General features: G+C 42.1%; 1 protein-coding gene and 1 long non-coding RNA gene across 5 annotated transcripts; one reads left to right on the top strand and one right to left on the bottom strand.

Moving 5' to 3' along the window:
* Positions 1 to 31,913: 31,913 nt before the first annotated feature.
* LOC132415638 (uncharacterized) lies at positions 31,914 to 49,640 on the bottom strand. 3 transcript variants are annotated; one of them, XR_011246449.1, is made up of 5 exons: positions 48,169 to 49,640; positions 47,112 to 47,381; positions 45,849 to 45,994; positions 45,379 to 45,599; positions 41,865 to 41,898 (listed from the first exon to the last, which is right to left on the bottom strand). It is a non-coding gene; the product is annotated as an uncharacterized lncRNA (long non-coding RNA). The 3 variants fall into 3 exon arrangements; XR_009517363.1 differs by lacking the exon at positions 41,865 to 41,898 and adding an exon at positions 31,914 to 32,224 and having other exon boundaries at positions 45,379 to 45,994; XR_009517375.1 differs by having other exon boundaries at positions 45,379 to 45,994.
* A 343-nt stretch (positions 49,641 to 49,983) lies between these two features.
* ZNF281 (zinc finger protein 281) lies at positions 49,984 to 63,938 on the top strand. 2 transcript variants are annotated; one of them, XM_059998800.1, is made up of 2 exons: positions 49,984 to 50,021; positions 50,137 to 63,938. In XM_059998800.1, the coding sequence occupies exon 2, from the start codon at positions 50,155 to 50,157 to the stop codon at positions 52,765 to 52,767; it is 2,613 nt and encodes an 870-aa protein (XP_059854783.1). In that variant the 5' UTR covers positions 49,984 to 50,021; positions 50,137 to 50,154; the 3' UTR covers positions 52,768 to 63,938. The 2 variants fall into 2 exon arrangements, with proteins under 2 accessions (XP_059854783.1, XP_059854784.1); XM_059998801.1 differs by having other exon boundaries at positions 50,004 to 50,021; positions 50,141 to 63,938.
* Positions 63,939 to 72,089: the final 8,151 nt, after the last annotated feature.

Genomic DNA, 72,089 nt, shown 5'->3' with positions numbered 1-72,089 from the left:
GGCCACAATGAAATGTATATACGGTTGATTAAAGTGATTTTTGTACAAAAGGGTCAGAGACATTAACAAGTTAAAAGAAAGCGTGAGCTCTGTTCTTATTCTTCTAACCTTTGTTCGGTTTTTTCCCATAATTGACACCACATGTTTACTACGCCTATTTTGGTCAAATTTAAGGCTGTAAGTGTTGTATGTATTTAGAAGTGCTCTCGAGATCAGGGCTCTCACAGAGTGCTCAGAAAGGTAGATTTCAGATATTATTGTAGCACATGGTAAAGGGGAAAGATTTAAATAAACCCCTCTAGCGCGCCCTGCATTAAATTGTCTGGCTCATAATGGCAGACGAAAGTAACAGTAACTCTGAAAAGGATTCGAATGGACATCTAAATGATAATTACTGGGTAATTTTGTTTTGGTTATAATTTGTGGTGTTATTTTTATAACTGACATGAGACATAATATATTTTCAGGGTTCTGCAACAGCTAAGCAACAAATGAAAGCTGTCAGAAAGTATTTGTAGAACAGTTATTGAAGAAAGTTGTGAGGTTGTCGAAACAATGCACAGGCTGAGTTTTTTTTAGCCCATACATCAGTGGAATGCTTTCCTTAAAATGGAATGACTGTGGACATGTGTCGTACAGCAAGTTCTCTGCCTAGGCTTTAAAAATTCTCTGATTTTCATTAACGCGAAACCCACGGGGTCTCTTTCAGGATCTTTCAACGCGTCCTGTGTCGTAACGTAGACATCACTGGGCATTGGATGCTGTGGGCGCTGGTCATCTCACCTCCTGTTCTCTGGACCCGCCCCTCTCCCCCTTCCTCACTCTGGATCTCTCTCTCTGTGTCTCCAAGGACACTGCAGAGTCTTTAGATTGTGGTCCTTAACTGGCAGTACTCAAATCAACTGAATTTACTGACCTCTGCCCGAGCCATGAACTGAGACCGATGAACAGACCACCCAAACTGCCCGCAACTACCAGATGGCAGTTACACTCGGCCCTTCCCATGCGACGTAATTTCATGGAATTGACCTCTCTGCCCATATGGCTCTGATTACTTGCTGACTTGTAATTTTAGTTCTTTGCGTGCAAGTCTGATCTTCCTTGCCCCACCGTAAGCTCCTGGACCACAGGAACGATGACGGATGCATTTTGTGCGTCTGTTCTCGTTCCCTGAGCTCAGCATGGCGTTCTGCACAACGTGGAAACTCAGTAGAGACCCGGAATATCCTAAAGATAATTAGGAAGGCCCGGATTGGCCTCGTCCCTGGCTAAATCTGCAGCTATTCAAAGTACAATTCCAGTATCTTATTTCCATAGATAGGAAATCAAGGGGGTGTATATTTTAAAATTTCCACAGTGTCTTATTTCCAGAGATTTGAAATCAAGATGTTCTATCTTCCTTCATTGAGTAGGAAATAGCTCTCACGCCCTGCGGTGGCAGTACAAGGCTGAAGGAGTTATAATAATCCTTGGACTCAGATCTACTGATAACACATTTTATTAACTGGTTGGGGACCAGAACAAGACTTGTGGGGGGAACCAGCATGTCTCAAGCAATTCTAATTTGCAGGCATAGGAACTGTACTTTTGTTTGAGCAATGGCTTTACTAGGGGAAGTTCAACCAATTACTTAATTTCTTTTTTCCCTTAAATTATAGGAAAAGGGCAACTCACAGCCTCAAGCTCTCAGATACATTTAATGTTATAATAGTAGACACACTTGCATTGTGTTTTGTTTGCTTTATGGCGATTTGGGGGAAATACACAAGAAGTTAACTAACTATGTTTCTTCATGAATGTTTCTACCTTTTCCAATTTTTCTCGACTGTATCTTTCCCGGCACACAGAGATCTAAAATAACAAAATCAGCTGTTGAAATAATGAAAACAGGACAAACCAGTGTTTTTCCACTTATGTTGTTTTCCAGAAAAAAGAATTCTTTCATTCCAAATTACATTTTTTCCTCAATTTCTGTTCAGTCCTTGATATTAAATTTTAATTGAGATGAGATACTTTTCAAGTCACAAGCTCCACAGTGCAGATAAGATCTTTCTAATACGTTATAAAAGTGAAAATTCAAAAATACTGAAGTTAGAAACCCACGTTTGTGTCTTTTTTTCCGTGACTAACCCATGTCTATTCTCTATGAAATTGATGTCAAAAAAGTATTATATATTTTCAGTAGGAAATAGAAGGCCGCCCTCTACTATCCTTGTCAGGACGTTGTATCCCTTTAATCATACTTTTCATTTCAGTACATTGAAATTTCCGTTACCAAGGACAACATCATAAATAAAAGTGTTTGTGAAATTTTACCTGCAGCTTTCGAACTTTGTGCATTAAGCATGAGGCCAGCAGAGAGGTGGTCGAATGTGAAAATTTATAATCATTTATTATGTACGGCTGAAGCAAGGAGGGAATAAAAGCGTGAAGGCATACATCTATAAACGGAAACCGGAAAGCTTAAACGAAAAGTCAAGTGAATTTCTGTGTCTTGTCATAAAGTAATGAGAAGCTAGAGCTTTTATTCATGGCAACCCAAGATGCATTTACTCTCAATCTAGCTTCGGCAGTAAACGCTTCCCTGATGTATTGCTTTGGACTTACAGAGAAATATTTGTGCTCTACATAATAGTATAGTTAGGAGAATTACTGCATGCTTGAGAAGATTCTATAAAGGTTTATAGCTGGCGGTGTTACTGTAATTTAATCACAATGTAGCTAATGTAGTACTTTAATATCACAGGTTGCTTTTTTATTTACCATTTATTAATAACTGACAGAGTCAATCATCTCTACATCATAAACAAATCATGGAAGGGTTCTGAGGAACCCTAAAATCCCAGAATAGATGGACTACGGTTGTTTTCCACTACCACATTTCCTGTAATGAGCTAACCATCAGATTATTATTTAGAGCTGTGAAATGTAAGTCAGGATCCTTATTCGCAGTTCGTTGGCCAAAGAAAACTTGAGAGCATTTTATGTCATGAATACAATTAGCACTGCACGTCCTTTATGCACGGAAATAAGTCATCTATCCAATCTGAGCAATGATTAGACGTGATTTCTGAAGAACCTTAAGGTATTTAGCTAGAGATGTTATCTAACTGTTCTGCAATATATTCATGAACATTACCATAATATTAAGCTTAGTTTTTAAATTGAAGTATAGTTGATATATAATATTGTGGTAGTTTCAGGTGTACAGCATAGTGATTCAGTATTTTTGCAGATTAGATTCCATTATAGGTTATTACAAGATAACGGGTACTATTTCTTGCGCTACACGGTCAATCTTTGTTGCTTACCTGTTTTACGGATAGTAATTTGTAAGCTCGAACTGTTGCCTTCTCATTAGAATTTTCTATAAAAAGGTTTTGTTTTTACGTTTGAAAACTAAAAGGAGCTGCTATTATACTTGGTTTATACACGGTTCTCTTTTGATAGGTAGATCAGTAGATAGAAAGATAGTTAGATATAGAGAGGGATAATTAGTTGCTACATAAATCAAGCCACATTGATCAGCTGATGCAAACAGTATTAATCCAGACTAGTGAAAAAATAGTACTCGTGTTTGGGGGCTGTGGGACGTTGTGGAAACTAGACTGAGGGCAAATCTAAATCAAAGCCAAGTTTAGGGCACTTCCCTTGTGGTGCAGTGGTTAAGAATCCGCCTGCCAATGCAGGGGACATAGGTTCGAGCCCTGGTCCGGGAAGATCCCACATTGCCGCGGAGCAACTAAGCCTGTGCACCACAACTACTGAGCCTGCACTCTAGAGCCCGCGAGCCACAACTACTGAGCCTCTGTGCCACAACTACTGAAGCCCGCGCACCTAGAGCCTGCGCTCTGCAACAAGAGAAGCCACCGCAATGAGAAGCCCGCGCACCGCAATGAAGAGTAGCCCCCTCTTACAGCAACAAGAGAAAGCCCGCGTGCAGTAGCGAAGACCCAATGAAGCCAGAAATAAATAGATAAGTTAAAAAAAAAAAAAAGCCAAGTTTAGTTCTCCGACCTTGGACAAATCTCCTGACCTCAGTAAATCTCAGTAGCTCCATCTGTACAATAGGAGTAACGGCGGACTCCCCTGGCGGTCCCGTGGTTAAGACTCTGTGCTTCCACTACGGGGGTGCAGGTTCCAATCCTGGTCAGGGAACTAAGATCCCACATGCTGGGAACCAAAAAAAAAAAAAAGTGAGTAATGGCATTTGCCTTACTAATCCTTCTGGATTGCTGTAAGGATCAAATAAGATATTATTTTCATATAATATCTTATAAACCCTTGGCAAACCTAAGAGCTACATGAACTATCTATGCTTTGGACGTAAAAGACATTAAATAAACGTAGAACTGAGTGTTCGGAGCAGATACATTTTATATACTATTTGAACAGCTTTTATGACAATGTGGGCACAAAGGCCATGTAAAAATGGTCTATCATTTAGCTAATATGTATCGAGCACCTACTGTGTGTCAAGCACTGTTGGAGCACCTACTGTGTCAAGCATCTCATCTCAAGAAGAGATGATGGAAATTTCTGAAAAGGTAATGAACTTGAACGAGGTTAAATGTGAGTACATAGCCGAGTCCCAGACATCTCCTCAAGAGCCTTTGCACTGGGGCGATATCCCCCTCTATCCTCAGCGGGATGGATTAGATTTTCTAAATCTTTTAATTTCTGGGAATTTACAGCCTCTTAAACTCTCCCTAGATCTTCAGCTCATCTAGTGTTGGTCCCATGTGAAGTCGTTAGGCTCTAATTCAGTGACAGTGACCGATCTCTGGTTTCGGAGGTGATACTTCTGGAAATAAAAGTAGCCCTGTTCAAAAGTACAACCTTAGATTAACAACTCAAAGAAAAACAGTCTTCAGGAATCTGAACTGACTGTTCAGTTGAGAACTGAAATGTCAACACAGTCGTGGGCTTTACTGCTTTTCCATGGATGTTTAGTTCCTGGTGCCTGGGATATCCCCCCCTTGGTCTGTCAAAGTCTTGCTAATTCTTCAAGGTCCAGTTAAAGGGTCTACCCCTTGTATTCCATTACACTATTTCTTACTTATAATTCTAAAATTCTATGTTCCGTTACTTCGTGTCATTATTTTGTACACTTTAAAATTGTAAAGCAAGGGCAGTCATCTTCATCTCTGAGCCCCTTTTGCTCTCTCACACTAGAAGCAAATCAAATAACCATTGAACTTAACTACCACCACTAAAAAAATTGTCCGATATAGATATGCATACAACATTAGGATTTTTACATACTGGTGACCTCACAAAAAAGAACTAAAGCTATTTTAGGCGCTATAAAACAGTGGTATATTGGTTTTATTTTTCTTTTATGAAATTAATTTTAAAATATCACCAGTCTAACTGTTAAATGCCGTATTCTGTTTTTCTCCTTTGTAGTTAATTTTAAGTCTTCATTCTGTACATCTTATGACATACTCTTCAGTAAAAAGCAACACTAGTTCCTACTTTTTTAGCCCTGCAGTGGGTACAAAATGAATTCGAGAAGATAGAAGATGGAACACCTTCCAGGAGCCTTTAGCTGTCTGAGACTTATAACAAACCTGGGCGGTCAGCCCCCCATCAAAACAAGCCATTGTGAAAACCCCCGCGAGGCGTGGCGCTACCAGATTCGATGCTGATGCGATCAAAGGGGGAAAATGAAGGAGATGAGGAATGTGTCCCACTTTCCCAGGCTCGCTGTGGCACATCACCTCCATTCTAGAAAATGGAGCATTTTATCTCAGGGCAAGAGAATACAGAACTATAGCAAAATAGGATGGATAAAATATGCCCAAAGCCTTCCTGTCTGAAGTAATCTTTAACCATTTGTTAAATACATTTATCTTCCTATTAGTCTAAGATGTAGAAATAAACTTAAACATTTGTGTTAGTGATAACAGAAAATCACAAGTTAGGGACACAAACAACCCTGGGGCAGTTCTGTGTGGTACAGCAGCTCTAGCTCCAAGGCACACCCCCTTGCCTATCCGAACAGCTATTGTCACATCTGTATGTATAAAACATTAATTTTTCATCATTTGATTCATGTGAAATGTCTAGCTGTACCTTTTAGCATTAGAGACTAAGATAATTTAGTTCAGCTTAATATAATTATTGAAAGTCTACTTTGCCAGGACTTTTGCTAGGGGTGTGTGTGTATGTGTACGTACCACACATATGTATGGGTGCATGTGTGTGTCTGCGTGCATGTGCACCTATATCTTGGAGGATGTTGTTAAGGGAAGGATAAATTAGACATGAAGTCTGACCTGGTGGACCATGTAGATCCCACCAAGGTCAAACAGCTTACCACAGATGATGGAGTATTATGTTATCCATGAGGGATTTCATTAATAGTAGGTAGGATCTCTCATATAATCTTCGAGACATATTTTCCCAATTTCCTTTTATTTTTGTTGTTTTTAACGTGTTTTAAACGTCTATTCTCTTTGACAGGAATCTATTATCTTTTGTGATTTTTAAAAATATATATATTTTTTGCCAAATCTTTGGAAACTATCATTCTTTCAAAGAAGTGATAAATACACGAGTTTTTCAAGATTTGATTAATATTTAACTCTTTAATCCAAGTGTTGTTAAAAAGACTTTTATTTTTTATTATTATTATTTTTTTATAAATTTATTTATTTTGGGCTGCGTTGTATCTTCGTTGCTATGCACAGGCTTTCTCTAGTTGCGGTGAGCGGGGGCTACTCTTTGTTTCGGTGTGTGGGCTTCTAATTGCGGTGGCTTCTCTTCTTGAGGAGCACAGGCTCTAGAGCGGGCGGGCTTCTGTAGTTGTGGCTCGCGTGCTCAGTAGTTGTGGCACACGGGCTTAGTTGCTCCGCGGCATGTTGGATCTTCCCGGACCAGGGCTCGAACTCGTGTCCCCTGCATTGGCGGGTGGATTCTTAACCACTGCGCCATCAGGGAAGTCCTAAAGAGACTTTTAAACCTCACTTTTCTGGATACACACAAAATAGAGGAACTGGCAGGTTTAAAGAGCTGCTTGGACATTTTAAGGAGGCAATTTAACTCATTGCAGAAATCAAACCAAAGAAAAACTAGCTGGGTTTAGAAAGATAATCCCCACTCTGCAGAGGTATAACAAGAACTAAATAAAATAGTAGAGGGAATATTATTTGACCCTGTGCCTTGTGTGTAGAAAATACACAAATCCTTGCTGCATTGGAATCTCAGGGAAGATGCTTAAGAAAACTCGGTATCACTTGAGGTTCTAAACCTGGAGGAGATCCTGAGTGTGTGCTTTGTACTCAAGGCTGAGGGGAAGGTGGGGGAGATGAGTAGCCATCAGATCAGTAAGGATGCCCATGAGAGGTAATTGGACCTACATTTTTGCATTTCCCTAAATGTTGTTCTAAATTTTGTAGTTTCTATTTAAGTGTAGTTACTTCACATAATTACTTAAATACAGTGTTAATATTGCTTATATTTAATGATAGTATTTGATGTAGAGCACTGACAGCATTTACTGAGATTATTTAGCTGCCTAGAGAAAAGTGTAACCAAGTAGGAAAGTCAGCCAAATCTTTACCTCAGCTAATTATATTCATTCCTTCAATATTATTTATTGAGCATCTACTTTGTGCCAGGCACTGTGGATATCAACCGGCTGTGGGGCTTAATTCTGGGAGAGACAGATGCTAAGGAACCAGGTACACAATAAGTGCTTAAATACAACTGTAGGGAGTGCTTCAAAAGAGACATACAGGGGGCGCAGAGGGTACATGTCAGGGCCCCAGATGGAAAGCTGGTTGGTGGGTATTTTGGAGATGAGCTCACAACCCAGACACCATCAATCAACTCATCACCTACCAGATCCAACTTCTGCTAAAGATGTGAACACCTTCTCCCTAAAGAAGAAGGAAAGAATTTACGGTGAGGATGAGTCTACAGGACCACTGCCCTCCCCAACTGATGGGTGATCTAATTGCCAGTGGCGGTAGGGGGAGGAACAAGAGGAAATTCACTCAGTATGAAAGGCACAAAGGAGAGAATCACAACTTGGACTTTTCCATAGACTCAGGAATACACAGGGAATAGTGTAAAGGTGGTATTGGGCTTACTTCAAATGTTACCAAGTGAGGTCTCTGATAACACAGGCAAAGGTGAGGAGATTTAAAAGAGGTTAAGGGGGTGAGAAAATGTAAGAGAGGTTTAAGGAAAACTTGGAAAAGAAGTGAACGGAGAAAGGGGGAGTATATGATAACATTTCAAGTTATTTGGGACAATTTATGGTTATTCAAATTAATGTACTATTTTTCTGTGGTTAATATTCAATCAAGCGCCCTAAATGTGCTAGGTAATATGTTCTAGGAATACAAGGGTGAACAGACCTTATTCCTGTTTTCATGGAGTTTGCAGTCTATATATCACAAAATAAAATAAGTCATAGGAAGAAATGTACAATTAAGATTGGATTCAACTGGAATCATTGGACTAGTGCTATGAAGGAAACGTATGCACAGCCCTGGGGGAGAATGCTGCAGGGGAACCCCACCCGGTCCAGGCCCCAGGGCATTAGGGAAGTGGTATCTGGGTTGAAAGGTGGAGAAAAAGTATAAGGGTTCACTAGTGCGGAAGGGGCGTTCCAGGGAGAGGGAATACCATGCACAGAGGCCCTGGGGCTGAAAGAGCGTGAAGCATTGGAGAAACCAAAAGACGTTCAGTATGGCTACAGCTGACAGCAAGAAGGATGTAGTCAGTGAGATTGGAGGGTACAGAGGAGTCAGGATTGACAGAGCTTAGTAGACGCAAGACCAATGGGGCTATATTAAAGAACTATAAATAATGTGTTATAATCTGAGTTTTGTAAAGACCATTACTGTTGCTTGAGAAGAACACACTGAAGAAGGGCTTGAATGGATTCAGGAAGACCAGCTGGGATGCTACTGCAGTAGCCTAGTCAAGTGATCAAGGAAGTGTGAGCTAATGGAGTGGTGGTGGTGATGGTGGTGTTGGTGGTGCTCATGGTGGTGATGATGGTGGTGGTGATGGTGGTGGTGATGGTGGTGGTTGTGATGATGATGATGGTGATGGTGTTGGTGGTGGTTGTGATGATGATGGTGGTGATGGTGATGGTGTTGGTGGTGGTAGTGATGGTGGTGGTATGGTTGTGGTGATGGTGGTGGTGTGATGGTGATGGTGGTGATGGTGATGGTGGTGGTGGGGATGATGATGATGGTGATGGTGGTGGTGGTGGTTGTGATGATGATGATGGTGTTGGTGATGGTGTTGGTAGTGGTGGTATGGTTGTGGTGGTGGTGGTGGTGGGGATGATGATGATGGTGATGGTGAAGATGGAAAGAAGCAGACAAACTAGGCATACAGTTAGGAGGTAAAGTTGTCAGGACTGGGACAAAGTTCCTGGTTCATAGAACTGGGTGGGTGGTGGTGTCATTTCCTGACAGAGGGAAACCTGAAAAAGGACAAGCTGGATGTGCCTTTGAGACAAGCAAGTAGAGATGTCGAGCAGGCAGCTGGAGATCTGTGTCTGGAGCTCAGGTAAGTGACCAGGGCTAGAGATGCTAATGTGAGTGTCATTGGGCTGTGGTCACAAATCAGACGGCCTCAAGAGAGGTTTTAAGTGTGAGAAAAGTACAGTGCTTGGTACTAGTCTTCAGGAATTCTAGCATTTAGAGCTTGGGGAAGGGAGAATGAAGCTGAGAACGAGACAGAGTCTGGGCCCCAGCTCCTACGCCCTGAATTCTGGTACCCTAGGATATTGCAGGATTTCTTTTTATGGAAAAAAATGATCTCATAGTCTACAAACTCTGATCTGTGTCATTTATATCTTGAGAAAAATCTAGCTGGTTACGCATGGTTCTAGAATCTTTAATTGAACAAAGATGTGTTGATTTGTGATGCATTTAGACCATATCTCTCTCTTGTTCAAAATCCTTCCAAAATTAAAATATTGCTATTTTATCTCCCATTTCCTGAGTTACAGTGAGGTTGATCACCTTTTCCTTTTCTTATATAAATAGGTAGATGGGAACCACTTTAAAACTTAGGGCGGGGGTAGGGGAGAGGAGAACGGGGGAGGCAAGTTTCCGGGCCCCTTTCCCAGCAAAACCTCTCCTCCCTCTTCTCCCATTTTGGGGGGTCTGACCGTGGTTTACCTGGAATAATTCCAGGTAAATAGAAACAATCACCTCACCTGGGGAGAGACTCAAGCTGCAAGGACAGCCTGGACTCTGGGCTATTCGGATGGAAGATCATCTGGGAATGCAGGGTGGAAGGGGTGGTGACCATGTATGTGGGAAGGAAACACCCCAGGATGCCTTTGTGGGTTTGCTCTTGTACTGAAGCAAAGGAGGGGGCCTTGGTGTCACCAAAGCCAAAGAAGATATTTCAAGGAAAGGCCAAGCAAGACATGACCTCAAATGTGTCCGTGGTGTTGAGGAGATCATTTTCCATGGGAGCTGTTTGGGGGTGAAGGGGTTTTAAAGTGAGTGGAGTGGGAGGGAAGTGAAGACATATACAGGAAGTTAGATGACTCTTGTACATTTGATGTAGAGAGGAAGAAAGGGAGGGTGGGAGAAGAAGGGAGGTCTAAGGAAGGTTTTTGGTTTTTTGTTTTTATTGAGATGAGAGAAGCGAGCATATTTAAATCTCTTAGGCAAGGATCCAGTCGAGAGTGTGAGATTACTCCTATGAGAAAAAGTGGAAGGAAGAGAACTCGGAAGTAACATTCCTGAGAAAGAAGGCGAGAATGGGATCAAGGGCCCTGGGGCGCTGGCCTCGGGGGGGCAGGAGGGGAGGGAGGTGCAGGTGGGTTCAGGAGACTGCAAAGATGCCCTTGAAATAGACACTGGGTCTTCTGACCTTGCAAAGGAGGCAACTGAAGTAGTTTAAAAACTAGGTAAAGGAGATCCCTGAAGGTCCAGTGGTTAGGACTCTGCGCTTTCACTGCCGAGGGCCTGGGTTCAATTCCTGGTTGAGGAACTAAGATCCTGCAAGCTGTGTGGTGTAGCCAGAAAAAAAAAAAAAAAAGAAAAAGAAATGGGTAAAAATGTCTCCCCTTGTATTGTGATTTCATGGAGATGAAAAGCCTCTGCCCTAATTATTTTTGCTCCAAAATGGACAATAAATGCGTGCTGAACTGAATTGATAAAAGCCCCACTCTTTCTTTTCTTTTTATTTATTTATTTATTTTTGGCTGCATTGGGTCTGCGTTGCTGTGTGCAGGCTTTCTCTAGGTGCAGCGAGCAGGCGCTACTCTTCGCTGTGGTGCGCGGGCTTCTCTTATTGCAGAGCACGGGCTCTAGGCGCGTGGGCTTCAGTAGTTGTAGCACGCGGGCACAGTAGTTGCGGCGCACGGGCTTAGTTGCTCCGCGGCATGTGGGATCTTCCGGACCAGGGCTCGAACCCGTGTCCCCTGCATTGACCGGCGGATTCTTAACCACTGCGCCACCAGGGAAGCCCAATTTCTTAAATCTCTAGTAAATGAGTGTTAAAATCCAAGTTCACATCCTATGGGCTCTTGATTATGATCCAACATATTAAGGCATTCAGAACCTTCTTAGCCTGGTGAGAACACATGTTTTAAAATATACGGATGTTGATATCATGAAGGCCCATCAAACTTACAAACCACGTTATCACTGGTGAATTTGTACTTTAATCCAGTGAAACATAAGAATGTGTGTCTTGGATGTGTTTGGGGGGGGATAAATTAGGAGTTTGGGATTAACAAATACTCACTACTATATATAAAATAGATAAACAACAAGGACCTACTGTATAGCACAGGGAACTCTACTCAATATGTTCTAATAACCTATAACAGAAAAGAATCTGAAAAGGAATCTGTAAATGTTGATTTAGTCATCCATTTGCCTGATTTAATGGTCAAGTGAGTGCTCTAAGAAAGCCCCAGATTGGTCTATTTGCATTTTATAGATTCCTAAAACTAAACTTAGTTTATTTCGTAGTATTCAAGGTACAACATGGTATTCCAGGTAGATTCCTGATTAGGAAGAATTACACATTAGAACACTTGTGATGAAAAACAAAAGCCTAGCCTGTTGCACAACCAGAAAGACAACCACCAGAAGTATTTGATTAGCAGAGAGTATGAATTGTGACTTCCGGTTTCAAAGTAAATGATTATCATAAACAAATAAAGGAGCATTAAAAATTCAAGTATCGGTTTGGCAAATTTCTAATTTCTTTATAAAGCTAGATTCTTGGAGATATAGAATAGTTTCCCTTCCTATTTTTAAAGTTCACCTGCCACTGGCTTAACACGTAAAGTGACCCCTGTTAAGAATCTAACGTTAAGTGCGATGTTTGCATTAGGGATACAGTACTTGTCTGAGCCGCTATTGAATGACATCATTAGAATATTCATTCATATCTATTTATATTGATATTAACTTGTGATCCTGTATTTAATCCCATAAATGCTCTGTCTCTGCTGAACTCAAATCATTGTTGTGTTCTCCTGTTTTAATGCATTTGTATCAATGCTTGGCATGGAGCCTGCCTTATCAGAGGTGCTCAGTGGTTGTTGACTGAACAAGTGAGCCTCCCAATAAGACATTACGTGTCTACACCTGCCTTTCGATGACAGCACTATGGCGGGCGCTATGTCCAGCACATCCTTCCATCTCTGACGTTGCCAAGCATGCAGTAGATATTCCACCAGTGTTTGTTGATGGTGCATAATATTATGGCTGTAATTAGTACTGAGTTTGTCTTTAACTAGTAGTATTGCCTTTCATTCATTTTCTTTCCTTAATTTTTGTTCTTTCTTCCACCTGACTTTTCCCCTCCCCTTACTTAGGTCAATTTCTCTCCCCTTGCCTTTTCCTGTGTATTTTTGGTATTAGTCCTTTCATATTTCCCTTTTTCAAGCATATTTTGGTATTAGTCCCTTCGTATTTTGCTGTCTGACTGTTCTAGATGAGGCAAACTAGCCTCTTCTGTTGTAAACACCCACCGTGTCAATGGCTTGATTAACAAAGTATAGTCAGCACCATGGTGACCCAGCAGGACACTGAAACACTTACATGTGTTTCGGAATTTGTCAGCTGAGGTCACATCAGGGTGTGAGTGTGTACGTGTGTTCCATCCACAACCCCTGTCCCTACTGTCATAGAGATAGAAGCACGACACCCCTTCTCCTTGTGTGGTTTGCAGTCTCTCCCTTGCCACTATTAATAACATGCTTCTGGCATTGGCAGGGCCTCACAATCATGACGTCTGAGGCTCCCCACATGTCTCAGCTTCACTTGGTTGTTTAATTACCCAAAAAAGCAGTGCATTACGTTTTATACTCTGCCGCCATGAACGTTATTTCTTTTTTTTTTGTTTTCTTTTATTTGCGGTACGCGGGCCTCTCACTGTTGTGGCCTCTCCCGTTGCGGAGCACAGGCTCCGGACGCGCAGGCTCAGCGGCCATGGCTCACGGGCCCAACCGCTCCGCGGCACGTGGGATCTTCCCGGACCGGGGCACGAACCCACGTCCCCCGCATTGGCAGGCGGACTCCCAACCACTGCGCCACCAGGGAAGCCCTGAACGTTATTTCTTAAATATATTTTGATTTAGCTCAATGGGGTTCATTTATTTTGTTAAATAAAGTGACAATTATAAGGTTTTGATACGGAGAGTCCAATACTCAGAGTAATTCTTGTTTGTATATCCAGACAGTATGTTTTTTAGGTGGGCTGGAGAAAGCAACATGAAGCTGTAATTTGAGTTTGTTTTGCATCTCAACTAACTGTAGCCCTGTGAATAATAATAATAATAACTGTTGTCTTTGATAGGATTTTTCTTTTTTTTTTTTTTAACAGTCATCATTTTTTTTGTTTTAACTTTTTATTTTTTGGCTGCGTTGGGTCTTCGTTGCTGCACACGGACTTTCTCTAGTTGCGGGGAGTGGGGGCTACTCTTCGTTGCAGTGCGCAGGCTTCTCATTGCGGTGGCTTCTCTTGTGGAGCACGGACCCTAGGCGCGCGGGCTTCAGTAGTTGTGGCACACGGGCTCAGTAGTTGTGGCTCGCGGGCTCTCGAGTGCAGGCTCAGTAGTTGTGGCGCACGGACTTAGTTGCTCCGTGGCATGTGGGATCCTCCCGGGCCAGGGCTCGAACCCGTGTCCCCCGCATTGGCAGACAGATTCTTAACCACTGCACCACCAGGGAAGTCCCAGAATTTTTCTTATATTATTTCTAATCTTCACTACCTCCATATAAGAAGATGTTATTCTCCCTGTTCGGACGAGGAAATCGAGGCTTAGCAAAAGTAGATTACTTGCTTACAGCCTTTTAACTAGTGGCTCAATTACAGAAAAGGAACCCCATACACAGCTTCCAAAGAGGAACCTACTTCCTAAATGGGGTGAAGAGTGGTGGGAAGGGTAGGAATGACTGGATAAAGAGGACAGGCAGGGGAAGTGATTTCTTGACATGCGACGTCCTCTCGGGGCTGCTGTGACCCAGATTCCCATCAGGAGTTTCTAACACCACCGCTAAACGGAGGTAAGAAGCTCGTATAGGGCTTCCCTGGTGGTGCAGTGGTTGAGAGTCCGCCTGCCGATGCAGGGGACGCGGGTTCGTGCCCCGGTCCGGGAAGATCCCACATGTCGCGGAGCGGCTGGGCCCGTGAGCCATGGCCGCTGAGCCTGCGCGTCCGGAGCCTGTGCTCCGTAACGGGAGAGGCCACAGCAGTGAGAGGCCCGCGTACCGCAAAAAAAAAAAAAAAAAAGAAGCTGGTATAAAATCATACCCCACTCCAGGAAAAAATTACTATTGGCACAGTAAGTAGAGAGCAAACAGAGAGGCAGGGGTGAGGTGAGGAGATTTTAGCGTGGTGCGTGTCTGCAAGCCACTTGTCACCCACACCGGATCACCAGGCATGCCTGTAAAGAATGCGGGTTCCTGGACGTGCTCCAGACCCCCTCTGGTGAATCTGGGACCAGAGGAGGGTGGGGCCTGCGGGGTGACACGTATGCACACTAAGATGCGAAAACTCCTAATATAGGGTAAGGGCCAAGATGTTGGGGGGGGGGGTGAGTGCTAAGACAGGAAATTATAATGGAAAGCCGTGATAATTTAATCTTTCCAGTTCGATCTTCGAAATTTACTCTCAGTGCTTGCTTTGGTAGCACATATACTAAAAATAATTTGCAAACAAAAAACCAAAAAAATACAATTACTGATAGTTTAGTGGCATTATTTTTGGAAAAAAAATTAGGAAACTTAGGAAACTATAAAGAAGGTAATGAAAATCACAGAAAGTTCTACAACTAGAGAAAATCCCCACTACTGTTTTGGCTATCTCCTTTCAGTTTTTTTCACTCAATATATCTCAATATATTTATATAATCTCAATATATTTATCTCAATATATTTATTGAGATATATATATCTTTATATATATATATTATATATATAAATATTTTATATATATATTTTAAATATTTTATATATTTTATATATATTATATATTAATATATATCAATAATATATATTATATATTAATATACATTATATATTAATATATATATTATATATATAAAATATATTAAAATATATATATATTTATCTCAATATATTTATATAATTGGAGTCACATTCTCTGTACTCTTTTCTCCTGACATTGTATCTATCATAAGCAAACTTTCAAGTTGCTAAAAATTCTTTGAAAAATTAATGACTGTCTAATATTATCATTTGGATGAAACGACTTATTCAACGATATTTTCATCGTTGGACGTTAAGTTTCTATTTTTTCCCTATTATACTCAGTATATCAAATACAGCTTTTATTATTTAAAATTCAGCTTTATTAAGTTCACTGATCTTTTTCTTATGTCTCTTAGAAAATTCAAGCAGGTTTCACTACAGAGGTTCTGAAAGATATATAATCCAAGTATTTTTTAGTACTTTGCATCCTGGGGTGCATGTCTATCTAGCTGGGGCCCAAGGGAATGGATCTCCCTGGATGCACAATCAGGGGGTGGGTCATGAACTTGGCTTAAATTATATTGTCAGAAAGAAATGAATGAAATAGTTATCAATAAAATCGAAACCAGGGGATTCTGCTGAAGCTGCTTTCAAAACAAGAATGACCCATGCTGACATAAGGAAAGAATAAAGAGTGCAAGGTTTGGTTTCTATATGATTGTTTTGGAATTTTTCCAGTTAAAAAGTGTTATTCACTAGTACTGTAAAAGTATGCCAAAAATATGTCTTCAAATGCAGAAGAGATAATTAGGTTTCACTGTCCCAAGTCAAAAGGAAAATAATTACTTTCTGTACAATCTCTAAAACTCTGGCCACCTGCCTGGTATTCCTCTTCAATTTCACACTTTGGAATGACCTGCGGGCAGACACCAGGACCGGTAGCAAACAACATAGCTGCTAAAATAACCCTTTCACCCACTTTTCAAAGGAAACTAGCCATCTCCAATCTGTATTTAGAGGATTGCTAAAAGTAACTTTTGTTTATGAAAATTACCGTTCTTGTGTCACATTTTTCCAGTATAGCTATCCCTGATTATAAGCCAACAACTTCATGGAATTTATAATAAATATAAGCTAGCTCACCTGAGTCTTCAAGCCTATAGAATTTTAAGCAGATTGTGTTCATTTCCCTGCAAAACTAACCCTAGGCAAATTTTTGAAAAAGACAAAAAAGTGTCTTTGGATTTTTTTTTTTTTTTGTGGTACGCACACTTGGGTCTGAGCTTTCTCAGCTGCCAGAGGAAAGAGTCGTGCCACTCTGTGGTAAGTTTACTGTATCCATAAGATATAAAATTTCCAGGAATCACAGCCTGAGAAAAGTCTCTTCTGTGGGTCTTCATTTAGGATACTTTTGTGATGTAGTGGACACTGTTCCCAACCATGTCCCTTGCAAACATACAAAGTTGTGTTTCACAGAGCTGTCTATTTTAATGCTAAAATGCTCTTTGGTGAAAGCAGTCTTAGGATAGCCATCTGCAAAAGAATGAAGTTGGACCCTTACCTCACACCATATAAAAAAATTAACTCAAAATGGATCAAAGACCTAAAAGGAAGAGCTAACACTAGAAAACTCTTAGAAGGGATTTCCCTCGTGGTCCAGTGGTTAAGACTCTGCGCTTCCACTGCAGGGGGCACGGGTCCGATCCCTTGTCGTGGAACTAAGATCCTGCATGCCATGCGGCACGGCCAAAAAAAAAAAAAAGAAAGAAAACTCTTTGACGAAAATGTAACAGTAAATCTTGGTGACCTTGGATTTGACAATGGATTCTACATGACATCGAAAGCACAAACAATAACAACAACAGATAAATGGGACTCCGTCAACATTGAAACGTTTTGTGCTTCAAAGGACACAACAAAGGATGAAAAGACCATCCGTAGAGTGGGAGAAAATATTTGCAAATGTAAGGAACTTCTTTCTAGAATTTATTAAAAAGACTTCTGCAACTCGATATTAAAAAGACAACCCAATTTAAATAATGTGCAAAGGATCGAAATAGACATACAAATGGCCAATAGCTCATGAATAGTTGCTCAGCATCGTTAGTCATCAGGGAAATGCATATTGAAACCACACAGTGAGGCAATAATTCACTCTGAGTAGGATGGCTGCAATAAAAAAAATCAGATAATAACAAGTGTTAGGATGTGGAGAAATCAGAGCCTCGTAGACTACTGGGGAGAAGATACAGTTACTGTGGAAAACAGTCTGCAGTTTCTCAAAAATCTAAACATAATGATTATTTGCAATTCCACTCTTAGGCATATACCCAAGAGAAATGAAAACATATGTCCACATGAAAACCTGTACGTGAATGTCCGTAGCTGTACATAATATCCAAAAGGTGGAGACACCCGAATGTCCATCAACTGATAAACAGATAAATAAAATGTGGGACACCCATAGAATGGAATGTTCTTCAGCCATAAAGAGGAATGAAGTAGAGATACAAACTACAACATGGATGAAGCTTGAAAATATTATGTTAAGTGGTGAAAGAAGTGAGTCACAAAAGACCACATATTACAGAATTCCACTTACATGAACCATGCAGAACAGACATATCTGTAGAGACAGAAAGCAGATTAAGGGACTTCTCTGATGGCACAGTGGGTGAGACTCAGAGCTCCCAGTGCAGGGGTCCTGGGTTCGAGCCCTGGTGAGGGAACTAGATCCCACATGCATGCAACTAAGAGTTTGCATGCCCCAACTAAGGAGCTGGTGAGCCACAACTAAGGAGCCCACGTGCTGCAACTAAGACCTGGTGCAACTAAATAAATAAATTTTAAAAATAAAGCAGATTAATGTTTGCTTAGAACTGGGGGAGAGAGAGAGACTAGGAAGAGGTTATAATGGAAGGGTGGTTTTAAATTTGTTTTGGTTTTAGGTGATTAAAATATTCTAAAATGGATTGCATTGATGAATGCACAGCTCTGTAAGCACTCTAAAAACCAAAACGACTGAATTGTCCGCTTTAAGTGAGCGAACATTTATATCTCAATAAAGATGTTTGCAAAAAAAAAAAAAAACAACAATCCTGGGAGAGTTTGAAACACAGCAGTCAAGTGCGGCCCTCTGATGGTCTGGCCTGGTCCCAGACAAGTCGAGAATATCTAGCAAAAGACAGGTTGTATATCTTTCTGGAAATCATCTATTAATATCATTTCTCGTAAGTGGGCTCTGATAAGAAAGGGGTACCAGAGAGTTCAAGCTACGCTTTCTGGCAGAATCCTAAAATGCAATTATTTTTTGATGATTAAGGATAAATTCAGATACTTTGGCAATCCAAACTAGAATTCTTTCACAGGGCCTGAAAGTTTAGATATATTCTATTGCGAATGCTTTGAGGTCTTTTGATGACAGCACTGCTCAGTACTGAAGACAGGTTTGAGTCAACAGTCAGAATAACTGTTCACAATGCAGAATGAACCTTAACCATTAAGCTAGACGTGGTCTCAAGTACCACAATGGACTAAAATATTATAAATTTAAAGAACAGTGGTATCTGTTCTAGTTTTCTTAAAGTTTTTAGTAAAAAAAGCTACAGAAACTAGAAAAAAAATTCTTTTTGAAGACAGGCGTTCAAGGAGACTGTCTGACATTAACTCTGTGTAAGTCATCATTATCTGCGGGGGCTTCATGTTATTTTGTGTAATGTGTGGAGTCCAAACGTCATTATAGTTGCTCCGTCAAAAATAACTACAATATAAAGGGGGGCAAGGCCAAAGGTCGTCTTGTTCTAGGTACCACAACCTTAGGTAAGTCTTCTCCTTGACTCACCCTTCTGGTTGGAAGCGGCTCAGGAGAGGCGACCGGGAGATGGGCAAGACCGTCTCACCCGTTCAGAGAACCCACGTCTGCAGCTGTCAGCACTGCCCTTACGTGGAACCTGGGCTCCATTCTCGCGTGCTGGCCTGCTCTGGGTGCTGTCTCCAGGGTCACACTGGAGGAGACCACTCCGGCCCACCTCTGTCACCTCGAAGCTCCACCTCTCTGCCAGTGTATCTGGCAGACAATCCTTGTCTCGGGTTTGGGGCCCCCCCCCCCCCCGCCAAATCAATTATTTTTAAGGCTTCTAAAAGCAAGCAAATACAACCTGATTGCCTGCTGCTTGCAGAAGATGTGTAAAGCGAGTGGATAATAATAATGCATTTAAGGTTTCAAAATGAGTTGTTTTCAAAGTGGTTTTTCTGCCACGTGAAGGAGAGTCGCATTAGCACATAATGCCAGCAGAGGCTCCGAACTGCACGTCCAGGTGGGGCGACACATAGACCCCGCCACTGCTAGTCATCACAAGGGCCGCTGAATCTCCCTGGGTCTGATTTCCTCATCTGTAAGGTAAAAAGGCAGGATTATTTTATAGTCACTAGGAGATGGTATTTAAGGCATTTTCTAGCTTTAACATTTATAACTATCTTAACTGATCTTAATCAACAGATATAGGGAGAAATCAGAATTGTGATGGAATGCGGAATTTTGTCTCCAGGAAAGAGAGTGGGCTTTCCACTGCAAAGAAGGGCTGAGAAGGATTTGATGCCTACTTTGGATGTCAGAGCTTCAGCAAAAAGTTCACCTTAGGACCCTGACCCTAACCCTGGGGATACAGCTCCTAACTGGGGGAGGAACCCACCCCCAACTGAGTAGGGGTCTTTATATGGATAAGTGCTCTCTCCCAGCCCCTGCCTAAGGCTACAGCTGTCCACAGCTCCTGCAGGGTTCTGCTGATAGAACAAAGCACCTGCTGACTCTCTCATATTTCAGGCCAGATTCCACCTCATAAATGGCTCATGAATATTTATTGAGCAACTACTATATACTAGACCCTAAGACTATAGCAGGGGCCAGATTGACATGCTTAGGAGAGATGGGCAAAAAAATAATAAACAAATGGATACTTATACTAATAATCCATACGTTAAGAACTCCTACAGGAGTGAGCAGGTTGTCTGAGGGACGCAGGGGCGGAGAATCATGTGTGTGGGATGGGGACCGACCTAGAGAGTCAGCTCAGGAGGTGACACGGAACCTGAGGCCCGAGGGCTGGAGGAGGCTGGCCCTGAGAGGATGAGGCAGCAGGAATTGGACACAGAGTCCCCAGTGTGGAGAGGCTCGGGGTGTTCCGGACCCATAGAATAGGGAGCGGAGTGAGTGGGGCCCGCAGGAGGCTGAGAGAGAGCCTGGAAATACGGCCAGGAGTCTGGACTTGACTCAGCAATGACAGCCACTGAAGGGTTTCAGAGGAGAGGGGCAGGGCCAGACTGTGGGTTTTTTTAAAAATTAATTAATTAATTTGGGGCTGCGTAGCGTTTTAGTTGCGGCACGTGGGATCTTTCGTTGCGGCACTTGGGCTTCTCTCTAGTTGGAGCGCGAGAGCTCAGTTGCTCTGCTGCATGTGGGGTCTTAGTTCCCTGACCAGGGATCAAACTCGCTTCCTCTGCATTGGAAGGTGGATTCTTAACCACTGGACCACGAGGGAAGTCTCAGGACCACGGGTTTTAAGATTACTCTGGAGGTCGTGTGGGAAACAGGCAGTGGGGTGGGGGGTGGGGGGGGGAATGGAGGGAAGGAGAGTCATTCAGAGCTGGTCATAAGCAGTAAGACAGAGGTTCAATTCCACGTTTCCTCAAAGAGCTAGCCAGTGGCACCATATCGTTCATTAGCGTATCTTTCTTTGAACCACCTTAGTTAATATTCTACACCCACCCCCCATATATTGATCTATTTCTGGGTTCTATTTTGTCCATCTGTCGTGTATCCATCCCAGTGCCAAACTGTTTCAACTGCTATTCCTTTATAGCAGCGGTCCCCAACCTTTTTGGCACCAGGGACCAGTTTCGTGGGAAACAATCTTTCCAGGGATGGGGGGCGGGGGCGTGGGCATGGTTCAGGTTGTATTGTATTTACACCTATTTACGTAGCATTTACATTGTATTAGGTATTACAGGTAATCTTGAGATGATTTAAAGTATACGAAAGTGTGTGTGCCGGGACTTCCTTCATGGCGCGGTGGTTACGAATCCACCTGCCAATGCAGGGGACATGGTTTCTATCTCTGGTCCAGGAAGATCCCACATGTCACGGAGCCACTAAGCCCTTGTGCCACAATTACTGAGCCCGTGAACCACAACTACTGAAGCCCGCATGCTGCAACTACTGAAGCCCGTGTGCCTAGAGCCTGTGCTCCACAACAAGAGAAGCCAACGCAATAAGAAGTCTGCGCCTGTTAGGAACCGGGCCGCACAGAAGGAGGTGAGTGGCAGGTGAGCGAGCAAAGTTAAACCTGCCGCCCCCCGTCGCTAGCGTTACTGCCTGAACCATACCATGACGAGCAGTAGCCCCTGTTCTCTGCAACCAGAGAAAGCCCGTGCACAACAATGAAGACACAACGCAGCCAGAAAAATAAAAAGGGTGCGTGAAGTATCTGCAGACTTGTATCCAAGGTGGGTCCTGAACCAATCCCCCTCAGGTACCCAGGGATGACTCGACAACGAAAGTTCTTTGACACACTTTGCCTAAGAGTTCAAATAAGCCTAAAACTTAGGACTTAGCGTGCCGTGGGAAAGCATCCTTGATCCTGGGCTGAATCCTTCAATCATTCATTAATTCTCTCGTTCATAATGTCCTACTGTGTGCTAGGAACTGCGTGGCGTGGGAGCAGATGAGCAAACCTCAGAAGCCCTCGTCTTTGCTGTCTAGCAGACTCTACGGGAAAGCAAAGAAGTAAATAAAAAAGGAATGATACGGCTGAGTAATATTCCATTGTATATATGTGCCACATCTTCTTTATCTATTCATCCAATGATGGACACTTAGGTTGTTTCCATCTCCTGGCTATTGTAAATAGAGCTGCAATGAACATTTTGGTACATGACTCTTTTTGAATTATGGTTTTCTCAGGGTACATGCCCAGTAGTGGGATTGCTGGGTCATATGGTCGTTCTATTTGTAGTTTTTTAAGGAACCTCCATACTCTTCTCCATAGTGGCTGTACCAGTTCACATTCCCACCAGCAGTGCAAGAGGGTTCCCTTTTCTAGATTTTTTGATGATGGCCATTCTGACCGGTGTGAGATGATACCTCATTGTAGTTTTGATTTGTATTTCTCTAATGATTAGTGATGTTGAGCATCCTTTCATGTGTCTGTTGGCAATCTGTATATCTTCTTTGGAGAAATGTCTATTTAGGTCTTCTGCCCATTTTTGGATTGGGTTGTTTGTTTTTTTGTTATTGAGTTGCATGAGCTGTTTGTAAATTTTGGAGATTAATCCTTTGTCAGTTGCTTCATTTGCTAATATTTTCTCCCATTCTCAGGGTTGTCTTTTGGTCTTGTTTATGGTTTCCTTTGCTGTGCAAAAGCTTTAAAGTTTCATGAGGTCCCATTTGTGTATTTTTGTTTTGATTTCCATTTCTCCAGGAGGTGGGTCAAAAAGGATCTTGCTGTGATTTATGTCATAAAGTGTTCTGCCTATGTTTTCCTCTAAGAGTTTGATAGTTTCTGGCTTTACATTGAGGTTTTTAATCCATTTTGAGCTTATTTCTGTGTATGAGTCTGTCATACAGAGTGAAGTAAGTCAGAAATAAAAAGACAAATACCATATGCTAACACACATATATGGAATCAAAGGGGGAAAAAAATGTCATGAAGAACCTAGGGGTAAGACAGGAATAAAGACACAGACCTACTAGAGAATGGACTCGAGGATATGGGCAGGGGGAAGGGTAAGGTGTGACAAAGTGAGAGAGTGGCATGGACATATATACACTACCAAACGTGATATCGATAGCTAGTGGGAAGCAGCCGCATAGCACAGGGAGATCAGCTCGGTGCTTTGTGACCACCGAGAGGGGTGGATGAGGGAGGGTGGGAGGGAGGGAGACGCAAGAGGGAAGAGATATGGGAACATATGTATATGTATAACTGATTCACTTTGTTATAAAGCAGAAACTAACACTCCATTGTAAAGCAATTATACTCCAATAAAGATGTAAAAAAAAAAGGAATGATAGAGAATTACAGTGCTTTGCTCTGGAAATCTGAATGCAGTAAACTGTTGACAGAAAGAAAAGAGCAGTTAATCCTAGCTGGAGGAGGGGGGGGTGTTGGGAATACGAGGTAACACTTGACCTGAGCTTGACATTTGTATCAACTACTGAGATTGGGAAAGAAGGTATGCTTATCAAATTTACAGAAAATACAAAACTTGGAAAGACATGTCAGGTGACAAACTCAGGAATTAGAAAAAGAATTGTGATAGTAATACTTTTAGGAATTTATATAAAGGAGACAATTGCACAAGGACAGAAAGACTGTTTATCATGACTCTGTGTATAAGAGTGTAATTTGGAAACTTGTTCATTAAATTTGGCTTCACGAATGCAACAGACTACTACATAACCATTAAAATTAATGTTGTAGTTGTGTATTTATTCCCTGACAAGATATAGATGGTGAGAGAAAATAGCATGTTTCAAAACAGAATATAGTGTAGCCCTATATTAAAAAAATGTTCATTCATATCAATATGCATGGAGTTTCCTCTTTTTTTTGGCCGTGCTGCACGGCTTGTGGGATCTCAGTTCTCTGACCAGTGATTGAACCTGGGCCATGGCAGTGAAAGGGCCAAGTCCTAACCACTAGACCACCAGGGAACTCCCAGAGTTTCCTTTTCTTAAAAATTTTTTTATTTTTAAAATTTTTGGCTGTGCTGGGTCTTCGTTGCTGCACACGGGCTTTCTCTAATTGCGGCGAGCGGAGGCTACTCTTCGTTGCGGTGCGCAGGCTTCTCATTGCGATGGCTTCTCCTGTTGCAGAGCACAGGCTCTAGAGCGCAGGCTCAGTAGTTGTGGCCCACGGGCTTAGTTGCTCCGCGGTATGTGGGATCTTCCAGGACCAGGGATCAAACCCGTGTCCCCTGTATTGGCAGGTGGATTCTTAACCACTGTGCTACCAGAGAAGTCCCCGGAGATTCCTTTTTTAACTAACAAAAGTGAGATTATACAGTTTGGTAACATTCGTTTTTATGTATTATGCCACAGACCTCTTTCTATACTTAAAAATGACAAAACATAATTACCATGCAACTGTAAACTTACTAATAAATGATGTTTGTTTTGTTTGATACCATTATAAAAATAAATTTGTGTGCTTTTAAAAATGTAATCACTCCTAGGGAAAAGAATTTGGGGTGATTTTTTCCTTTCCTCTTTGTACTTTTACCATCTGATTTTTTTTTTACAATGAACAAATATTTTTTAAAAAACAATAAAGCACTTTTAAAATCATAAACAGCTGCTCTACCTACCAAAACAAAGAAGATGAAACTCTGATTCCATCTGCTAAAATTCTAATGCAATTTTAGGTGACATTAACAGAATTATAGCATGCCGACCTTGGATGTGAGCTTGTCCAGCCCCTCATGGATACAGTTTCATTTCTGCACTGTAGTCAGAGACCTTACAATCCAGGGGGTGTTCGGCCAGAGGACAGAGGTCAGAGACACTGTCACAGATCAGTATTGAGAAAACTCCCGACAATTAGCCTGGAAAAGAGATGATGCAAGAGGGCACGTGCCTGATGTCCTCAAGTATTTCACGAGCTGTTCATGGAAAGCAGGATGGAGTCCTTCTGTGTTGCCCCAAAGAGCAAAACTAGGGCAAAGGAGTGGGCTTCACACAGAGGCAGAGTTCAGCCCAATATCACGCTGTGAATCAGAGCTGGCTACCCACAAAGCAGTAAGTGTAGTAAGTTTCCCACTGCTCTAAGTGTTCAAAGCGGGTAAGTGATCGCTTACAAGGAAGTTACAGTGCTGGGGAATTGTCCCAGATGACAGCCTAGCTCCCTTCTAATTTTAAGATTATATATTTTTACCCCGTAAAGATGCATCCTCAGTGACCCCATATTCTGTTCACTTCTGACTACATCTCCGTTTTATCAGTTATTTTAAACTATGATTTCATAGGGGAGGGATAAATTAGGAGCTTGGGATTAATAAACACACACTACTATATGTAAGATAGATAACCAACAAGGACCTACTATATAGCACAGGGAACTCTAGTCAATATTCTGTAATAACCTATATGGGAAAAGAATCTGAAAAACAATGAATATATGTATATGTATAACCGAGTCACTATTTTGTACACCTGAAACTAACACAACATTGTAAATCAACTATACACCAATAAAATTAAAAAAAAAAAAACTACTACAATCTCATAATCCTTAGCTGGAGTAGCCTATGTCCCACATTTAGGAGCTCATGCCAAAGAAACCGAGAAATATATCTTGCTTAACAATCTCATGTCTTCCCACTTACAGTATTTGTCTCAATGAAGGAAAGTTTCGTTAATAATAGACACACAGTACTGCCTGAAATTGGCAATGACAATTCAATTCCCTTCCCCTGACGACCCATTAGAATCACTCAGCAGGTCTCCTATTGATGGTAGCACCCTCTCTTGGCCAGGATACTTTTCTGTGAACCACTCGTGTCTACAACAGTTACAATAAGGTTAATATGTTATTAATAAGATTACTGTAACACAGCTACTTAAAGATGGCCATTTTGACAAAGTATTCAGTGCAAGAGACATTCTAACCCCTTAAGGCCATCCCTGAACCTTAATTTTTTTTTTTAATTAAAAAAATTTTTTTAACATCTTTATTGGAGTATAGTTGCTTTACAATGTTGTGTTAGTTTCTGCTATATAACAAAGTGAATCAGCTATATGTATACATATATCCCCATATCCCCTCCCTCTTGCATCTCCCTCCCACCCTCCCTATCCCACCCCTCTAGGTGGTCACAAAGCACCGAGCTGATCTCCCTGTGCTATGCAGCTGCTTCCCACTAGCTAGCTATTTTACATTTGGCAGTGTATATATGTCCATGCCACTCTCTCACTTCGTCCCAACTTACCATTCCCCCTCCCCATGTCCTCAGGTCCATTCTCTACATATGTGTCTTTATTGCTGTCCTGCCCCTAGGAACCTTGTTAGCATACGGTATATGTTTTTCTCTTTCTGACTTACTTCACTCTGTACGACAGACTCCAGGTCCAACCACCTCATTACAAATAACTCAATTTTGTTTCTTTTTATGGCTGAGTAATATTCCATTGTGTATATGTGCCACATCTTCTTTATCCATTCATCTGTTGATGGGCATTTAGGTTGCTTCCATGTCCTGGCTACTGTAAATAGTGCTGCAATGAATATTGTGGTACATGACTCTTTTTGAGTTATGGTTTTCTCAGGGTATATGCCCAGTAGTGGGATTGCTGGGTCGTATGGTAGTTCCATTTTTAGTTTTTTAAGGAACCTCCATACTGTTCTCCATAGTGGCTGTATCAATTTACATTTCCCACCAACAGTGCAAGAGGGTTCCCTTTTCACCACACCCTCTCCAGCATTTATTGTTTGTAGATTTTTTGATGATGGCCATTCTGACTGGTGTGAGATGATATCTCATTGTAGTTTTGATTTGCATTTCTCTAATGATTAGTGATGTTGAGCATTCTTTCATGTGTTTGTTGGCAGTCTGTATATCTTCTTTGGAGAAATGTCTACTTAGGTCTTCTGCCCATTTTTGGATTGGGTTGTTCGTTTTTTTGTTGTTGAGCTGCATGACCTGCTTGTATATTTTGGAGATTAATCCTTTGTCAGTTTCTTCATTTGCAAATCTTTTCTCCCATTCTCAGTGTTGTCTTTTCACCTTGTTTATGGTTTCCTTTGCTGTGCAAAGCTTTTAAGTTTCATTAGGTCCCATTTGTTTTTGTTTTTATTTCCATTTCTCTAGGAGAATGAGTTTGGGAGTGTTCCTCCCTCTGCTGTATTTTGGAAGAGTTTGAGAAGGATAGGGGTTAGCTCTTCTCTAAATGTTTGATAGAATTTGCCTGTGAAGCCATCTTGTCCTGGGCTTTTGTTTGTTGGAAGATTTTTAATCACAGTTTCAATTTCAGTGCTTATGATTGCTCTGTTCCTATTTTCTATTTCTTCTTGGTCCTGAACCTTAATTCTAACGTGTACTCATCTTTTGTCCCATCCCTGAGTCTGGCCTCATCACAAAACCTTACCCAACCCCTTATTCTTATTTTGTGACAGTCCGAGCTCCTCCTAACTCTCTCCCATTGAGAAAAGGGTGTAGTTCTTCAGGAAACTAAACTCAGAAGGTAGTAGGTGGGAAAATAATCTCTCTTCTCTCTCTGGGTCCCCTTTCTTACATACAAAAATCTGAAAGGCAAGGTGTCAAATGAAGAAGGAGTAAAGGAAGATGCTAAAATAGTGCTCCCATGTGAGGGCAAGCCCTTGGCTAGGATGGGATACAGTCTACAAATTCCTGATGGGAAGATCATTTTTCAAGCGAGATTATTTATTGCTTGTTCTTAATCTCTGTTTGTTTCCTTTCTATTATATTCCATAATGAGAAAACATGTATTTGGTCTTGCTTAGAAGTTTTATTTCCAGTGGAGGATCATAACTGATTCACTTATTGATTTGTTGATTTCTTTCATCATTCACTCACTGATCCATCACACACTTACTGAACATCGGGTTCAGTAGCAGGAACATGAGACAGAACAAGATGCAGACCTGCCTCCCAGATGCCCACACTGCAAACTGGGTGGGATCTCCGTCCTTGATGCCCTTGAAACTTTAAGGTCAAACTCGGGACAGTAATGCTGTGATCTCTACTAGCAATTCTCTTCCAAAGGCCAATCTTAAAGAAGTGGGTTTTTATGAAGACGGCAGCTCTCTGGGAAACTCCTATTCATCCTTTGAAACTTATGTAAGACACTTAGGTGCCTGGGATCTTATCTAGTACATGTTCCCTGGTTTGTCCAGTTGCTATAGGATAACGAATAATCAATCCCCTGGGTGCTTTGTTGTTTATCTTTCCTTCTCCTCTTCCAGATAGTTAACCCCTCAAGGAGGGACTGGAGTTTCGCATTACTGCACCCTGGCACCTGGGAGCGAGCTGGGAACAGAGTTGGCCTGTGATGAACATCTCCAGAAGTGGTGCTGGAGCTGCCTCTCTGTTCAGATATCTCTCCGCAAACTGGCTAGATACCATGTGCTCAGACTTGCTGAGTAGCAAGAGAAGAGAAACTTAGAGGAAACTTTTCTACATTAAGGGACAGTTATTTTCATTTTCTTAAAGCAGCATTGTCTCTCTTCCATTCCCAGCTCCCACATAGGATTTCTTCTTTATGGGAACAGCTGACCGTAAATCAGTCATTTCTGCACACGTCTGTCCTTTGTCCAGAGCACTGCAGAGTGGAATCCCTGTGTTTAGGGAGCCCATCCTCTGCACCTCATTTACTGTCCTGAGCTAGAAAAAGGAGTCATTATCATGAAGTCTGTTATTCCAGGTAACCTATACTGATGCTGCTGAGGTTTTATAAACTGAAAATGAGAGCTCGTGTTCAGTTGCAGAGGGAGATACTCACGGGATGAGGCAGAAATTGGGACATAGTGTCACTGGGTCTTGCTCTCTCCTCCATGGGTACAGTTCCCTGCACGTTGAACACGTGCTCTACTCTTTAAAAAGTACCACAGTGGTTAATAGAAGCACAGTGTCCATCATTCTTCCATCTAATTCCGTGAGAAGGGAAATGCACTTCGACCTGGGTTTGAATTCCTGGCTCTGTTACCTACTTACCTATGAACTTGGGCAAGTTGGTCAACTTCTCTGAGCCTCTTTGCTTTTCTATAAAAGGGTTATTTGGGGGAATAAATGTGATTAGGTACATAACGTGTCTAGCAGACACCATAGGCACTGGATATACGCTAGGTCCTCTTCTGTTTTTCTCAGCTCCTGGGAGATACTGAAATGATCACTGTATAAAACCAAACCAGGACTTCCCCGGCGGTCCAGTGGTTAGGACTCCACGCTTTCACTGCTAAGAGCTTGGGTTTGATCCCTGGTCCAGGAACCAAATGTTGGCTTCCAAATTCCTGAATACTTCACCCCAGGAGCTGTGGTCACGTTCAGAACAACCTGATTACACCTGGATTGGGGTCCCAGTACCCGACTGTGGGCGCCAGGACCAGACACTGTGTTTCTTTGGGTCAACAGAGGCCGTTTTCCCTCTAAGTAAGCTCCTCGCTCAGCTGACTTTGCAATGTTGATTCAACTTTTGCCATGTACGTTGACAAGTGCCATTCAGATTACAAATCACAATCTTGTCAAAATCATACTCTGCATTCCTTCAAACTCAAATACTGAAATTTATGCGTTATCATTTTTGGTAGAAACTCAAGTTCTCTGTAGATCTGCTTATGTTATGTTTCTCAGCAAGTAATATTGTGAAAGTTCATGTTTGTCTAATAAAGGTTCCTTGTTTCAAAATCAGTTTATTAGCCTGTTTCCTTATAAATGTTTTTTTAAGTTCATTCTTGATGGTTTTTCCCTAAATTTTTCCAAGCTATTAAAGGGAGGCTGACTAATACATTATGTACAATGTAGACAAAACTCTGAAAGGAAAACAATTTAACTGAAATTTAATGACAATGCAAATGTGTTTTGTGGTATGTTATTATGTGATACAGCAGTTATTATATGAAAAAAGCAGAAAGTACAGAATGAGCTCCCCTTCCTTTTTAAATAGAATGTATGTACATATTTAGGTATGAAAAAAAGACTAGAAAGGTACGTACCAAACAGATACCAGTGGTTATCCCTAGGTTGTAAAATTACAAATTACTCAAGTTTTTTTTTTCTCTAATTTTTAATTTATGAATCACCTGACAGGTAGCCTAAAATGGGCATGTGTTCCTTGTTTAACAGAGGGTGAAAAAAAACCCAGTTATTTTTAAAAATATATTTAAGATATGTTCTAATTTAGTATAAAATATATTTATATTATTAATATATATTTTATCATATAAGATATAATGTAAAATATAATATTTAAAATATTTTTAAAAATCTGACTTTTAAAATAATAAGCTGGATGGACGATGATGTTAATGTTATTTATATGCAAAGAGCTCTTACAAATCAGAAGACTCAATTGCCTCAGTAGAAATATTTATAAAGGGCCTGAACAAATAGTTCACAAAAGAAGAAATTTCAATGTCCAACACAGGTATAAAAAAACTAGACCTTATTCTTTTTTAATATATTTTATATTTAACCACATATATACCTTTTCCAGTGTTCTTTTTAAAAAAATTTTTATTTATTTATTTAGGCTGTGCCGCTTCTTAGTTGTGGCATGAGGGATCTTCACTGCAGCATGAGGGATCTTTAGTGGTGGCATGCGGGATCTTTTTTTTTAGTTGTGGCATGCAGACTCTTAGTTGCAGCATGCAGACTCTTAGTAGTGGCATGTGGGTATCTTTAGTGGCGGCATGTGGGATCTAGTTTCCCGACCAGAGACGGAATCTGGGCCCCCTGCATTGGGAGCGTGGAGTCTTACTCACTGCACCACCAGGGAAGTCCCCAGACCTCATTCTGAATCAAAGAAATTGGAATTAAAGACAACAAACCTCATCAAATTTTCATTAACTGTTTAATGCTGCTGCGGAGGAGTAAGATAGTAACAAGAGTCATCACGGGTTGAGTACTTGCCTACAGGCAGGCACTGAACGAAGCCCAAAAGCTTACGGAAGCTGTACGTGATGACTTTGAAGCCAAACCGGACCCTGCCGACTAGAAACCCCAGGCCACGGATTCGTGGGGCAGAGAATTGGAACATTAAGACTCCTGAAAAATATTGTCAAGTTGCTTTCCAGGAGTTTGCATCAAAGGAAACCCTCTCGCCAACCTGTCAGATCCTACCTTCTAGGAATTTACCTCCCGTCAAAGAAAATCATCAGGATGCAAACAAAAATAAATACAGAAGCATGCAAAAGCGAAACGTGTAAGTTAGAGAAATAGTGAAATAAACACTATTATATCCTATTTTGCTGTCCTTAAACATGGCTATTTTGAGGAATTTTTGACGACCTAGCAAAATGCTCATGATTTAGTATTTTAAGCCAATAAAACACTCCAGCCAGATAACCATTTGGAGAAGCCCACAGTTGATAAGCCCCCAATCCCAGGTACAGAGCTTCCAGACAACTTTTTTTGTGTCCTACTCTTAAATATACATAAGAGAAAACTTAAAAAAAAAAGACAACTGCAAATTGTATAATTAATATCACCAGTATCCATGAAATGAGACTAAGATACTGTTAAAAGAAAACATTCAGAGAACAAAACAGAGTTTTTGAAAATTAAAATAATATGGCATGGCAAATTAAAAATTCAGTAAAAGGTAAGAAGATGAAGTTGAGAAAATACCCCAGAAAGCAGAATAAAAAGATAAAAAGATGGAATGTGAAAAGAAAAATGAAAATTAATGATTCTATCCAAGATACCCAACATTTAAATAATAGAGTGTTTAAAGTGGGGTGGGGGAGAGAGAAATTAGGGGAAAGACAGGAAATGATCAAAGAAATAATTTAAGATATTTCCCAGACGTGAAAGGTAAGTGTTTTCAGACTGGAAGGGCCTCCAGGTCCCAGCTCAGTGAGTGAGACATTACCCACACCAAGAACATCATCAATACCGGAAACTAATATAATACTGTAAGTCAACTATACCTCAATAAAAATAAATCAAATAAAGTTTAGGGACTTCCCTGGTGGTCCAGTGGTTGGGACTTCATCTTCCAATGCAGGGGGTGCGGGTTCGATCCCTGGTCGGGGAGCTAGGATCCCACATGCCTTGAAGCCAAAAAACAAAACAAAACAAAATGATACAAAACCAAAACATGAAACAGAAGCAATATTGTAACAAATTCAATAAAGGCTTAAAAAATGGTCCACATCAAAAAAATCGTAAAAAGTAAAAAAATTAAGTTTAGAAAAATTTATAAATAGAAAGAATATCAGTCAACACTGGGAATAATGAGGAACAAGCTTTCAGATAGAACAAAGTAGTTTTCACAAAAAGGCTCAAGAATAAGAATGGTATCCAGCTCTTAACAGCAGCCCTAGAAACTGGAAGATAACTGATAAAGGCCTTCAAACTTTTGAGGGAAAATCATTTCCAAACTAGAATTCAGAACTAGCCACCGAGCATGAGGGAAAAACAGACATTTTCAGACGTGCGTGGTAACAGCTTTGCTTCCCGTTCACCCTTTCTCAGGAAGCTACTGAAGGATGTGCTCCACCAAAAAAAAGGAGTAAACCCAGAGAGAGGAAAGCGAGGGTCACTGAGTAGAGTGGGGCTAAGGAGAGCCAGGTCCACATTTTCCACTGTGGAATGAAAACTGGAGACTAGGAAGTAGTAATATAAGCATATTAGTTAGACATATTAAGTATAAAAATAATCAGCTAAAAGAGTGAAAATTGGTTGCCCCTGGGGAATGGAAAACTGGAGGTGGAGGTCAATGTTTTTTATTACAGGTCTTGGAGAACCATTTGACTGTATAAACGCTGTGCATGTATAACTTTGAAAAGAGTAAACCATCAATTAAAAAATTCACGTGGGGGCTTCCCTGGTGGCGCAGTGGTTAAGAATCTGCCTGCCAATGCAGGGGACACAGGTTCGAGCCCTGGTCCGGGAAGATCCCACATGCTGCGGAGCAACTAAGCCCGTGAGCCACAACTACTGAGCCTGTGCGCCTAGAGCCCGTGCTCTGCAACAGAGGAAGCCATCGCAATGAGAAGCCCGCGCACCTCAACGAAGCATAGCCCCCGCTCGCCACAACTAGAGAAAGCCTGCGCTCAGGAACAAAGACCCAACGCAGCCAAAAATAAATAAATAAATTTATTTTTAAAAAAATTCACGTAGATAATATCATTACTCGCTGAAGGGAGCCATGCTAATACGATTTGAATATATTGCTTTCTGATGATCTAACTTCATACAGAAATAGCACTCAGAGAATCTAGGAATAGTTGACAGATATCCTAGGCCCCGTCTCACAACTATCAGTTGTCCCAGAGGCCTTCGGCAAGCGTTGGGCTGCAGTCAATGGATGCTTGAAACTCCATCAAGAGCCTGAAGGGCCAGTATTCTGTGCTGTCAGTGGAAGGGGTGCCAAGGGGCTCAGAAGCCAAAAACATAAGGCCGAGCTGTCCTCCTCTGGCCACACCGAGCTCTGCATCCTCCCGTGGGCTGTGTGCCGACACGTTTGTACACGGGTGTGAGAGGCGGAGTACATGCAGGTATGCTTCTGGATATTTTCAGAGCTCTCTAGAAGCCCAGAATCTTGCTGCAGCAGCACAGAAGCCATTATTTCAGCCTGGAGAACTCTGGCCTGAAGAAGGCAACCTACTAGAGCTCTCAAGACGTCACACAGAGGCGTCCCGGGGATCTGAGTGTCACTGACAAAATGATTTTACAGCTGCTTTCATGTTAAAGTCATTCTACTGGATGCAACACTCTCACGGTCTATATATTTGATGCCAACGTGCCGCTTCCTACTCTCCTGTCAATGGGCTCAGCTGCTTTTGAGGTCAGCGCCCACGTGAGAGCGAGCTCTCCAGGCCATTGGCTGAGCAGTCGGAGCTCCCTCAGTGCATAGAATAACTGTTAGTTAATTTAACTAGAGAGTAAAAGAATGAGGAACCTACAACGAAGCCTTATTTCATACTCTTCAGGAGTGAAGGGGCTTGGGCCTGATGTCAGCAGTAATAGTATATGAACACATTTTGAAAAAAGAATGCCTACTAGTGCAGGATTTGGGGACAATTGAGTTACTGTTTACAGAGCCAAGAACTGGAAGTCTGGTCACGCCACAGAGATACACGCTATCCTCAGCTACCCAGGGTGACACAAAACGGAATGTCAGCTGTCGTGGACTCACTGCTCTGGAAAGCTGCTTCATCTTCTGACGAGATTTTAGGTTGAGTCCAAAAATTTGTTAACTACAAACTTCAAGATATTTGGCAGAAATAGTAGATTTAGTCAGCTTCACCTTTTAAAGATGGGTTAGATGAGGTTTTGAATCCAGCTTAGGAATTTGTGATTATACGCTATCTTCTGTAAGAAATTCACCCATGGGCTTCCCTGGTGGCACAGTGGTTTAAGAATCCGCCTGCCAATGCAGGAGACATGGGTTCGAGCCCTGATCCGGGAAGATCCCACATGCCGTGGAGCAACTAAGCTCGTGCGCCACAAATACTGAGCCTGTGCTCTAGAGCCCGTGAGCCACAACTACTGAACCCGTTACACCTAGAGCCCATGCTCCCAACAAGAGAAGCCACCACAATGAGAAGCCCGTGCACCACAACGAAGAGTAGCCCCCACTCGCCACAACTAGAGAAGGCCTGCGTGCAGCAACGAAGACCCAATGCAACCAAAAATAAATAAATTTAAAAAAAAGAAATTCACCCATTAATTTTTGTTCTACTTTACAAAGTAGGCGAAGATGAAAACTGTAAGTGTGAAAGAAAGAGAAGCAAATGTGAATAAGCCATTCTATTTGTTAAGTGGAAGAATGCTACAGCAGAAAAATGCCAACTAGGAGCCACGAAATCTAGGTTCTGTCTTCACTGTGCTACTTTGTTTTGTAACATTGGGAAAATGACTTATTTTTTAATTTTTAGAATGGGAAGTAGTGAGGCCAAAATCAGATCATGCTCCATAAAAGTAATTTACAAAGTATAATGTACTATGCAAATGTCTACAAGGAATAAATTAAATATCAGGAAGTGGAAAAGGGAACTTGCACGGGCGAGCCTCGGGAGCTCTGGTTCCTATAAATACAATGACCAGGGTTAGATTTAAGGGGGAATTTCCAAACATTTTGGACTTGTGCCATCTTATTGTTGATTTTTAAAATTTCATACTTATTCCTCCTTTCAAAAAGGTTTTTGGGGGGACATACATATAAGAACACCACCGAATTTTACACCAACTGGTATACGTGTAATAGAGGAGCCCTTGAATTTGATGAGACGGTCTGGAGACTAGAAATCTGAAAGTTGAATATTTGGGCAACAGAAGCATTCAGCAACACATGCTCACAGTATGAGCTCCACAGTATTTGTTCAGGGAATGTAGGTCCTGATGAAGTTCTACCTGAAGGGTACGTCAGGCCAGTTTAGCACCTTGGCCTGAGAAACTACTGAACTATATACTCTAAGTTCACATGGTACGTGTTCCAAGAACCATAGTTGGCTTTTGGAAGAAGATGCAACTCGATTCAACGTGCCAATATTTTGAGGTTTTCTTCGTTTTTAGAGTTTTTCAACAGACCATGGTAATCGCTCAGTGAATTTGTTTGCCTGGAACAATTTACCTGAATTCCACAGAAGAGGCTACTACAGCCTTTTCTGGGTTTGTAGCAACAACTTGTCTCCATGTTCTGTTTCCAGACGGCAAAATAGCACAATGTCCCTGTTGGCCTTAGACTGTCCATGCCGTGTCATTATCTTCCAGACACGACAGGAAGTGTGGAGGTCGTCCTTAGCTCTGATCTTCTGGGATGTTCTAGGAAACTTAACAGGTCGTCAGTTTCTGCTAAAACGTTAAGCTACTTTTGCAAAACTCTCCCGCAAGTGTGTAGCGACATCTTTTTAAAATGCAAGTGGAAGTCTACATTTATGACAGCTAGAGATCACAAATAATTACTGGAGCAGCAACCCTGGATACTTCAGATTTATTAGGTTTTTATGTCCATGGGGTCTTTTTTTATATTATTTGGATTGGCGGTTCTGACTACAAAAGAAACACAAACCCACTGGAGAAATAAGAGAAAGAAAAAAATGCATGAAAAGGACATTTCCTTAAATTTTGCCACGTAGTAGCAACATTTAGGTATATTTTTGTCCACTTTTTTCTATGCATATTATTGTATCATTGTGATTATATTGTGATACAAATTTGTATGCAGATTTTTGTCATTTAACAGCCTAGCATGTTTATTGCCCCATACTATTAAAAAATCTTTTAAGGGAATTCCCTGGCGGTCCAGTGGTTAGGACTCGGCACTTTCACTGCCGAGGGCCCAGGTTCAATCCCTGGTGGAGGAATTAAGATCTGGCAAGCCTTGTGACCAGAAAAAAAAAAAAATGAAAGGAAAAGAACTCTTTTAAAATCCATTTTTAGAAAATATATTTCTGATAATAAGAGAAGTAGAAAAATTTGAAAAATATATAGTAGTATATGGAAAATAAAAATTACCCATAATCCTACAACTCAAAGTAATCATCATTAATACTTTGCCATATTTCCTTCTTTTCTCTTTAAATGCATTTTCTATTCCATAGCTGAGATAATACATTTTTTTTTCTTTTTTCTTTTTTTTGCGGTATGTGGGACTCTCACTGTTGTGGCCTCTCCCGTTGCGGAGCACAGGCTCCGGACGCGCAGGCTCAGCGGCCATGGCTCACGGGCCCAGCCGCTCCCCGGCATGTGGGATCTTCCCGGACCGGGGCACGAACCGTGTCCCCTGCATCGGCAGGCGGATTCTCAACCTCTGCGCCACCAGGGAAACCCTGAGATAATACATTTTTTATCCTGTTTTTCTTCACTCATGCATCTTAAATACTTTCCCACATTATTAAAAACTTTTCATAAAAAATATTTTTAATGTCTTAAAATGTTCTATCATATCAATATACTTGCTTGTCATATCTGTATGTCATATATTATCAATATATTTCCTTAAACATTCCTCTCTTTAGTCAAGGCTTTTTCTAACAGGTTAAATCTTTCCTTGAGTAATCCAGGAGTCGAGTTTTATGTTCATTTTCAATAAAGGATCAAATAGCTTGGGAAATTCACACCAAAGCTACGAAAGAGAAAACGGGTCATTATAAATACGAAGTCAAGAGGTAGTCATTCTTAACCACAGGGACCGCGCTGGGCTTTAAATATTTGCTGAATGTACATTTGTTTCTAATCTTTTCCAAAGAGGGTTTGAGATGGTTTATAGAGAGACTCAGAAATTAGGACAAAGGACAAAGGTGCTAACGGCAGGCCATCTTGAGCATCCAGTGGCCAGAGCAAGTTAATCATAAGAGTCACAGTTTCCTTACAATGAAAACCAAGTTCAGCTCAGCAGGGCAGCTTTACCTGGTATCGAGACCTAAGAGAATTCCTTATAAAAGAGTGCAAGCTGCGGGCGTGGTGTTAAGGGGGGCTGTATATGACTCTAGGAGCCAGGGGACCTGAATTCCAGTTTTGGATTGGCCACTTACCAGCAGTGCCAGCTGGGTAAGCCACTAAGTCACTCTTACAGCCTCTATTTCTGTCATTTAGTGGTCATTTGAAGTACGCCGCTATGTTCCACTAAGATTATAAAAGCAAATAAGAAGTTTGTGTCCGAAGGAGCACAGATCCTGATGGTTTGAAAACTCGGCAGAAAGGTTATAATAAAGTTAGAAACAAATCTGTGCATGTTCCATTTGACACCGGTGACTTTTAGCTTAATCCAGACACCAAAAGCACCTCCTGTAAAATTCCATTATGTTTGTCAAAAATCAATGTCTTGAATTAGGAAATATTAAAATTTTAATAGGATTGAAGTGACTGAAGTATCAGTGAAGCCACCATAGCTGGGGGACGGTAATTGTATTACATAGAAAATAGAACATGCACAGAATAGGAAGGTCTGTGGTATTCTCACTCACTTTCGTAATTATAATGTGGGTTGTTTTGCAAAATCTGGTCCAGCAGAGAGTTGTTTTTTAAATTGTACACTTTGTCGGAAAACCAACCCTCTCTTTCTTTTTTTCCCTACATCCACTCATGTACCTTTCTGGCAAAACAGTCTGGTTAAGCCCCTTTCAGTCTCCACCCAATGAGACCCTACTGTCCACATTATTATCACAAATCCCCCTTTGCTGTTCCACCTTCAAGTTTAAAATATTCACGTTTCTTTGACACTGATGTTTCTTTGGTTTCTTGTATCTAGTCAATCAAACTTCACAACTTTATTTCCTGAACATGTTCAGATTTTTCATTCACCTCTGTTCTCACTGCTTGCCTTCATTCTGGTAAACTCTCACTTGGGATTTTCCAATATCTTCCTCATGTGGTTCTCTGCTTCCTTTCCTCCGCTCCCCCTTCTAATTATTCTTATGTACCTTTACATTAGTAGCCTCTACGGTGATTTACTTCTTAGAATTCCTTTAATAACTCTGCCATTTTCCAGAGTAAATAACTATTTTGGACTTAACGGAAAACTACAAAGATTCTAATCAGGATTTTCCATCCAAGCAGGTTTTTTCACATAATCTTTGTCTCTTGGGCAGGAGATGTCTCATTGGTCGCTATGATATTCTCTCCTCTTTTAAGACTCATAATCCCAATTCACCAGGGATCCTTTAATATTTAACTTTGCATTCTTTTAATTCCATAATCCACATGTATTCGCCTTTCTGCAGTTTTTTAAAATGCTCGATAAACTTATTTAGGATTCAAATCAACATTTCAAAGCAGACTTAACTCATTGGAAACATTATTAAAGCAGAACACCGAATTGGTCAGATTCAAAGCAATATTATTTCTTCTGTTCATTGATAGGAGTTCATTATTTATTTTGCATTTATTAATTTTTTCAATTTATGTGTGTCTGTATTTCTTATATACAGACTTATTTGTTTTGCTCTCCCACTAGGTTGTGAGTCCTGGGGACAGTGACCACGTCTGCAGTAAACACTTTCCGGGGGAGCCGACATTCCTGTCTTATCCCTCCCCCATGGCTCTATCCCAGTAGTCCGAATGGAAGAGACCACCTTCTCTTATGATCTTGTTTTTCTGGTCACAGGATTGATTAAGGGGTAAGACTGTAAACCAGTGTGAACCAATCACAACTGTCCACTCCTCAGACCACCGTGATTGGTCCACTGAGGGACATGTGACTCAAATGGAGCAGAATCCTATCTCAGGACTTCAGAGAGAAAAGCCATTTTTGCTGTTGTCTATAGAGCCACGAGAATGAGAGCCTGGACCTATGGGGCACAACATCTCCCACCAGAGGAGAAGGATCTGGGAGGATGGTCGAGAAACAGGCAGAGAAGGCTTTACATCCCTCTTTTTGCCATTCTGAGATTTAATTATTCAACTATTTATTCCATTCTGATAGCTACCCCAGTATCCTTTCAATAAATCTCCTCTCATTTTATGTGTCTCATCTGGTTTGAGTTGGGTTTCTGTCATTTGCAGCCAAAAGGGTCCTGACTCATGTAATATTTAAACTATATTTTGAAGTCCTTGTAGCATAGAGCTGTAAAGTGCTAACCCTCATATAATGCAAGCCTTAGAGCATATCTAGCCAGTCATCTTAACTTCAAAAAAGCTTTAGAAGAAAACTTTTGTTGCCAAAATTCTTGACATTCTCTCCTGAAATTCTTCCTAATTTGTTTACTCCCTACAGCCTTTTGGTTACACCACCTGAAAATCGTTGCAAGACAGAATTCATTCGGTCTTCAAATAAGGCAAACTCCAACCTCCTTAAAGTCAAACGGACTCTTATATTTGCTGATTATCCCTTAAAACACGAACTACTGTGTATAAAATAAGGTACAAGGATGTATTTTACAGCACAGGGAATATACCAATATTTTACAATAACTATAAACGGAGTATATCTATAAAATTTTGAATCACTATGTTGTACACCTAAAACGAATATATTGTAAATCAACTATACCTAAAAAAAACCCAGTGATTTGTTTATTGTACGTAACAAACATGTACACAATGCTTATTTTGAGCCAGGTGTGTGCTAAAAATGTAGCTCATTTGACTCTCCCAACAAATCTCCAAGGTAGGTACTATTATTATCGCCATATATAATGAGGTGATTGAAGCACAGAGAGGGGGAGTAATTTGCTCTAGGTCACAGAGCTAGTGCACGGTGGAGCTGGAATGAATTCTTAAAGTTTATGATGCATCAGAACAAATGGGATATGCGTTAACCATGCAGATTCCTGAGACCTACTTATTCAGAACCAGAGCAAGAAAAGGTGAGGCTACTCTTTAGATTTTTTTACATCGACCAAAAAATTCTGATCTCTCCTCTGCAAGCTTTAGCGATCTCAAATTTGGTGGAGGATACATTTCATCTTCTTTGATTTTTGTAATAGAATGAGATTCTGCCACACGTGGATCTGTTATTTCAATTATACTGAACTTGCTTCAATAAATAGGACCGAATATATGCCCTTCAGGCATTCACTACACACCTTAGTCTTGTGCCCCTCCAGCTCATTGCAAAGGAATAGTGGAAACAGGTATTTGAGACAGACTTGAGCAAAGGACAGGCTTACTATTCCACACTTTAGCATTTCTTACTCTACCATGCAAGCAAAATACATTCACCACAAACCCACAAGCTTGGACTTCGCTGGTTTGCTTCTCTGTGGAAATACTTTCAATCTCTCCCTCGGTTAACGACGTGCCATTCAATGGCCAACTTAACTGCAGTCTGTATTCGTGCCACCCCCATCCCCATCCCCATGCTTTTACAGCCACTGTTTCTGAGGTCAACAGCAGCTACGTGGAGAGGACACATGTAGAGGTGAAGAGGTGTTCTCCGGAGCCAGTACAGCTCAGGTCAAAGCTTGCTTCTGCCACTGGGACTTTGCTGAGCCCCCCAGCCCTGTGCTACTCAGTGTTCTTATCTGTAAAATGGGGACAATCATGGTACCCGCATCATAGGGTAACCGTGAGGAGTGAGAGGGTAATGCTTGTCGGGTGATGAGAAGAGCACACGTAGTCCGCATCCAATAAATGCTCTTCACCAGAGTATGAGTTCCATCAAGGGCAAGTTCAAGGTTTTGTTCATGACTATGCCCTCAGTGCCTGACATACAGTAGGGACACAAATATTAAGTGGAATGAGTAATAACTCCCAAGTCCAGGGGCGTTTTGGGGCCTCTTATTCGATCTCACTGTGACAATTGATCAAGCACTCAACAGCAGTTACCTCATGCCAGGATCTGTTGTAAGCACTTTACAAACACTCTTAACCCATTTAATTCCTGTAACAATCCGATGAGACAGGTACAAGGATTGTGTGCCTTTTACACAAGATGAAAGTGAGGGACAGAGATGCTTAGTACTTTGCCCGACCTCACACAGCTAGTAAGTGGCAGGGCTAGGACTGGAACCCTTTAACCTATGTTTGCTGTTAATCGTTTCTTCCTTCTTGAAACTCCCTTCCCTTGCTTCCATGAAAACGCCCTCTTTTAACCTGACTCCTCCTTCATTGGTTCTTTTCTTTTTCTTTTCTTAAAAAATTTTATTGAAGGGCTTCCCTGGTGGCACAGTGGTTGAGAGTCCGCTTGCCGATGCAGGGGACACAGGTTTGTGCCTCGGCCCGGGAAGATCCCACATGCCGCGGAGCGGCTGGGCCCGTGAGCCATGGCCGCTGAGCCTGCGCATCCGGAGCCTGTGCTCCGTAACAGGAGAGGCCACAGCAGTAAGAGGCCCGCGTACTGCAAAAAAAAAAAAAAAAAAAAAAAAAAAAAATTTATTGAAGTATAGTTGATTTACAATGTTGTGTTTAACTTCTGCCGTACAGCAAAGTGACTCAGTCATGCATATATGCATGTTCTTTTCCATTGTGGTTTATCGCAGGATATTGAATACAGTTCCCTGTGCCAAACAGCAGGACCTTGTTGTTTATCACTGGTTCTTTTCTTTCTGTTCATCTCTAGAGCAGAGATGACATTTCCCAGAACCCTGTCCAAAACCATCACCTCCATTTACATGCTAACATATTTACCTAGTTGATGGTTTCAGTTTCCATCTGTACTCTGATGACCCCCGAATCCATAACTCTATCCCAGGTATCCTTCCCAAGGCTCAAACTTCTGTGTCCAATCACTCACCAGACCACACTCGCATTCAACATATATAAGATAATAAATTTGGGCTTCCCTGGTGGCACAGAGGTTAAGAATCTGCCTGCCAATGCTAGAGGATACGGGTTTGAGCCCTGGTCCGGGAAGATCCCACATGCCACGGAGCAACTAAGCCCGTGCGCCACAACGACTGAGCCTGCGCTCTAGAGCCCGTGCGCCACAACTACTGAAGCCCACGCGCCACAACTACTGAAGCCCGTGTGCCTAGAGCCTGTGCTCCGCAACACGAGAAGCCACCGCAATGAGAAGCCCGCGCACCGCAACAAGGAGTAGCCCCCGCTCGCCGCAACTAGAGAAAGCCCGCTATCTTAGGAAATGGTAACCCCCCGCCCCATCCCCAGAGCCAGAAATCCAAGAATCATCTGTAACTCAGCTCGCCCCTGTACCCTCCATGTGCAGTCAGCATCCATGTCCGTTTGATGGTACCTCCTAAGCATCTCTGAGTCCTCATAACCACTTCCTTTGTCTTGGTTCTCTTTCCCTGGTTTCTCTTACCTCCTAACTGGTTGCCCTGCCTGTACCCTGTGCTGCTTCAACCCATCTCCCTTATTGCTGCTAGTGTTACTTGAAAACAAAACAAAACAGAAAACTCATGACATCACTTTCCTGATTCACAATCTTTAAGGATCCCCCTTTCCTAGAGAAGAGAGAAGAGTGGCTGAATTCCTTGGCATGACTTACAGCTGGTCGTGTCCACTGTCTGGTTTCATCAGTTTCCCCTCTCACTTGAAAACCGCTTGGTCTAGCAACTGTGAACTGAGGCAGGTCCCCTGGAGAGCTCTATGCTCTCGCCAAGCTGGGCTTTTCCTTCTCTCACCCACTCTCTTCCAGCCATCTCCCTGATCACCCTTCCTACTCCTTCAAAAACCAGATCTTGAGAGATATGGGAACATATGTATATGTATAACTGATTCACTGTGTTATAGAGCAGAAACTAACACACCATTGTAAAGCAATTATACTCCAATAAAGATGTCAAAAAAAAAAAAAAGAACCAGATCTTGAGAACAGCATCAAATCAAATGCATAACACAAAAGAGGCCATTCCTTAATAGATGCTAGCTCCCCTTCCACACACGATCCACCCTCTTTCCCTGGCAAAACAAAGTATTTGTTCTACTGTTTAAACTGCTTACGTTTCTTTTAGTCCATTAATCACAATGAATATACATTTACTGTAAAAATATAAACACATTTTAACATAACTTCACTTTAAATAAACACACATGTTGTTGGTTCAAATTTACTGTCATCTTTATATTAAAATAATAGGAATTAAAAAAAAAACCCTCACAGCCTTAACCTCAAATCAATATTTTATTTGTTCATCTTATATTTAGATCCTTATCCAGGTGCAGATTCTGTTTGCTATATTTATGGCAATATGCTCTGTAGAATTTTACATTTCACCTCTTCTGTTGACCAAGTCATGCCTGTTTTTCTAGTTAGTTTCTGTCCCCCCTGTTTCTGACTTACGTCTTCTCCGCCCCATCCTTCCCCTTAGGAAACCAGTGACAAAGGTTTGGTGTGAATCTTTCCACCCTTTTCTCCTGTTGAATCAGTTATATTTGGGGAGGAGGAAAGGAAGGTTTTGCCGTCCTTTTGGCAAAAATGAGAATATATAATGCAGGGGTCTGTTCCTCTTCCTTTTCTCATTTAACAATGCATGGGACTCTCTCCAGGCTAATAAACATAGCTCTAACTCACTCCTTCGGCTGCCTAATATCCTAGGGGCTAAAGATACCACAATTTATTCAGCTATTCCTAGCTTGAAGGGCCTGCAGTTGTTTCCAGGTCTTTGCCACCTTACCCAGTGCTGCCAGGAGCAACCCGGAGCATACATGCCAATGTCCACTGATGCTTTGTTTCTATGGGATTTTGCCCCCCAAACGGGAATTGTTTATAGCAGGTAGGTTGGAGAGTGATTTATAAATAAATAAAAGCACACAGCTTAGGGCCATACATTCAAAGAAGTTCAGTAGATGCTGATAATGATAAGGATGTTTGACTATGCGGTTACCTAGCAGCCTTTTGATGGGAAAAGATATGTTTCCCGGCAACTAGCAAGTATACATCATTGAATGAGAATTTGGTAGGAAAGTACAAAAGACAGAGCCTGGCACATAGCAACTGAGAATCTCTGTTGTGAAGCCAATTTCCTGCCGCACTCGCCAGGCCCTCTTAGACTGGCAGAGGAGCAGGGTTATTACTGGATACCGAGTCCCTGACCTTGAGCTAATCAAACTGCAAAATGCTTTCGACAAACCTCAGCTTTCAAAGATCTTACCAATTGCATTATCTTGATGCTGGTGACTTAAATTACGAAAGGGTCTATTGAAGGCAGTGTGTGTGTGAAAAAGCATCGTGTGAGGAGTGAGAACATATGTCCTTGGCTTCGCCAACCTGTCAGCATCGTGGCACTTTGAGCAAACCTCCAAATGCCCATATCTAAAATAAAGCTAATAATACGCCCGTCGCCTACTTGGCAGTATTGTAGTGAGGAACGAACGGGATTATGTAAATGAAAGCGCTTTGAGGGGGTTATACATATATTAGCATTGTTAATCTTATTCAGATTCCTGAGTAGGTAATGTACTGTGTATGGTGGCATCTTTCCTGTTCTTTGTATCGCCAGGAAAGAACATATTAGCACTTAAAAGAAGATTATTTTGTTGCAGTCATGACGTGCCCTATGAAAACTCAAGGCCAATCAATATAAAAATAACAGACTAGATGTTGGCCCTTGAATCCTTCCGCAGATACTGTTCCATGGACTTCTGTAACAATGAAAGTATTTACAAAGCTGCCTCCGTTTCGAACGTTTCATAGATAAATGAGAATAAAGAAATAGAGGAAGATTCCCGCCCCCTTCCCTTAAGTTTCTATTTTTAACTCCTGTACAGTGTTAAATGCAACACCCTGGTGTTCTTTCCCTAGTCCTGGCTCTTGCCCATGAAACACACACATGTTACAGGAATCCAGCCACCCTTGGGAGATTCCTGCCCAATAAGTGTTAATTTTACCGGGACTAGAATATTGAGAAATTGGTACCTCTATAGATAGATACTCCAAATATATGATGGACGGGTATGTCTATGGATGGAATCGCAGAAACTTCCTAACAGACGTGGGGGTCATGCATTGCAGAGATGTGGCATACTTCAGTATTCACTCTTCGGTAGGACAGAATGTTGGTATAAGGAGTTCCAGAAACCTCAGTGCGGGTTGAAGTTTGGCGGTTGGTTCCTTCCAGCTGTTCTTAAAGGTATTCTCTGCAGGGATTAAGAAGTGGCTCATAGTTATGGCTTAAGATTTTTATGTTTCGCTGTTTCTGATTTCATTTTTCTCGTTGGGAAATACAGGAAATGGGATGTGTATCCGGTAGTGAAGGGTTTATGAAGTTCTGCAGAGTTAGGTCTAAACTATCACAACTGTCAACAGCTGGTAACATCAGTGGGGAAAATGGCATCATGTGTGAAGCATGCAATTAAATTAATTAATTATCATTCCTAATATTTGACCTTTCAGCTGGTTGTGGTGGTATCAGGTGGATAGCCCCGGAGAAAGAAAGGCAGACGTTCCTTGGAGTGACTTGGAGTTTCAGACTCTTTCGGGGTCTTGGGAAGTCATCATTTGGGGGTTTGCTCAATCATGCTCTTCAGTGCTTCTGTTGAAGAAAAAGGAGAAAGAGAAGAAACTTTTGAGACTGAAGCTGCCGTTACTTAAAATCCCTTTTCAGTCTACATCCTTTTTTTAACGGGAGATTTTTGTTGTTGATCATTTTACATTACTTTAAGGATTAAGTGTATTAAAATTTAAAATGTGTAACAAGAACACAGAAGTGCAGTAAATACAAATATTCTCCTCACTTTACCAAGACATGGGGAAAAATGTGAATTTTTTTTTTTTTTTACTGTTTTCTCTTGGAGAAAATTGAATTTACAGGATAGATAAATTATAGGAGTGATTATACACATTATAGAATGGCTCTTTGATTTTTCAAAGCATCATATAGATTCATGCAAACAGCTGAATTTTTAACGTACAGAAATCACAGTGCATATTGTTCACTATTCAGGAAACCGTATTTATCAAGAACTCATCTATTACTGTAAACAATATTGAGTTTAGGAAAAGTGTACTGATTTCTGCAACTTACTTGTGAAATGCACCAAAAAGGAAGATGGGTTGATGGGTGATAGAGGAATGGACAGATTGATAAATAGGCAATTAAGCAAATATAATAAAGTGTTAATGTTAAATTCTAAAAAAAAAACCCTCATCTATTGCACAAAGCAAAATAGTCCTATCTCACAAATAGAATTAAAGTTTGAATGACTTAATTTTATATGTATATAACACAATACGAAATAAGAATTAGCAATTACTAAGGGAAGGACGACTGTCAATTATCTTCTAGTCTTTTTCATAAATCAGAGAAAGAAGTATATATTTTTTTCTTGAATGATCTAGAATATGGGCAAACAGCCTAGAAAATGAGCATTATCTAAGCCGCTTGAATTCACTCTGCACTCTGTAGATCTTGACAAAGGCAACCTGAAAGATGGGATTGCATGTCGATATCGAGCTTTGGAAAATCATATATACACAATGGAAAACTCTGTCATTAAAGTTTTAAAAGTTTATGACCCACATGGAAATTTTTGATTGTGCAAAACTATGTCTTTCTTACTGATACGAATACATGTACTACAATAGTTTTAGTTTCTGAAATTATACATAGGAGTATTGAAAACTAAAAAGATTAATTGTAAAAAACGTACCATACTATTGTAAAATGTTGATAATAGGGGAATCTGGGTGCAGATATACGCAAACCCTCAGTACTATCTTCTCAACTTTTCTGTAAATCTAAAGTTGTTCTTAAAAAATAAAGTCTGGGGCTTCCCTGGTGGCGCAGTGGTTGAGAGTCCGCCTGCCGATCGATGCAGGGGACACGGGTTTGTGTCCTGGTCCGGGAAGATCCCACATGCCGCGGAGCGGCTGGGCCCTGAGCCATGGCCGCTGAGCCTGACGCCTCTGGAGCCTGTGCTCTGCAACAGGAAAAATAAAGTCTGTTAAAAGAGAAACTAACAAGAACAAAACTCATTTCTGTTTTATTCAGTTTCCTTGTTCTAGGATGTTTTCCATAATCTGTAATGTGTAAGGATTCAGAGGTAAAACAAATATTTAAATTTTCCTGTAATATTTTCCTTTTGAAAATGCCATACTAATTAACTATTTGAATCATATCCAGATTTTAATCCAGACCCCTACTTAATATTTGGTTTATTAGTACCTAACAAGACTAGTACAATATAGATTTTTCTTTCCTCTGTAAGACAAAAACACATGGGAAATTTCTTGTTCCCTATTATCTCTACTAAGTTTAAATCGTTACAGTTTTATTTATTTTAAAAATTTAAGATTTTAGATTTAAGAGAGAGATTTAATTTATATACTGCAATTAAGTATTTTTCTAATGCTAAGAACTAGTAACTAGCAGATATTTGGAATTTTATTATACATAGCACACAATAACAATGCGTGCAGTCTCACAACAGCTGATGATGTGAAAGTTTCTTAACTTGAACTGGCATTTTACATATTATTTAAAAACGATTCACACTTATTACCCTTTAAGGTTTATCCTTTTCGCTCTTTTATACTTTAATATTAAAGATTTTTTTCTACCCTGTTGAAGACTGTAACAAATTTTTCCTACTTGCTGTAGTCTAAAGAAGTGAATAGCACAAGGACTGTAAGTGATGTGCTGGTATGTTATCTTATAAGTGCTCAAGGTACAGCTTCTGACATTGAAGAATAGATAAATAAATTGACCTTGATGAAGTGTGTCTTCTTTTGTCTGTTCCCAGGAAAGTTGATTTCAGGTATTCCTGCTGCTGAAATGATTAGCGTTAACAGCTTTTTCCCTCCATTTTCTTTTACAGGGTCTCTTCATCTTCCTGATATATGGGGTGTACAACACAGAGGTAAGTCTGCTTGGAGTATCTCAAGGCTGACAGAGTGAATGAGAGAAATGACAGGTTTCTTATCTTGATAACTGAGGAACAAAGTTGGCTTTTCATATGAGTGTCCTGCTGCCCTTCACGCTTGGACTAGCTTATATGCATCCCAGCTTACCATTAAACACTGCCACCCTGAGCAAAGGGACAGCCTCATTTCTCATAGGCGTTGACTAATATTTTACAACTGCCTTAAGTTTTTGAGTTTTCAGTCTTTTAACACTGAAATATACTTGACGGTATTAGAGTTTCACAGTATAAGTGGCAGAATACTTCTATGTAGTTGCATGGAGTTAGAAAAATACTAATATTTCTTGTCTCAAAACACTCATTACATAGTCTTTTAAGTTTTTGAGCAGGCTCAGAGGGGCCTGTAAGGATTAGTTGATAATCTTTATGATTCCAGTTGCAAAATTTCTCAGAGAAGTCATTTATTATTTAACTATGATAAGTTATTTGGCTAGAAATATTGTGAGACAATTGACTTGTAATTTCATCATGAAAACGTACCATGGAAAGAAATTATTGTCATGGTGCTGGTTCTTTTATGAAAAATAATCCTGTGCTTTACATACACTCTTGGTTAGGAGAGTTGCTGGTTTAGATTTTCGCTTAACATGAAAGTGGGTGCCTTGTGTGTACATTAGGCACGGAATAAATATTTGTTTGATTTTTGTTGCTCTTTGATTTCAAGATTTTACTTTGTAAGTTTCCTTAAGAGAACAATTAGTGATTTTGCCTGCGTTTCTCAGTATTCTGTACTGGGGAGGGCAGAGTGGATCTGAGTAGCGCTCTTACAAGAGCCTGGCAGTCGATTTTTCATAAATAACATAGAGGGCCAGACAGCAATACAACAGGGCCAGCGGACTCTTAGACAGACTGAGAAGGCCTGTGGGCATTTAAAGAACATCTGATGATGATAAAGTATGCGTGTGGGCGTGTTTTACAGGGCTGCCGCACCTGGATTACACGCGGCTTCCTCTTTCAGTAGCCTTCAGGTAGGTTGGCAGTAAGACAACCTTTTTTTTGCAACGGTACCTCTGCTGCGGTTTCAAAGCAGGCCCCTCCCACAAATGCAGAGGAAAAGCGCCCATTATTAAAGTGTGTGCCAGACAAGGAGGGGTACCGGAAGCAACCTGTCCCAGTAGATGCTGAGCACTGGAGATTCAGGGCACACAGGCAGAACCCACAGCGCCCCAAGCCTCCCCCCTCCGGGGCTGGGCTCGGCTGCAACACCCGGCCTACAAGCCGCAAAGCCGAGGGGGCCGGGCCGGCCGGGCCCGTCCCCCCGCCCACTCCGCAGCCCCGCAGCATCCCCCTCCCTCCGGCCTTTCTCCGCCGCCGCCGCGCAGCAGCCCGCCCCGGGTCCCGCCCCCCGACGCCCGGCGCGCGGCCCACCAATCGCGTCCGGCCGCCCGGGGCCTCCCCTCCCGGGGGCTCCCTCCGCCCAACCACCCGAGTGATTGACAGGCGGCCGGGCGGAAGCCGCGGCGCAGGCGCGCTGGCCGGCGCAGCGGCCCTCGGGCCGGGTCGCCGAGCTCCCGGCAGGCCCCGCGCCGCGGCTGCGCAGTGCCGCGCAGGCTTTTAATTCCATTGTGGAGAGGACGGCGTTATTTTTATTAACCGGAGGCGGCGGCGGCGGCGGCGGCGGCGGCGGCGGCGGGACCCGTAAGTGCGGGGCGCGGGCGGCGGCGGGCGGGCGGGCACGGGCCGGGGACGCGGGCCGGGGGCGGGTGGGGGCGCCGCGGCCGGCGGCCGGCCCACTCCTCCTTCCTCTCCTCAGCCAGGCCTGCTCCGGGGCATGAAAGTCGGCAGCGCGTTCCTGAGCGGCGGCGGCGGCGGTGCGGGCAGCGGCGGGCGGGCGGAGATGGAGCCCAGCTTCCCGCCGGGCATGGTGATGTTCAACCACCGGCTGCCCCCGGTCGCCAGCTTCGCGCGGCCGGCGGGCGCGGCCGCCCCTCCCCCGCAGTGCGTGCTGGCCGCCGCCCCGGCCGCGGCCCCGGCCGCCGAGCCCCCCCCGGCGCCCGCCCCGGACGTGACTTTCAAGAAGGAGCCGGCGGCGCCCGGCGCGGCCTTCCCGGCGCAGAGGACCTCCTGGGGCTTCCTGCAGTCGCTGGTCAGCATCAAGCAGGAGAAGCCGGCAGACCCCGAGGAGCCGCCGGGCGCCCCCCATCCTCACTACGGGGGGCTGTTCGCGGGGGCAGACGAGCGGGCGCCGGGGCTGGGCGCTGGGGACGCGGGAGGCCCGGGCGTCATCCAGGACCTGAGCGTCCTGCACCCGCCGCCGCCGCCCGCCCCCCACCCCCGCGACGTGCTGCTCGGCCGGACTGACGACCCCCGCGGCCCCGAGGAGCCCAAGCCGGACGCGAGCGTCAAGAAGGCCAAGAGGCCAAAGCCAGAATCTCAGGGAATCAAAGCCAAGAGGAAGCCGGGCGCATCTTCCAAGCCGTCGCTGGCGGGAGACGGAGAAGGCGCCGTCCTGTCCCCAAGCCAGAAACCTCACATCTGCGACCACTGCAGCGCCGCTTTCCGCAGCTCCTACCACCTGCGGAGGCACGTCCTCATCCACACCGGAGAGCGGCCCTTCCAGTGCAGCCAGTGCAGCATGGGCTTCATCCAGAAGTACCTGCTGCAGAGGCACGAGAAGATCCACAGCCGGGAGAAGCCCTTCGGGTGCGATCAGTGCAGCATGAAGTTCATCCAGAAGTACCATATGGAGAGACACAAGCGGACGCACAGTGGAGAAAAGCCATACAAATGTGACACTTGCCAGCAGTATTTCTCAAGGACTGATAGACTGTTGAAGCACAGGCGCACGTGCGGCGAAGCCCTGGCGAAGGGGGCGCCCAGTGCAGAGCCTGGGTCATCCAGCAACCATAGCACCGTGGGTAACCTGGCTGTGTTGTCTCAGGGAAGTACAAGTTCTTCAAGGAGAAAAGCGAAGTCGAGAAGCATAGCTGTTGAAAACAAGGAGCCCAAGACTGGGAAAGCAAATGAATCCCATATGTCAAACAGCATAAACATGCAGAGTTACTCAGTAGAAATGCCTGCTGTGTCTTCCAGTGGGGGCATCATCGGCACTGGCATAGAGGAACTCCAGAAGAGGGTGCCAAAATTGATCTTTAAGAAAGGAAGCCGGAAGAGCATGGATAAAAACTACCTGAACTTTGTGTCACCGTTACCAGACATAGTTGGACAGAAGTCCTTGTCTGGGAAACCGAGTGGCTCCCTTGGCATCGTGTCAAACAGTAGCGTGGAGACCATTAGTCTTCTCCAAAGTACAAGTGGCAAACAAGGTCAAATAAGCAGTAATTATGACGATGCCATGCAGTTCTCAAAGAAAAGAAGATACCTACCCACCGCCAGCAGCAACAGTGCCTTTTCCGTGAACGTGGGACACATGGTCTCCCAGCAGTCCGTCATTCAGTCGGCGGGCGTCGGTGTTTTGGACAGTGAGGCCCCGTTGTCCCTTATTGACTCCTCGGCCCTGAATGCGGAAATTAAGTCTTGTCACGACAAGTCGGGAATTCCTGACGAGGTTTTACAAAGTATTTTGGATCAGTACTCCAACAAGTCAGAGAGCCAGAAGGAGGATCCTTTCAACATAACAGAACCACGAGTGGATCTGCACGCCTCAGGAGAACACTCAGAACTGGTTCAAGAAGAAAATTTGAGCCCGGGCACCCAGACTGCTTCAAGTGACAAGGCGAGCATGTTGCAAGAATACTCCAAATACCTCCAACAGGCTTTCGAGAAATCCACGAATGCAGGTTTTACTCTGGGACACGGTTTCCAATTTGTCAGTCTGTCTTCACCTCTCCACAACCACACTTTATTTCCAGAAAAACAGATATACACTACATCTCCTTTGGAGTGTGGTTTCGGCCAGTCTGTTACCTCAGTGTTGCCATCTTCGTTGCCAAAGCCTCCTTTTGGGATGTTGTTTGGGTCTCAGCCGGGTCTTTATTTGTCTGCTTTGGATGCCACACATCAGCAGTTGACACCTTCCCAGGAGCTGGATGACCTGATAGATTCTCAGAAGAATCTAGAGACTTCATCAGCCTTCCAGTCCTCATCTCAGAAACTGACTAGCCAGAAGGAACAACAGAAAAACTTAGAGTCCTCAACGAGCTTTCAGATCCCATCTCAGGAGCTAGCCGGCCAGATGGATCCTCAGAAGGACGTAGAGCCCAGAACAACGTACCAGATTGAGAACTTTGCACAGGCGTTCGGTTCTCAGTTCAAGTCGGGCAGCAGGGTGCCAATGACCTTTATCACGAACTCTAATGGAGAAGTGGACCATAGAGCAAGGACTTCAGTGTCAGATTTCTCAGGGTATACAAACATGATGTCTGATGTTAGTGAGCCATGTAGTACCAGAGGAAAGACCCCCACCAGCCAGAGTTACAGGTAAGGTCCCAAGAGTGACCAGGCTGGAGGTCTTCTAATGTAATTTTGTTTTATTTTGAGAACACTGCCATTGGAATGTTTCTACACGATCCTATTAAGAATAATGTAATGCCCTTTCAATGCAACTTTTCATATTTAGTTTATTTTGTTAGTGTGATTTTAGCTCTGTTTGTATTATGATTTTTAATCAAAATCAATAGATTAAAATAGTTTGACATTCGAAGTGACAATGTTTAGCAATCAAATTTCCATGTATAGATCGTCAGGGAATAGCCCAAAAGTTTTAAATGCAAAAAAAACAAACAAAAAAACCCACAAAAAAACCATACAAAAAAAACAAAAGAAAACAAAAAAAACACACAAAAACAAAAAAACAAAAAAAAAAACTTTGTTGCTAGGATTAAGGTTATTCTAATTGCTTTACTCTCAGGAAAGTGTAATAACGCATGGGAATTCTGTACGTTATCACTGTAATGGAATATCCAATTTACAGATAGTATGATAATACATTTCATTACTTAAGTAAGGGATCGAAAACATTTCAAATTGCTCTATCTGGGCTGATACGATACACGTGTCATCATTTAAGTAAGGGATCGAAAACATTTCAAATTGCTGTCTCCATCTGGGCTGATCCAAAATTCTGAGATGTTGGCTACCTATATTTTGTTGCAGCTTTTAAATGTACTCTGAACTTCCAAACCACATTCATTCCAGCCTGGTAGAACAAATATTCTTGAATCTTTGATCAAAGCCTGGAATGATAGCTTTAATAATAGGAAGAGAAAAAAAAAAAGGCACCCTCTCCTTATCCCAACTGTAACAAGGCTGTGTGACTCCCATCAAGAGTTGATGGGAACAGTGTTGAAGCCCAAGTGGTTGGTTGGTTGCAGTATTAGAACCCAAGTTGGAATTACATAATTCTTTGAAATTTGGGGTGTGTGTTATTTATTATACATGGCCTAAAAACACTGTTCTCCGTCTCTGTTACTACATGTCACCCACACTTCTGGGGGTATTTTGTGTTATTTTTGTTCTTACCCTGTCCTCTCAGAGCTCTGGGCCTTCCTTGTTCCCTCTCCTCTCTATCTGGACAGTTTCAATTTTAGAATGATTCACATTCCAATAGGTAATTTGTTATGCATTTCCTATGCCTTCCGGCGTCCAAACAGTAGAATAAACATCCACCCTCCCCCTTTTTAAAAACAGAACCCACACAGATGTCCATGTATAATAAAGCCCCACACGCTCAGAGCTGTGGATATTAATAAGGTGGTAATTCCAACTGGTGACAAAGCCGATGGGAGGGGGAAGAGTGGCTTATTTAGTAATGACATCAGAACCTCTTTGTGAAACTGCAGCCTGTGTAATGTACATTTTAAAAGGGTGCGTTAGTCAGTATTGTACAGGGGTCTTGTAAAGTCATCCAAACTTGCTATGAACGCTAATTTGCCATTTGAAGCCACTGGTAGACAGTGGCTCTGCTCTAAACCACTTTTTAGCAATTGTATTTTTTTCCTGATTATATTTTTAATGTACTTTGATGTTTATGCTGATGAGTTTTTTATGTACTTCTGGTGATGTTTCAGTCTTATGTACTCTTCTGACGTCAGAAAAGTACCACTGGTTGTTTGCAGTCTTATTGTGTAATCAGCCTACCACAGGCTTCCATGTATAATAAAGTAATTAATATTGTGCAAGTGTAAAACACTTCTGTTATGAAAGCAGTGTTTGGAAAATGAGAAATTATTTAAAATGGTTACAACATACTAGTTAATTTCCTTTCCCCACTTTCCTCCCTTAAGTCTGCTTTACCAGCTAAAGGGTCACTTATTGTCATTGCAAGGACCTTAGAAAATGTGTTTAATCCTCTTAAATACACTCAGTACTAAAAAGTATGTATTTCTTATTTTGCTAAGTGCGGTAAGTTCTGTTGGGTACAGAGTACAAGCTGTAATCGAAGGATGGAGAGGACCTTTACCACTGTATCTCTTGAGCTGTATGATTTTTCTCCAGTGTTTTGTTTTATACAGGTTTTGAATTTCTTTAACTTTTATTGTGTGTACTGAATACTGCATATGTACTATTCTGATTGTTTGCTCTAGTTTACTACCAATAAAAGACCTGTTAATCACAAAATTGAAGAAAGGAGACATCACTTAATATCCAGTCACATTTTTCACATTTTTCTGTTAACTACATTTCATAAAATATTCATGTCAGCGGTATAACCTGCAGTTTAGGGACTGGAATGTGTGTGTGTGTGTGCGCACGCGTGCGTGTGTGTTTAAAGTGTTTCGTGTTTCTAGGTTTATTATATTTGAAAATTGGTTGAATATTTTCTTCAGTTTGAGGCACACTATCTGGAAGAATAGGAATTTAACAGTGTGGAAATGAGAACGTGTTTTATTGAAATGGGGTTAGCCATCCTAAATATTATTCCAGAGAGATTATTTATTGAGGTTTCATTTTAAATCAGATTCCAGTTTCTTTTGGTTCTAGGTGCATCCTTTTTGACTCCAAAAGGTTGTAACAAAATAACAGTATGACAAATGAAAGTGGTCCTGAGCATTCTTAGTAGGGGGAAAAAAAAGTATTGCTTAGTCTAAGTTTAACAGTGTTTCAAAAGGATGTAAGTATAGATATTAGAAGAAGAGAGCCAAGACATGGAATACTTAAGGTGCAGACAAGGTGTTTGAAACTTAGTGAATATGTTAAGTTTTAAAGATAAAGGGGAAAAAGTGTAGGTCTGTGTAAAATCTATGAGAAAATTGTGCTTTGAAATTTAGTGACTACAAACGTTGAAAAATCAATAAAAATATCAAAGGGTGGAATAGGTCGAGGCTTTGCCTTTTTGGTATATGATACTATGTACAGAAGTGATAAATTATTTGTGTTCAGCATAAACATGGATTTCTCTGTAGAGACGTATCTACTCGTGGTCCCATATGATTAGGAAAAGTAAATTTGTTTTCTCTTTGCCAAGATTATTCCCTAGATATAGTCATTTTCTTGAACAAGCATGCTAAGCAGAATCTCACTGATTCTGCATTGAAATCCAACTCTTGATACCTCTGCACATGTTCTAGATTAAAGCTAACATTAATTTTGTTTACTGACCCCCACCCTTTTTTTTTTCTTTGTGTGGAATGTCTATATCTGAATATGATAATTTTAAAATTAAGGTTTTTACTTCTAAGGTATTAGGGTATGAGGTAGGAAACTAGGCTTTGAATTTCTATTTTGCTGCTGTAAATTGAAGATAAGGGCTACCATAATTTAGCAGTTGCCTGTTAGTAATTTGGGAGGTAATCTCATTCAATAATGAAAACAAAAAATGAGAAAAAAACTCTGTAGGATTTTTAATGTTTTTTTAAAAGTTGCAGACAGTTTACAAATATTTCTACCTCAGATTTAGTTTTCTGTATTACACTCATCAGATGAGAGGGGCGTAACTTTCTGTACATCCTTGGTATCTCTCATTTTGTAGTTACCTGTCATTAGTAGCATTTAAGCCTGAACTGGGTGACAGTGTGAGCAATATGGCCTCGTGAGGACACACACAGTTCTTAGCTTCCAAATTCGTAAGTTCTTGGAAAATGTCCCTCAGAAAAGAATTAGCTTCCGAACTTCAGTTATATTTTTAGAGTGAACTGCATCTGAAGACTATCGTTTTCAGAGTTTTGTGGTCTGTGTGTGTTCTGTGACACATAATGACAGGATTTCGGTTTTGAAGTGCGATGTAAGTAGTGCTCTGGCACCATCCGTGTGTTATGTTGTACAAGATTACACGGTAATGGTCCACAAATGCTAAGCGTCCCTCCTGGTGTTTAGGAGGCAAGGTCTGGGGTGGTTTGCCAATCTGCTTGTACCTTCTATGAGATGATAAAGAGTTTCTGATGGATTTTGAGCAACAATCTTGTGTTCCACTTGTTACGTTTTTTATGTCCTTAATAATCTATTAATTAAAATGAACATTAGCGTGAAGACAGCATCTGGTAATTCTGTTGTCTTACCCTTGATCAAAAAAACCTAACAAAAGAAAATCGTCTGTGAGATCACTGTTAGTTTTAAAAGAGACTATTACCGTAAAGAGGGCATGCACTTTTAAAATGATTTCTGCTTTGTTAGTACCTGGTTTGCTTTTTTAAAAAAGTCATGACAGTCTGTGAGTGTAACTTAAGTAGATTCTATTTCAATTCTTCGCGAACCTTTGGGCGCACTCTAGGGAAGAGCTGCATCGCCTTTTTAGGGTCATGGACTCTTGGGGCAGCTGGTGATGGAATGGATGTCACCCCATCCCCATACATTAGCAGAAATATATTTGCACATGAAAATTTAGAAGCCCACGTATATGCTTGCGAGAACCAGCCCCCCCCTCCGCAACCTGATAACAAAATTCCTAACCTATGGACCCCAGGCTGAGAGTACTTGCTTTGGCAGGCTGCCTAAACATTGAACTTTTTATTGTACAGATAACTTAGAAAGTCAATACCTAAACTTAAAAAGCATGAAATATTAATTTTTAATATTGAAATTTCTTGATCTGCTATTTAATTAGCGTTTATGGCATACGTTCAGGTTACATAAAGCCTAGAGTTTTATGATAAGCTGGTCAAATAATGAATAGAATTTATAATTCTTGGCAGTTCCTCATCTGATAAGTACCATCGAGATGCTAGGCTTGACAATAGTTCGCTCTTTTCCATCAACAAAGAAATGTGTTAACAGCGCATGATAACTACAGTCAACTACTGTGGTTCTTCAGTTGCACGGAAGTCGCTTCCCCCATAAGTGTATGGGCCAGAATGAAAGGCCACAGCCTTTTTGTCAAGAAGGAATAATTGTGAGTTCTTAATAACACGAAGCCTATACCTCAGGTAGCCTGAGTAACTAGCTGGGTTGAAATACACTGTGCAAGATAAGCCTTGTAAATAAAGCATGTTTTGTGTTGAAATCGGTATCTCTTGGGAAACGTAGATAAATAGCCAGAGAAAAATGCAATGATTTGGACCTTATACCCCAAAGGAGAAAATTTGCTCCCTGTTTTGGAATGGTGGGCAGAGGTGGTGTGTTGAGGGAGAGAGGTGGGGATATCTTAGAATGGAGAAGAAAAGGAATAGGTTTTGAAGAAAAATAGGGAATATAAAACTTAGTCCAATATTGGCAGGGGTCCTGGAGAGTTTAAATGATCAGAAGGGTAAAGGAGATCTGTGATTGAAAAACTCAGTTCTTATGTTGTCATTCTTTCAGTTCAGACTTCCTTTGGTTCTTTGGTTTGGTATGAACTTTAGGACTATTGTGGAACAATTAATAAATAACTCTTAACAGACAACTGTGGTGAACTTCTGTTTACATTCCCAACCTAGGAAAAAGATGGCTAATCTTTGTGTTTATATGTTATATCTTTAGTAACTCAATCACACAGCTTCCATTGGTTGGTGAGCATTTTAAATAACTCTCATAAAAACGATTCGAGTCAAAGTTATTGTTTTATGTGGTTAAGGGAATATGCACAGAATTTAGGAATTAAAACAAAAGCTCTGAATCTATGTGCCCAACCTACCAAAAAAAAAAAAATGAAATTAACAAGTACAGTGTATAAAGGCATACTTGGTTATGACAAAGGAAAAGTGTAATTGTAAAAAGTTGGAAACTCCCTAATTATTTTTTAAGGTTTGCATTGCAAAATGTTTAATTTTAACTTGTGACTGGCTCATCTGTTCTTTCTAGTTTAAAAATCTTGTTTTATAAGCATTGTCTATTGGAAGGTTAAAAGTTTTAGTTGGGAGCTAAAGTTTTAATCTTGATTTTTGGGATGCAGATTTTTAAGTCTGAAAGTGACGTTTTAGATTGATTTTTTTTTTTTTTAAAGAGTGGATTGCAAAATTGAATGACAAGATTAGCAGTATAACTGTTTTATGTTTCGTTGTGCATAAACTGGGCTCTTCCTACAAGGGAGCCAAGTACAAACATGTGAAAGAGAGCTTCCTCTTTTTGAGAGGATAATGGGTATCCTTGTGGGTCTCTGTGGTAGACGGCCGTGACCCTGAGAGTGGGGACTGGAAAAATCCTTTCTGACGGAGCCGTCTCTTACTTCGTGGCCCAAACAACAAAAGTGCCTGCAAGTGATCGCATTAAAAAACTTGGTCTTGTACTACTTTCCACTTTTGCTATAAGTAGACCTTCAGTGAACGTCTGAAAATCGGGTTAATGTTAAGGGTTGTGTTGTTTGTAAGGTAAGTTACTGTGAAATTGTATTCCTCTGGATTTGGGAGGCAGTCCCGTAGAAGTCACAAACGTTTAGTTTTTATGTTTGTCTGTTTTTTAATGAACTCCACTAAGGTATCATAGGTGTTTCTATACTCAGGCACATTTGGAATAGTAAGCTGTGTATTTTTCTTCTAGGTGTTCATGTTGGTAATTTAGTTGATCTCTTAAAGGTTTAGTCTAGAAAATCTGAAACCATTACACATTACACTCTAACATTTTACATTGCTTAATATTTAGTAAGGAAAAAAATTAGATTATGACTAGATTTAACAGTTTGTTCCAGATTTATTTGAATATAAAAAACCTATAAACGTTGAACATAGTGTAACTTGTTCAAAACAAAGTATTAGAACTGTTGTGACAGATTTGTCTTTGAAAGCGAAGGAAGGACTATTGTGTAAAGGAAAGAGGGAAAAGGGATCTAAGGAGATTAATATTTGTGGGTGTGTTCACTCTGGTCATGTCATTAAAGGGCCTTAAAGGTCTGAATGAGATCCGTTTGGAAGACTGGCAATAGTGGTAAACTGATGTGGGTTCCTTTGGGTTACTGCTGGTGAAACACAGGAGTGTATTATGAAGACAAAATTAAAATATGATTTGGGGAATTTTCTAGAGAAGACTGGTAGAATGAGCAAAAAATTACAGCTTTTCACTCTGTTCATTCTGATTTTATTAAACCTCTAAAACAAATTGTTATTTGGCAAGAAGAGCAGAGGAATATTAATGAAGACTACAAGAGTATTTTTGCTGATGATGCTAGTGTAAATGACCTATAAAAGGAAGGGCAGGTTGTATACGTGTTTTATTACTTAACAAGAAATGATCACTCGGGATTATATTCAGTCATCCACCCAACTGAACCGGTATTCCATCTGGAGCTAAGATACAAAAACATTTTGAACAGTCGGAAGGTACTGTTTGTTAAAAATGTTCAGTACTGAAATATCAGTTGGAATTTTGGCAACTGAATGTGAGAACAGAAATTAAAAATATTTGTAGAATTGCCTTTCATGATTCAGTGATTTTGTTTATAAGCCAGGTGTAAATAATTATTTAGATGATCAAATTTATCCTCACTACTTCCCTCCGCCCATGTACTTGCTTTGTAACAAAATATTCAGAACACAAGTTACTGGGGCTGAATATATTTCTAAGAAAAAAGAATTATATTTTCTGATGAAATACTAGCAAGAACAGATGGTGGGGGCATTGCTCAGCAATAAACAAGATAAATGTGTTTTTAGAGCTATTAAGATTCTGCAGAGAAGGGAAAAAGTTTAGCCTGTCAATGGGAAGCAACCACTGCCTGAACGCAACTTGACCTGGGTTTGAAAAAACCCATTTCTGGTCAATGTGCCTAGAAAATTGAGCTTCACGGGACAGATCCTATTTTTGAAATTCGTTGTTCACATACTGTTTCAAGAAGACCCACTGCAGACCTTTCAGGGGCCCTTCAGGTGTTGGGTGGTACCAGTTCAGGCTTACAGTAAAATGGGAGTCAGAGATCTCTTTTCGAAGAAACTGAAAGTTTTCGCTTGGTAAAATTACAGTGCATTTCTAGAAGTGTCTGTTGGAAGGTGAAAATTAAACATTTTGAAGACATTGAGTAACATGTGAAATGATTGCTCTTTTAAAAATGATCACTATAGGGTATTTGATCACAGCAAAGAAATCAAAAACTTAGTCTACACTTTGGAAATGGGTGTCCAAAATTCTGTGATTCTTCTCTGCCATGTTTTGGATGAACCTGTTAGGTTAGCTGAAGCTTACTCACTTATTAATTTATAAATAATCTAAGTTTTAGTCACTTCTTTCTCTTTTATAAATACAGCATCGCTTGATTTTACATTAGGAATAGATTTTTAAAAAGGCGTTTTGATAATTGCACTTTCCTGATTTAAAGTTGCCTTTTGTAATCAAACTAAGTCGAGCGTTTTACTGTTACCAGCAGCTCTCGTGAGCAGACATACTTTTGTAAGTTGGAAACGGTGATGACCAATGCTCTTCATCTTGGTCCCAATGACATTGTCATCCGCACCGAAACTGGAGGGAGAGCTGCCTGCTCTTGAACTTGGAGTGTCCCCTCCTCCATTCAGCTACTGGCAATCTCATAATTTGCAGCTGCTTGTAGTCTGCTGGCTACTAAATTCAGAGGTGATGTGTATGTGTTGCATTAAGTATTCAGTAATGTTGAAGCAGAATGACTGTGGAAAAGAAAGCTTTTGCTAATCCGTTACTGAGATCAGATAAGTTCGTCATCGGCATTTTGTATTCATTATTTATAGGGTAATCAGGAATTAAGCTTAATATTTTTAAATATTAAACATCTCAGTGTATTACTTCCCAAACAAGACCAAAATGTATATGAACAATCATTGCATTATGAACAAAATGTTATATAAATCTGAGATTATTTAGTACTGGGGTTTGCAGACTCCCCAGCCTTCGCAGCAGTGCAGAGGGACATGGCGTGTATTTTTCACTGGCAAATAACTCTTCTAATTAGTCTTCCTCAGCCCTGATTCTCGTCTTGGGGCAAAGTTGTTTTAGATCCTGACCAAGAGTGCCCGTCAGAAGCAGCAGCAGAGCCTCCAGGGATGATATGGTTGGAGAAGTGCTGTCCTAAAACTTTCACCAAGGCTCCCACACTTCTTCCTTGGCTTTCCTTTGATGAGAAAATCAAAATCCATCTGATTCCCACAGGTCCTTAATTCGAATTTCTCTTGTTTAGTTTTTTTTCTCTCTCTACTTTTTTAAAAAAAATTGAGATCTAATTGACATGTAACATTGTGTTAGCTTTTGATGTACAACACAATGATTTGATATACATGTGTATATATTGCAAGATGATCACCACGATGAGTTTACTTCTTATACATCCCTCACCACACATCGTTACAGTCACTAGTTTTTAAAAATCAGTCCACCAAGCAAATACCTGGGTGCCAGGCTCTGTGTTGGGTGGTAGAGGTGAAAAGAGGACAAATTAAGTGCCCTGAAGTTCTAGAGGGGGAGCTGGGGGAAGAAATACACCATAGGTTGTGGGGTAGAGAACTGCTGGGAAGAATGAAGGGACCAGAAAGTGAGAGTGAGGTGCGTGCTCTTTGGAGGGAAGGCCCGGAAGGGGTGACGTTGGAACCAGTTCCCCAGGGAGGCGGGAGATGAACCTGGGGAAGAGACCTAGGGTGCTGCCGTTGAGCCACGAGTATAAAAACGGATCACGGTGGGGAGCGCACCGGTGTGCCAGTCCACAGGTCCCCTGTGTGCCAGAGGTGGGAGCGTTTTCACGTCGCCGGTGACGAACAGAGCCCCGGGGGAAGGTTACACCTTTGGGAGAAGCGGTGAAACCCCTTGTGGGTCTAAGTCTTGTGGGTTTGTTTTGCTTTTGACTCTAATAGCCTACTATGTCAGATGTTAACGTCTGGGCTCCACAGTGAATAGAAGTAAAGTTACTTCCAGTTCCTGGACCTGAATTGCCTCATCTGTGAAGCAGTGTATGCTGCACCCACCCCAGGGGCTGGGGCTTGTGACCGTCTTTAACCTGCCAGGTAGCACACGTGCTCTGTCACACCGGAGGAAAGATGGAAAAAGTGGTTCTCAGCCGGGAGCAGTTTTGCCCTCCAGGGGACGATGGGTAATTTCTGGTGACAGTTCTGGTGGTCACAGCTCGGAACCAGGCTGTCTGCCACTGGCGTCTAATGGGGAGAGACCAGGGATGTTGCTAGACAGCCCCCTACAACAGAGGATTACCCAGCACAGAACATGTGCCCCGTGCTGTCAGGAGGAAGCTGATCCAAATGGCGCCACTATTGGGGTGATTTGGGAACAGATGGTGGGAGCTTCCGGAATACCTCGATGACCTGACCAATCGCTATATAAGAGATGAGTCCAGGGCTTAGTGTGATTAAAGATGGGGTGAGTTTTTGGAAGAAGCTTTCCTAAAAAACCTCCTTGGGCCTACCTGATTCAATGATTTAATTTTTTTTAAATTAATTTATTTTATTTTATTTATTTTTGGCTGAGCTGGGTCTTTGTTGCTGCGCGTGGGCTTTCTCTAGGTGCGGCGAGTGGGCGCCACTCCTCGTTGTGGTGCACGGGCTTCTCACTGCGGTGGCCTCTCCCGTTGCAGAGCACGGGCTCTAGGCACGTGGGCTTCAGTAGTTGTGGCACGCAGGCTCGGTAGTTGTGACTGGTGGGCTCCAGAGCTCAGGCTCAGTAGTTGTGGCGCACGGGCTCAGTTGCTCTGCGGCATGTGGGATCCTCCCGGACCAGGGCTCGAACCTGTGTCTCCCGTGTTGTCAGGCGGATTCTTTTTTTAAAATTTTTTTATTTTTGCGATATGCGGACCTCTCACTGTTGTGGCCTCTCCCGTTGCGGAGCACAGGCTCTGGACGCACAGGCCAGTGGCCATGGCTCATGGGCCCAGCCGCTCCACAGCATGTGGTATCTTCCCGGACCGGGGCACGAACCCCTGTCCCCTGCATCGGCAGGCGGACTCTCAACCATTGCGCCACCAGGGAAGCCCGGCAGGTGGATTCTTAACCACTGCGCCACCAGGGAAGCCCCAATGATTTAATTTTTAAGCTGGTTTTATTTTATTTTTTCTCTCTTTTTTATTTTGGCCACACCGCTTGGCATGCGGGATCTTAGTTTCCCAAGCAGGGGTAGAACCCATGCCCCCTGCAGTGGAAGCACGGAGTCTTAACCACTGGACTGCCAGGGAAGTCCCTAAGCTTGTTTCAAGCCAACTACCCTTTTATTTCTGATCATTGTTTTATCTGACAGTGATATTAGTTAATTAAAGGAACTTACTGCTTCTTAAACTTTAAATTAAAATCACCGATGGAGAGCTTCCCTGGTGGTGCAGTGGTTAAGAATCTGCCTGCCAATGCAGGGGACGCAGGTTTGAGCCCTGGTCCAGGAAGATCCCACATGCTGTGGATCAACTAAGCCCATGTGCCACAACTACTGAGCCTGCACTCTAGAGCCCGCGAGCCACAACTACTGAGCCATCGTGCTGCAACTACTGAAGCCTACGTGCCTAGAGCCCGTGCTCCGCAACAAGAGAAGCCACTGCAATGAGAAGCCCATGCACCGCAACGAAGAGTAACCCCCTCTCGCCGCAACTAGAGAAAGCCTGCACGCAGCAACAAAGACCCAACTCAGCCAAAAATAAATTAAAAATAAATTTATATAAAAAAGAATGAATGAGAATAAAATCACTGATGGAATATTAGAGGCATCTGGAGATTTGACTGAAAGCGCTAATGATTCTGGTATATTCTAGATAGTTTCTGGCTCACTGTGATGGTAGATTTAGGATTATTATGTGGTATTTAGAGTTTGAGATCAGCCTAATTTCTTTAATGAGAATAAATCTATTTGCAGTTAACTAAAATTCCTTATATTAATTTCTTATTTATATGTTTTTATTTTTTTTAATTTTTTAAAAATTAATTTTTGGCTGCGTTGGGTCTTCATTGCTGTGTGCAGGCTTTCTCTAGTTGTGGTGAGCGGGGGCTACTCTTCGTTGTGGTGCGCGGGCTTCTCATTGCAGTGGCTTCTCTTGTTGCGGAGCACGGGCTCTAGGCACGCGGGCTCCGTAGTTGTGGCTCGTGGGCTCTAGAGCGCAGGCTCAGTAGTTGCGGCGCACGGGCTTAGTTGCTCCACGGCATGTGGGATCTTCCCGGACCAGGGCTCAAACCCGTGTCCCCTGCATTGGCAGGCGGATTCTTAACCACTGTACCACCAGGGAAGCCCTCATGTTTATATTTAAAACATCAAAACAGTGAAGGAAGAGATACCTAATCTCTCTTTTATTCCAAGACTCTCTTTTCTTTAAAAAAGTAATCTCCCTTAAAGACAAGTCTTATGTTGTATGTGTTATCTGATAATGCCTTTGTGTGGCCTCCAGCTGGGGCTGAGGAATTGAGTAGCAGTTACTGCTTCAGATCAGCGGCAGCCACGGATGCAGATGGAGGAGGGAGGAGGCCGGTTATCTCGGTGGGAGAAGCGGGTTACACGTGACCTGGAACGCTGGACCATAGGTCAGAATGTCTGTTTTTGGAGCTGCATAAACCTGAGGGAGCCTGATTGTCATGTGCCCTGTCATGGTGGGATCGTATGTGCTAACTAACACTCCAAGCACACGTCCTGAAGAACCCTGTTCATGCAGTTCCACTGGCTTTTGTGGTGGTTGGGTGTTATCATTTATTGAACATCTACTTTGTGCGAAATCTGGCATACTTTGCCTCATTTCATTCTCCTGACAAGCCTGGAAGGCAGGATAATAATAATCTCATTTTACAGGTGAACAGATCGGGCTAGGACCCTTCCACCAGAGAAGCACCAGGAATGGCAGACCAGGAAGGCGAGCGTAGCTCAGCTCAGACCCCTTCCACCTTCCACAGAGCTCAACGCCCAGCCTGGCGCTGAGTTTCAGGATAACGGACGGAAAGAGCTCAAGCCCAGGGATCCAGAGACTTGAGTTCTCAAAGCAGCTCCTGGCTCCAGGGCTTCTGACCTACTGTTAAACCGTTCTAGATTACTTCTTCCCATAAATATAAAAATAGATGCCTGCCTGGGTCTCAGGAGTGCTGTGACTGTCGTAGCGGGGCAGGAAAGTGCTCTGTGACAGGTAGGGCCTGTGGCCTTACTTAGAGGACGTTGACTGGCAGAACTGGGCTGGCGGGATGTATAGGAGTGAAGGGTTTCTATTTTTACCCATTCTTTTTTACAGACTGTCCATGTCCTATTTGTGATTCCGCAGTTAGGTGGTGTTGCTGCTGTGCTCAGCTATTGGTTTGCAGTTTTCAGTGTGTATAGTGTATCGTGCTAATATTTGCAGTTTGTACACCGGAAAAGGTTTTTTGAGGAAAGCAAATTTTATAACATGAAAAAGTAAATTGTCTTCTGTCTCTGTGATGTTCAGATTAGTTTTGTAGTTTCCATTGGCGTGATGAATATAAAGGAAATTTAGTATAAATATCACCACCTTCCTCATTTTGTTTCCCCAAAATGTAACAATTTATAGAAACACTTGACTCTTCTTGTTATCCTGTCACAGCATTCTTACTTAATAAATATGAATAAGTAGATAAAAGGAAATATAATTTGCTCAGAAATGGGAATTGTATAATGATATCAGGGTTGTGTTTTTTAAATTTATTTATTCATTTATTTTATTATTTTTGGCTGCGTTGGGTCTTCGTTGCTGCACGTGGGCTTTCTCTAGTTTTGGTGAGTGGGGGCTACTCTTCGTTGCGGTGCACGGGCTTCTCATCGCGGTGGCTTCTCTTGTTGCGGAGCACAGGCTCTAGGCACGTGGGCTTCAGTAGTTGTGGCACGTGGGCTCAGTAGTTGTGTCTCGTGGGCTCTAGAGCGCCGGCTCAGTAGTTGTGGCGCACGGGCTTAGTTGCTCCGTGGCATGTGGGATCTTCCAGGACCAGGGCTCAAACCCGTGTCACCTGCACTGGCAGGCGGATTCTTAACCACTGCGCCACCAGGGAAGTCCTGAGGGTTGTTTATATACCATGCAGTTTGATTTGTTTTGCTTTCAGAATAACTAATTTAGAGAAAAAAATAGAAAATGATATATTCAAGAGTAAAAACTCTAGTGTTTATACAGATTAACTATTTTTTGAATTACAGTCTATTGAGGAATCTTTTCTGAAGCTGTTTAGTTTAGAACTTGTTTAGAGGATGAACTGAGAAATTGAAGATAATTTGAGAATAGTTTGAAATTTTTAAAAAACAAAAATGTCACGTGGTTTTCTACTGCATGTGTTTATAATCTGATGACTGGTTTTTCTGGGACTTCTCACTGTGTAGCCAGTTAGCCCGTTTAATCTGTCCCCAGAAATAGGTAGAAAGGAAAACAACATTTGTTTTGTATCTGGGATCTCACTTCAGTATTCTAAGTAGGTGGATGTCAAGCATAAAACACCTAATTTAGGAGAATATAGACACTTCTAAATGCAAACCGGTATTTTGTTATTATCTCATTAAGAGGCAGCTCATTTTACGGACTTAACTTGACTAGTACACTTTGGGATTTTTAGCAAAGCAAATTGCTTAAGATACCCGTATAAGATGAATAATAGTATCATAGTTATGTGTAACAGATTTGCTTCACTGTTGAGACTTCACATTTTCACTGATTAATGAGACTTCACATTAATCAGTCTTTTGTAGCAGATTTAATGCCATAAGCTTTTAAAAAGGTGATTTTCGGTGTTAGCTTTTTAAATAAAAATTTGCCAAAAAAGAATAAATACATGAGCATTTCTAACAGTCCAAGTGTCAGATATTCTGTGCTATTGAATAGATCCTAACATCAGCCATGTATGTTGCAGATTTATGCCACTGGTCACAGGGGAGGTCAAAAGAGTGGATCAATGTAAGCTCAATCCCTGCTGGTGGTAAGCCAGTTTTATATCACTTTCCTAGTGGGACGGTGTTTCCTTTGCATACAAACAATAACAAACTAGGTTCGTTTAGCGTAAGCTGTAATGTAATGGTTTCAGTTTTCAACTCAAAAGTCACTCCACTTCTAGTATTTCAGGTTTAAAGTTATAGTATCGCTCCGTAACAGTATTACTGCGTGCCAGGCGCTACTAGCTGCTGACGGTGAAGCTCAGAACGAGACGTGGTCCTTCGTCTTGACCTTCGTTAAGGTCTAGTGGCAGAGAAGGGCCGACGCAAGGAGTCATGAGAGGGACGTGGGCGTCCTGTAGGTCCTGTAGTTGGGAACTCACCCCAGGGGCGGCGTCTCGGGACGGGAGGGCTGAGGAGCTGGGCAGGCCTGAGGATGGCCGTGACCGCAGAGCAGGTGGTGCCCCTGGACAGGCAGCAGGACGGGGCCGCAGTGGGCAGGCAGCGTCGGACGCAGGGGGCGGGACGGGGGTGGGGTGGTGGGAGGAAGGACGCTGGGGGCTGGAGAGCAGCGGGGTGGGGTGACATGAAGAGGAGGTCCCTGGAAGTCCAGCGGGCTTTAGTCCAGAGGCTGAGCAGTCCCGGGCCTCAGCGGTGTGGGCGCAGCTGTGGGGATGGGCCGGACTGGTGCAGAGGGGCCATGGGAACACGAGGGGCGAGGGGATGGGTGGCAGGCCACTTGGGTCTGGAAGGTTTCCAAAAAGGTGGCAGGACTTGGCAAGGAGGGGAGCCCTCTCCACAGCGTTCCTCTTAGGACCTGGGACGTGGCTAAGAGATGTCCACCAAGGGACGTGCCCTGAGGCCCAAGACAGTCTTACAGGAGGGGAGAGCTTTCAGGAAGTGTTGAGACGGTGCTCCTGAATTCTCCCCATTTCAGCAGGTGGACGGATTCCCCTGAGTATATTCTCTGTCAGCCCCCTGACCCGGTTTCAGCCCCCCAGGCCTCTCGATGAGACTCTGAACTTCCTTACTCTCCTCCCTTTGTCATTTTTGCCCCTGCACAGTCCGTTTCCTCTGGATAAAATCCAAACTTCCAGCGAGACCCCGCCCAGCCACGTGGCAGTCACCTTTCTCAGATTCTGTCCCGCGGGCTTCCCCCTCTTGTCCCTGCAGGAGGCGGGCGTAGGGCGGGGCCGGACCCCGAACTGGTCACTCCATCACTGCCTCATGGTGCTGGACGCGGCTGGGCCCTTGGAAGGTGCTCACTGAATATTTGTTAAGTGAGTGAAGAGCAGCCTCCTCTTGAGAGGCTGTGGGGAGACAGGTGGAAGTGAACAGCAGGTTGGGGTAGGAGAGTTTAATCTGGGATGTGAGTTGCCGAGGTTACAAAGGCAGGCTTTGAAGAGAGCAGTCTGGCGAGGAGAGTGGGAGTGCAGAGAGCTTGGCATTTGTGGTGTAACAGGCTGTGTAATCACGGTGTCACAGGGAAACTCGGTGTCAACAAATGGACCAGGACTCAGTGTGGCCAAGCTGCCAACACTTCACTTGGCTTCAGGCAACTCAAAACTTCTGCAGGTTTAGGGCTTGGATTAGGGCATGACTATGGAATCCTGCCCCACGTTAGTTTTTCATACTTTCCAGGAATACTTGATTTGGGGATTTAATTTTGATTGGGTGTGGGGAAGAACAGTTTGTTGTTGGTTTCATTGTTTCTCCACAGCATTAGAAGAGAAGCTTTCAAACTTTGCCTGCGACCCCACAGTCAAAAATGCATTTTAGGGACTTCCCTGGTAGTGCAGTGGTTAGGACACGGCGCTTCCAATGCCGGGGAGGCGCAGGTTCCATCCCTGGTTGGGGAACGCCGATCCCCGCATGCCGCGTGGTGTGGCCAAAAAAAATAAAATAAAAAATTTTTTAAAAATGCATTTTACATCACCTATGATACAGATCGTGTAATAGATACAAAGTTTTCACATAAAATATCTTTGTTGGGACTTCCCTGGTGGTGCAGTGGTTAAAACTCCGCGATCCTGTTGCAGGGGGCCTGGGTTCAATCCCCAGTCAGGGTTCTAGATCCCACATGCATGCTGCAACTAAGAGTTCGCATGCCACAACTAAGGAGCCCGCCTGCTGCAACTAAGACCCAGCACAACCAAATAAATAAATAAATAAATAAAGGAACAGTCTCATTCTTAAAAAAAAAAAAATAATAACAGTAATACTAAAAAAAAAAAAATCTTTGTTATTGCCCTCTGATATATTTCATTCGATTTCATCTTTTAAAAAGTGCTGGAAGGGACCCACTAAAAACCAACCTATAACTTGAAAAAAACACTTCTAGAAAGTGAAGAGTGTCCCTTCCCCTGAGTGATGGAGTAGCTTACACGTCTGTCTTGGTTTTGTCCCCTTCGGGGGAATGAGGGAGAGAGATGGAAAGGGACGAAAATGGGCTTCTGTTTGTGACTCTAGGTTTTACATCAATATTTAGGTCAGGTTCTGAGTATTTTTGAATGAATAAACAAGTAACTCGGAAGGCCCCATCCCATCCCCTTTTCCTTGCTCTATTTCCAAATGTCTGTTGCACAGGGCAATGAAATGGAGAACAAGTGACTAATTCTTTTCCTTTTATCCACCTTCTGTCACTCTTAATTGTTTTTATTCGAGGGAAAAATCTTTTATTGCCAAACGTGCCATAGGTATGCCTTAATTGCAAAGTTACTATCCTGTTAAAAGCTCATATAGGGCTTCCCTGGTGGCGCAGTGGTTGAGAGTCCGCCTGCCGATGCAGGGGACGCGGGTTCGTGCCCCGGTCTGGGAAGATCCCATGCCGCGGAGCGGCTGGGCCCGTGAGCCATGGCCGCTGAGCCTGCACATCCGGAGCCTGTGCTCCGCAACAGGAGAGGCCACAGCAGTGAGAGGCCCGCATACCAAAAAAACCCACAAAAAAACAATAAAGGAAAAAGCTCATATAAATCATCCTAAAGAAAGGCAAATTTTAAACGCTTTCATGAAGCCTCCAGAAATTATGGGACAACATTTAGAAGCAAACATATTTTAAGTTACAGCCCTTTAGGTGAACAAAGTCCGTTAAAAGTATGAGCCAAGATGCTGAAGATAAAACTCCAGAAGGTAAAGAGGACTTGGTAGCATTTTTACTTTATTGAAAGAAAGAAAGTTCAATGACTGCATATATTTTTATGTTTCTTTTGTTTTTTCCTAATTATCAAGCTGTTTATCATGATGTTTATTGCTAAGAAGCTAGAAGATACAAAAAAAAGAAAAAGCATTCAACACTTAGAAAACCATGTAATTAACATTTAGTCATATTTCCTTTCAGATTTCCCTATGCACGTATCATTTTTGTCCTTTTTATGATATTTCTGTGTAATTTTAAAAATCTAGTTTGTTGCTTCCCTGTTACTGGTTGTTGGTAATTTTTCACTGTAGTGATGATGAAATATATGAAGCTCTGAATGCCTTTGTGTATAATTCTTTGTACCTCTCTCTGATAATTTTACTATGATTAAGTCTGTGAGTAGAATATAGGTTAAAGAGTTTGAAGATTCTCAAGGCTTTGATACTGCTAAATTCACCGCCAGAAACGTGTGCATGTGTACTCACTCAGCTACAGTGTATGAAAGTGCCCAGATGATGCCCACTCTTTTTATTTATTTATTTTATTTATTTTTGGTCGCATTGGGTCTTCGTTGCTGCGCGCGGGCTTTCTCTAGTTGTGGCGAGCGGGGGCTACTCTTCGTTGTGGTGTGCGGCCTTCTCATTGTGGCGGCCTCTCTTGTGGCGGAGCACGGGCTCCAGGCGCGTGGGCTTCAGTAGTTGTGGCACGCGGGCTCAGTAGTTGTGGCGCACGGGCTCAGTAGTTGTGGCACTGAGGCTCTAGAGCACAGGCTCAGTAGTTGTGGTGCACAGGCTTAGTTGCTCCGCGGCATATGGGATCTTCCGGGACCAGGGCTCAAACCCGTGTCCCTGCATTGGCAGGCGATTCTTAACCACTGCGCCACCAGGGAAACCCCATAACGCCCACTCTTGCCAACTCCAGGTAGTTCTAAAAAATGGTACCGTTTGGATAGAGGGGAAATGCAGTCGTTTTACTTTGCATTTTTGTGATTATTTCAAAGGTTGTTTTCTTAATGTTTATTGGCCGTTTTTCTTTTGTTAATGGATATTGCCTATGTTTTGATTTAATACATCACGTAAGTTAAATACACTGTTAATGTAACCTCCCTTTGAAATGGACTAAACTTTCCTATACTGCCAGTTGGTAGTTTAAGTACAGCTTTGCTGGAGGGCAGGTTATGTCAAAAGCCTTAAAATATTCATAGAGCATTTGAGCTCCCAGTTACAATTCTAGGGGTGTTTTCTATGGAAATATTGTGGACGTGTACCAAGATGAGCAACGATGTACATTCCAGCACTGTTTATAAGTGAAAAATGGAAGCATTCTAGATGTCCAGACAAGCTGACTAACCCATTCTGTCTCTAGAGTGCAATCATTAAAGGTGATTTTATGGGGAGTCCCCTGGCAGTCCAGTGGTTAGAACTCGGCACTTTCACTGCTGTGGCCCAGGTTCAGTCCCTGGCGTGGCACGACCAAAACAAATAAGGGAATTTATAAGAATGGAAAGATGCTCAATATTGATTCAGTGTAAAAAAAAAAAGCTG

The sequence above is a fragment of the Delphinus delphis genome, chromosome 1, assembly GCF_949987515.2.
Source record: "Delphinus delphis chromosome 1, mDelDel1.2, whole genome shotgun sequence".
Taxonomy (NCBI): Eukaryota; Metazoa; Chordata; class Mammalia; order Artiodactyla; family Delphinidae; genus Delphinus; species Delphinus delphis.
Note: the sequence above shows the minus strand (reverse complement) of the source record. Positions and strands in the feature narration are given on the sequence as shown.

What these genes read in the sequence shown, in the direction of transcription:
- ZNF281 (XM_059998800.1), top strand. Translation starts at nt 50,155, where the DNA reads ATGAAAGTCGGCAGCGCGTTCCTGAGCGGCGGCGGCGGCGGTGCGGGC.